Source organism: Phyllobates terribilis, unplaced genomic scaffold (assembly GCF_046119375.1).
Source record: "Phyllobates terribilis strain yellow unplaced genomic scaffold, ASM4611937v1 Scaffold_8__6_contigs__length_399053987, whole genome shotgun sequence".
Lineage (NCBI taxonomy): Eukaryota > Metazoa > Chordata > Amphibia > Anura > Dendrobatidae > Phyllobates > Phyllobates terribilis.
In genome coordinates this window covers 162,780,425-162,852,513 of record NW_027362768.1, presented here as the reverse complement: position 1 = coordinate 162,852,513, position 72,089 = coordinate 162,780,425, and the positions used below count along the sequence as shown (strand labels likewise).

At 46.7% G+C, this 72,089-nt stretch overlaps 1 long non-coding RNA gene across 2 annotated transcripts; it reads right to left on the bottom strand.

Moving 5' to 3' along the window:
• Positions 1-32,094: 32,094 nt before the first annotated feature.
• On the bottom strand, positions 32,095-58,364 carry LOC141156451 (uncharacterized). 2 transcript variants are annotated; one of them, XR_012247621.1, is made up of 3 exons: positions 58,166-58,364; positions 50,139-50,354; positions 32,095-33,955 (listed from the first exon to the last, which is right to left on the bottom strand). It is a non-coding gene; the product is annotated as an uncharacterized lncRNA (long non-coding RNA). The 2 variants fall into 2 exon arrangements; XR_012247622.1 differs by lacking the exon at positions 58,166-58,364 and adding an exon at positions 57,680-57,810.
• Positions 58,365-72,089: the final 13,725 nt, after the last annotated feature.

The window sequence follows — 72,089 nt, the reverse complement described above, 5'->3', positions numbered from 1 at the left end:
GCCTGTAACGTTCTTTGATGGGTTGATGGTCACCTGTGGGGATATGGTGTTGAACCCCCTTAATCCTCCCAAAGTCAAGTGGGTGCTTACTGAATACCTGCTCGTATTCCTGAACCACCCGGTGTGCACCCTGCTTCTGATGGGCAGGAGTGGTGTCTGTCCCAACATGGAGCTGTTGACACCAATCCTCCACCTGGGTTGCCGGGTCATTTTCCTCCACTTCATCTGGTGAGGTTAAGGACTCCGCCGTGTGTATGGAGTTGTTATTTACTGTGTACAGTTTGGCAACAGTGGCGTAGCATGGTAATCTAACCTCGTCCTCCCCATAGTTTAGGAGGCGTACGAGCACCCTCCCATTGCGTACATCCACTAACCCTCTGGCAGTCAAGAGTGTAGGTCTATGCTCCGAGCTAAGGGGCTCTACTACCGCCTGGTAGCTCCGTCCTTTGAGACCTATTGCTGCTCTACACCAAATCAGCATTTCACTCATCGGGGGAATCACAATGGTTACCGGGTCTGTTACCCGTACATTACCAATTTCACCGCCTGTTAGCTTTACCTGTTGCTGTTACATAAGGGCTCGGATCTCTTTCTGCAGCACCCTTCTCTGCCCTGGTCTGGCAGTGTCAGCTATCTGTTGGAGCAAGAACACCACTTCTCCCAAACAGTTACTAACAATATTAGTGCCAAGTACCATATACAAGTTTGTATCATCAGGATTAGTCTCTACTACAATTAGTCCCTGGTCCTTCAGTTCCACTCTTCCCACCTTTACTGCCACATCCTTAACCCCGACTAGGTTAAGGGGGAGGCCGTTTGAGGCATCAATGGAAAGGTTTGGAGCTGGTGGGTTTAGGTCATCCATGGACCAGAACCTTTTCTAGAGGACGTCAGACATGATGGTTACCTGAGATCCTGTGTCCAGCAGAGCGGATGTCGCGATGCCGTCCAGCACAACAGACAGGAAAGGTCTTCCTCCCACGAACCTGCTGTACCAGTCTGTTGGGCCTAGGGGGTCTACTCCTGGGTGTCGGCCCTCGGTCCCAGGGTTTTCTCGTTTAAAGGACAGCTCTGGATGGTGTGACCTGACTTGTGGCAGCGGTGGCAGACAGGGTCCCTCGGCGGGTGGCGTTGGTCGCTGGTCCTCCCAGGGGGTGGCGTTGTCCTCCTCCTCCTTCTCATCCAGGGGACATCCTCAGGGCTGTCGGCTAGCAGGATCCTTCTTTCCTCCTCGGGCTCCGTCAGCAGCTGCAGGGCACTCAGTACAGTGGTCAGGGTTTTGCTCAACTGTGGCACTTCAGAACGCAGGCTGTCCAGCTCTCTAGGGGACGTTGCTGGAACCTTGGCTTCAGCAGCCACCGGGGAAAAGGTGGACGCTGCAGGCACTGGGGTGGCCCCACCCTGGTAACATTGGATAGCAGTTGTCTCCAGGGGCTGCAGTCCTTTTATAGCCATGTCCTTAAGGGTGTCAAAGGTGGCATCTGGATGATCCAGGGACCACCAACGCACAGTCCTGCTCTCCTCTTGGGACCTTAGTCCCCGGATAAACTGTTCTTTCAGCATTTTATATTCATCATTGATGCTGGTTGGACTAACCTGTTTCAGAGCCCGCAGGGCCCCTTGTAAACGCCAGGCATAGTCCCGAACATTGTCCTCCGGTTGCTGACAGCAGTTGTAGAACCTCATCCGGAGGTCTGTCTCAGTACGATTCTCAAAGACAGTCGGTAACTTTTTAAAGATTGCGGACACTGACTCTTGGTCTGCGGCCGACCAGGTTTCTACTTCTCGCTCCGCAGCACCAGTCAATTGTCCCAATACAACTGCGGCTCTTTGCTTGCCCGTCATAGAGTACATGTCCAGTATACCGCATATTTTCCTTTTAAATCCAGACAGGGTATCTGGTTTGCCACTGTACTGGGGGAGCCACTTTGCTCCAGGGATGTAAGGTAGGGCCATGGGCATGACACGGGTTACTGGCCCTGCTGGTGGAGCCGCTGCTTCGGCCTGCTCGGCGCCGAGCGCGGGTTGATCATCAGGGCCGTTAACCGGTACTCCGGCGTTGTGCTGTTCTTCGGACATTCTGGCGCTCCCCTAGCGAACCGTGGCCTACCTTCTCTTCTTTTCTTCCGGTAGGCCGCAGCTCCGCAGGTGACGGTCTTCTTCAGGACCTTGCGTCGCTTGCGTCCTATGTCAGAGCGTTCAACGGCGCTCCTTCCAGGATCTGGTGCTTCCTGGTTTAACGTCAAGGCATGGGGCATGTCCGGGGCTTTGCTCGCTTTAGCAGGTACGCCTCTCAGTTTCCCGCGGTTACGCCCTTCTTCCCGCTCGGCGGCCAAACAATGGCGGCAATCTTTGCCACAGTTAAATACACAGTTCAGAATAAAGGCGCACAGTACCCGGTGTCAACGGGCACAACACTCCGTCATTGCAGCGGGCACGATATCCTGTTCGAGACGCCAGGAAGAGATGACGCGCCCAGGGGATGGGGACGACTTGGCGCCCGGGCCTTGCTGTTAGTTTTGGGGGGGATGCCACGGTGGCCGGCTCCCGAGGCCGTACCCTGGGGTCACTCTTAAAAAGCAAGGAATTGGGGAAAAGGTGTATGGGAAAGGGGAAAGTTTGTGACACCACCCGTGGTGTCTGGTGAGGATCACCAGCGCTGCTACAGTCCTCTGAGGCCGGTGATCAGGCAGCTTAGTTGGTGCGGCTCCCCACAGGTGGAGCGGGGCCTCGGGGCAGCGTAGGAGAAGGGATGCAGGACAGAGGGGACCCAGCCGGGTCGGAGGAAGAATAGGCACACTCACAACAGTTCACTTCAGTACCTTTACTGGTGGTGTTTCAGGCATGATCCAGGGCATTGTAGGGTGAAGGGTGCATTTCAGGACTCTCCCCAGTGAGCGGGTGTGGGGCCTCCTGCTTCTTGCCTTTTCCTGATAAGTTTATGACCTGCCTGGAGCTAGGCCTAACTTGGTCTCTGTCTTGCACCTGCTGACCTGGTGGTAGAGCCTACTGTTGGAGATCACACTCCCTGGTCTCTTGGGCCTCAGTGATTCCTGACCCTGGTATATCAGTCAGCTTTTGGTGTTCCTGGGAGATGTAGTTCGCCAGGGATTCCGGTTGTTTCTGCTGGTCCTAGAGATCCTTGCAGACACGGACCCGGTGTCCGGTAAATGCTTGAGAGGTGAGCTGGTTAAGATCCTCTGCCCCCTATGCAGCTCGCTTTCTCCACTTGCCTTCGGCTGTGCTCGGGGCCCTCACTAGGCTTCACACTGGCAGTAGACCTCGTTACTCTTCACCGCTCTTATGGCGTCAGCACGCCTTAGGCTCACTAACCTGAGCTCCCTGAGTCTGGACTGACCTTGCAACCTTTCTGGCTGCAGCAGGCTAACTGACTGCCTAGCTCCACCTTCCCTATTTATATCCCTATCCGGGCTCCCTCTTGTGGTCTCAGGTGGAAGGTGGAGGTGTGTGTATGCTGTGAGGGCCTCTTGTGGAGGAATCCATCCATGCACCCCTCTAGGATCTGTGGCACCAATGCGCAGCAGGGGCGCCACAAACCCCATAGAGAATCTATGGGGTATTGTCAAGAGGAAGATGAGAGACACCAGACCCAACAATGCAGGAGAGCTGAAGGATGCTATCAAAGCAACCTGGGCTTCCATAACACCTCAGCAGTGGAACAGGCTTATCGCCTCCATGCCACATTGCCACATTGATGCAGTAATTGATGCAAAAGGAGCCCCGACCAAGTATTGAGTGCATTTACTGAACATACATTTCAGTAGGACAACATTTCGGATTTTAAAAACATTTTTCAAGCTGTTGTTATAAAGTATTCTAATTTACTGAGATAATTATTTTTGTGTTTTCATTGGCTGTAAGCCATAATCATCATCATTAACAGAAATAGATCCCTCTGTTTGTAATGACTCTATATATTATGAGCTTCACTTTTTGTATTGAAGAACTGAAATAAATTAACTTTTTGATGATATTCTAATTTAGTGAGATGCACCTATATATTGGAATCTAAAATGGGCTGAAACCCACCCCATGTCTCATCAGGTGCTCAGATTGCTAATTTACTGCACCATGCTTTATAGTACAGCTTTGCTCTATTACAGCACAGCACAGTCATTGTAGTTTAGCTGCATTATCTTTTACAGTTTTAGTCACAGTATTCTGAAATTCGCTATGAACTTCGCCAGAGGTTCAGACTGCCTTTTTGTTTTCCCCCATGCTTTACACTGCATCTCTGCTTATTCCAATTGGCTATATAATCACAAGTTCAGCATTAGGTCTGTGCAAGGAGAATCTATATTGGATATAACTAAAACCACAAAAGTTAAAAAAAATATGATTATCAATAAACTATGGAGAGAAGTGGAGAGCTGCGGTAATAGAAAAATGAAAAATCGCCGTAAATTTGCTATGTTGTTTCCTCGGTGCCCATAGTAGATCTCTCACTATGTGATTATTCTGTATGTAAGAAACAATGCAGCCGTCCTGCCATTTACACCAGAGTTTACTCTGTAATGGGAGGAATCTATAAAGCTGTGCGCTGATCTGGACACATTTATTAATACACGACCATTTGTATCCATACGAGAAGTAGGTTTGTAAAATATTTATGTCCCCTCGTGTAGCCCTACTGCATCTGCAGACGTCTGAGGCTGGACGCCTGCCACGGATATCAGACTATCCTGAGTACAAAGCGAGCCTGACCGTAGACCGCTCCGCTGCTGTAAAGCTTGTAGGAAGCGGATGGGGCCGGTGAGCCAAAGCTGTTACATTTTATGTTATTATATTTCAACAAGCCAATAAATATGGGTGAGAGAAAAGTCGGCGCCGCCTGATATCGAATTTAATTCACTTTATTGGAGAGAACAGGATTTCATTTTATTTCCCAGTAACTGCAAGAGGAATCTATAACGGGAAAGTGCAAGACATCCGTATGACATGCCGTAAAACCAAGTGTCCGTGAGTCAGCCTGCGATGTGGCCACAATGTAGCTCTGGTTATAGCGGAGCTGTGTAATGGTGGAATCAATCACTGCAGAAGTTATCACATTGTATCATCAACCATTCATCGCGCAAATCACTTCTAAGACTCAGCTTTACGCTACGGGGGCCATAAAGGGGTATCACAGCGGGAAAGAGCAGGGTAAGCGCCGCATTACCTGTCTCTCTCCGTGTCTTTAAAAGGAACCTACAAATAAGCATGTCTGCAACACACATTAGGCATAAAGGAGCATCATAGTCAGAACGTATCCGAGGGATCCACGCAATATAAAAGCCACAGGATCAATTGAAGACATCTCTCTTTACAAAGTTTCATATGTAAGTTCTTTATTCTTCCACATAATGACAGCAACGACGTTTTGATCTGGGTATAGCCTTGTTCAAGCTAGAAAAAGACCATATAGATTGAAACGTCACTGCTGTCATTATATGAAGGAGTAAAGAACTTATATCTGAAACTTCCTAAGGAGAGCTGTCTTCAATTGGCTTTAAAGAGAACCTGTCATGTGAAAAAAATGCTATTAACCTGCAGATATGAGGTTAATCTGCAGGATAATCGCACACTGAACCTGCCTGGCGCCGGTGCTTAGACCCCCGCTGCAGGGAGGAAATTAACTTTATTCCTCCCGGCAGAGTTCAGGTTTCAGTCACAGGGTCGGCACCGGCGCGGGTTCAGTCACTGCTCTGTGTGTAGTGAGCGGCGGCTGTAACTGCGCCCCGGCACTGACTGACAGCCATCCCTAATGCTGAGCTTGCTGTCAGTCAGTGCCAGGGCGCGGTTACACCGAGCAGTGACTGAACCCGCGCCAGTGCCACCCCATGACTGGAGCCTGAAAGCTGCCAGGGGGAAATAAAGTTCATTTCTTCCCAGCAGGGGTCTAGGTGCCGGCACCGGGTCGGTTCAGAACACTTTTATCCTGCAGATTAACCCCATATCTGCAGGTTAATAGCGTTTTTTCACGTGACAGGTTCCCTTTAAAAGTTGGGAGGTATGTCATTCTGTGACTGCGCTGTGACCCGCCTCCACTACCATTTTTCTTTTTTTGGGGAGAGAGGGGTTGAGTGGATCCAATTAAGACTTTTGCTACGGGGTCCATGATTTTTAGATAGTATTCTTTCTTAGTCTAACATATTGGTATCTAAGTATTTTTCTTTTTGACCACATTACGGGGGTCCCGGCTGTGGAATAATCACCCTGATTTACTTCTTCCATGTCACTGTCACTTCAGGAACCAACATCCCGGTCACTTTTATCCTCACACAGAGCTAATGTGATGATATTTGGCTTCTAGCCATCACTGGATGTTTGTACTTATTCCAGATAAACTTAACACATTCAATTCATTGCTGGAATCAATACATAATGGATTCCGGCAGCTTCGATTCGTTGACTCTGCGCCTACTCAGAGATCCAATGATCCGGAGCCGCTGACATGTGCTCATTCTTCATGTGCGGGTTACAGTGCGCAGACCTGACTCTCACATATTATCGTATATCCTATTGAACGGCAATTTCGCCCAGTGGCTATTTGTAAATGACGGCAATTAGCTTCCTTGTATGGATGCAGCTTTAGAGGCAATTATAGGATTCTCCAACATGCTTTTTCCATGGTCCCAACAGAAATGCACCTTGATGCTTTGCAGCAAAGCTTAATATTAATACATCTCATTACCTGTGCAGAACAAGACCTGAGACTGACAATCTCTGCTTCTATAAACTAGGAACTGCATTCTTGGGTACTGCAAGTCTTAGGGACCCCAGAACACAGAACTGTAAGGACACTGTACACAACTGTATAGGAGCTGCACATGCATCTCTGCTGTGTGAATGACACCACATGGTAGGAAAGCAGGCTCGGATTGGCCCACGGAGGAACGGGGAATCCCCCGGTAGGCCCCGCACCATTCTCGTACATGAGTTGCAATTGGCCCAATACACTTGATTCACTATGGACAGACAAAGCCAGCAGTCTTTCTCCTCCTAAACCACCACCATGTCTGTACTGCACCCTTTTCCTGAATTCTCAGAAGACACTTTTTACAGCTTTACGATTGCTGAATAAATACACAATTAACTTTAAACCCAATGCTCGTGATATGTAAATCAGTGGGTGACTAGTCTGGTGGGGGGCATTGATTTCTCTGAACTAATCATTCCTCTCATCATGTAAGCACACCCCTGTGGGCGCGAGTCAACACTGGCGCTTTGCAAATCTCGCGCATGTGACGCGCCCCTGGGCCTTCTGTGTCGTGCGGCATCGCGTGCACGGGGGCTTACCCGGAGCCGGATCAGATGGGGGTAGTAGTCTCGTGGCGGTGACCCGGTCCGTGCCCAGGGAGTCAAACTAAGTGGCGAGTCTACTAGCAGTAGATGTTGGATGACTACGCCACCCGTTGAATGCAGCTTTGGAGCTGCCGCTGCAGGGCAGACCGCTGAGGCCGGTGGAAGGATGGTGCAGCGGGGATGGTATAACCCCCAACGGGAGGGGTATGGCCTCAGGGCAGCCGACGTGGATGATGGGGGTAGCAGGAACCACTCAGAGACGATGCGTGTAGTTCAGGGTCTTTACTGGTGACAAAGATAGACCCTCCCGGAGTACTTGCTAGCGATCGGGGCCTGGTCAGTCCTTGAGCAGATGGGATCTCTCCTGACCAGGCGGAGTTGTAGGCCTTCCCAGCTAACTGTACTCTTCTGGCTACCTTGCTAGAGGCGGGTAAAAGTAGCCCACGTCCCTGAGTGTACCGTGTGGTGCTCACCCGTATGGCCGGTGACTCGGGGCCTTCTATTGGCTTCCGCTCCACGATGGCGGTGCTGGTCCCACGCGTGTGACCGTGCCTTCGGGTTTCTGGGCCAGAGGACCTGCAATCCCCTGCCGGTCGGTTTCTGCTGCTGGGTAAGGATTAGTCCCCACAGCCTCGGACTCCGGGTCCGGTGATAACTTCTCAGTCAGGGCGAGCTCTGCAGCTGCCAGCCCCTGACTCCTTGTAGCACTGCTCCCACAGAGCTCCTGTTGTTTCTTCCTATGCTGCTTCTCTTCTCTACTCTTGTTCTCTCTCTCCTAACCCTGCCTCAGCCCCAGGTTTATATAGGGGAAGTTCTTCCCCTTCCAGGACTGGGCAGGAGGTGTGGCATGCATAAGATCCCTGACCAAGAGACCTCCCACCTGCTCTCAGACATAATATTGCTATTATTGTGGAGACCAGACCCCTGGGGTGCCACATTCCCCCCTAGTGAAATTTAGTACTCCGGGACTAAACATATTTTACAAAAACATAACAGGGTATAACAACAACAATAAAATACAATAAGGAAAAACATAAAGATGGTCACGGTGTGTCCGCAACCGGGTGCAGTCTTTGAAGAAAACAAAGGTGTCCATTTCACCAAAACAGGGAGACGTAACCAGGTAGGGGTCTGTCCTGCCCCGAGTCCTTAACAGTCTTTAATCCGTCCTGGGTTACGCTCCAACTATACACAAAGGATTCCCGGTAAATCCACCAAAGACTCCTGTAAATAACTAGAAACACAAAATTATACACAAGCAACAATAACAGATAAACATTAATAAAATAACTTAAACACTTAGATCCTCCACCGTATGGGCAGCTGGCCTCTAGTGACCCTAGTGGACCTACGAAGCTGGTTGACTGGTCCTGAGCTACAGGGTATAGGAGCTGTCAAGGGTAAACTGGGCAGCCGTCTACGGACCCTTTGGCTCACTAGGGGTATGGCAGGCTCACTATAAGCAGAGGGTTGATCCTCCTGGTCTGCTTGTGTGGAGTCTTCTGCCTCCTGGACCGGCTGTTCTTCCAGCTCTACCGGTTGCTCTGTAAGTACTTGGGATTCTGGTTGGAGGAACGTGAGGACGGGTACCACAACTGCACCATTGACTTGAGTCCAGGACCGAGGGAAGTCTCCGAGCACAGTACTAACCATATCTTTCCCTTCCTCTACGGGTCGAGGGTCTTCTTGTTCCTCTTCAGGGTTCCGTAGCTGTTTGGGACACTTCTTCAGGTGATCCCGGGATACAATGGTTGTGGTTTCCCCTCCGTCTTTGCTGATGGTACAGACCTTCGGGTTGTCGTGGCTTGAGGGCAGTACGGTGTACGGGTCCTTCTCCCACTGGTCGTCCAACTTATGGAGCCGTCTTTTCCTCTTCAAGACCTGCTCTCCGGGCACCAGGGGAACAGCGGGAGCATACTGGTTGTAAGTTTTCTCTTGTCTTTCCCTAGCTTGACAGAGACTACGCTCCACGCTCTCCTGTACTTTCCGGTACTGCTGCTGCCTCTCTGTGTCCCAGTCTGCTTCTGGTGAAGTGTCCTCGGGTGTCAGGACTCCCATCTCCAGGTCAACAGGTAGCTTACCAGGTCTTGCCCTCATCAGGTAAGCCGGGGTACAGTTAGTAGAACCTACCGGGATGTGGTTGTATAGGTCCACTAGGTCGGGCAACCTCTCGGGCCACAGACTGCGTTCTTCCAGGGGCAATGTTTTTAGAAGATCTATCACCACCTGGTTCATTTTCTCACAAAGTCCATTAGTTTGCGGATGATAGGGTGTCGTCCTTATCTTCCGGCAGCCATACAGAGTGCAGAATTCTTGGAAGACCTCCGCTTCAAAGGCAGGTCCCTGATCCGTCAACACTTGGTCCGGGTACCCGTGTGGACGGCAGAAATGCTGCTGGAAGGCTCTAGCTGCTGTTCGAGCTGTTAAGTCCTTGACGGGGACGACAACCAAGAACCGGGAGTAGTGATCCACGATGGTTAGTGCGTAGACGTAGCCACTTCTGCTTGGGGTCAGTTTTACATGATCCAAGGCTACCAGTTCCAACGGCTGCCGGGTGACGATGGACTGCAGGGGAGTCTTCTGGCTGGCACGGTCCTTCCTTCTTAGGTTGCAAGGGCCACAGTCTCTGCACCACCTCTCGATGGTTCCTCTCATGCCCACCCAATGGAACCGCCCGCGCAGCAGGAACTCCAGCTTCTTCCATCCGAAGTGCCCAGCTCCGTCGTGGTATGCCTCCATCACCATAGCTGAGTCTCTTCTTGGCACCACTACTTGCCAGATTAATTCATGCGTCCGGGAGTTAACCATTCTGCGGCACAACTTCCCCTTATAAAGGAACAGTCGACTCTTCTCAGCCCACAGTTGCTTGGCTTCCTCCGGAGCGTCTGGGTCAAGGCGTGCATCTGGCCGAGTCAGCATCTCCTTTACCAGTCGGACGGCAGGGTCACTGTCTTGCGTCTCCGCCCAGTTGTAATGAGGTAAAGGGTTGAACGTAGCGGATTTACTCCTTACACGGTGGGAATACTGGATAGTCCCATGACGGTGGAATGCGGGGAGTTCAACTTCTTCCAGTCCCTCTGAGTCTTCCCCTACGTCCGGTAGATTTGGCATCCTGGACAGGGCGTCCGCGTTGGTATTGGAGCGTCCTGCCCGGTATTTGATTGTAAACTCATAGTTGGACAAACGGGCCATCCATCTCTGCTCTAGGGCACCGAGTCTTGCTGTGTCCAGGTGTGTCAACGGGTTGTTATCCGTGTACACGGTGAACCGGGAAGAAGCGAGGTAGTGCTTAAAGCGTTCGGTGACTGCCCACACCACTGCCAGGAACTCTAGCTTAAATGAGCTGTAATTTTCAGGGTTTCTTTCGGTGGGTCGCAGTTTTCGGCTGGCGTAAGCAATTACCCGTTCTTTCCCCTGCTGAATCTGGGACAGTACGGCTCCTAGCCCGATGTTACTGGCGTCGGTGTAGAGGATAAAGGGCTGGCTATAATCAGGGTATGCCAGGATTTCATCCCCCGTGAGGGCCATCTTCAGCTGGCGGAAGGACTCTTCTTCCAGCTTCTCCCATCTGAAGGGTGGCTTCTGGTTCTTGGCCTTCCTGGACTGGCCTATCAGGAGGTCCTGCATAGGAGCTGCCTTTCTGGTGAAACCGGGAATAAACCTTCGGTAGTAGCCTACCAACCCGAGGAACTGCCTCACTTCCTTTACGCTGGAGGGGCTTGGCCATTCCTTAATTGCGGTGATCTTATCAGGGTCGGGAGCCACTCCGTCAGCACTCACCACGTGTCCCAGGTACTGCACCTTTGGCTTCAGGAGGTGACACTTAGAGGGTTTCACCTTCAGGCCATAACTTGCCAGGGCTTCGAACACTTCCGCCAGGTGTTTCAGGTGGTCCTCATAAGTCTTGGAATATACGATGACATCGTCCAGGTACAGCAGGACCGTCTCGAAGTTTCTGTGTCCCAGACAGCACTCCATTAATCGTTGGAAGGTTCCTAGTGCATTGCAGAGTCCGAACGGCATACAAGTAAACTCGCTAAGTCCCATCGGGGTGGTGAATGCGGTCTTCTCCCGGTCCGCCTCTGCTACAGGAACCTGCCAGTACCCGCTAGTGAGATCCAAGGTAGAGAAGAAGTTAGCAGATTTTAAAGCAGCCAAAGACTCCTCTATCCTTGGTAAGGGGTACGCATCCTTGTGTGTGATTCGGTTGATTTTCCGGTAATCTACACACATTCTCATGGTGTTGTCTTTCTTTTTGACTAAGACTAGTGGGGCTGCCCAGGGGCTACAGCTATCCTTGATTACCCCAGCCTCCTTCATGTCTCTAAGCATCCCCTTGGCGTGTTGGTAGTGCGCAGGGGGTACGGGTCGATACCTCTCTTTTATGGGAGGATGGTCTCCCGTGGGGATGTGGTGTTCTACCCCCTTGACTCGCCCGAAGTCTAACGGGTGTTTACTAAACACTCTCTCGTACTCTTGAACCACCCGATAGACTCCCTGTTTCTGATGGGAGGGAGTGGAGTCAGTACCCAAATGTAGTTGCTGACACCAATCCTCCATTATTTTCTTAGAGCCGTTACCTTCCTCCGGGTGAGATGGAGGCAAGGGTTCCACAGACTGTATAGAATTTTGGTTGATGGTGTATAATTTGGCTAGCGTGGCATAACGGGGTAGGTACACTTCCCTCTTCCTGATATTTATTATGCGAACGGGCACCCTCCCATGGCGTACATCAACCACCCCCCGGGCTGTCAAAATGGTGGGCCTACTGTCTGAATAGGCTGGTTCTACCATTGCTTGGTAATATCTACCTCTCAGACCAATAGCTGCCCGACACCAAATCATCATTTCACTTTTCGGGGGCATGGCAATAGGGAAAGGGTCACACATTCTTACGCTACCAATCTCACCGCCGGAGAGTTCCACCTGTTGCCGTCGCATCAGTGCCCGGATCTCTTTCTGGAGCACTCGCTGCTGGCCGGAGCTGGCGTTCTTGGCAACCTGCTGTAAAATGAAAATCACCTCTGCAAGACAATTTTCAATCACATTAGTTCCTAGAGTTATCTTTGGGTGACTCTCACGCTTGTCAATGTCTACAATGATCAGTCCCTGTGCTGCCAGTTCGACTCTACCGATTTTAATGGTCATCTCCTTAAATCCGATCTGCGGCACGGGTTGACCATTGCTGGCGATGATACTCAAGTCGTCGTCAGGGTAGCGGGTTATATCCGAGTCATTCCAGTACTGCTTGAAGAGCACGTACGGGATGGTGGTGACCTGTGACCCGGTGTCAAGTAGGGCATTCATAGGAATGCCATCCAGTACCACAGGCAAGACTGGACGTCCTCCCACATATCTGTCGCGCCAGTTCGATGGGCCTGGTGATCTTTTTCCTGGGGGTTGGCCCTCTACCCCAGGTTGCGCCAGTTTAAAGGACAGTACCTTGCCATATGTCCGGGTTGATTGCAGCGGCGGCAGGTGGGTTGTCCGTCCTCGTTGTATCGGTCGCTGGGTCTTCCTCTGGCCGGTGGGGTCCTCCTTGGTCGGCGCCACGGGATGTCCTCCGGTCCGGATGCCAGCTGGATCTTCCCTGGAGTGGAAACCTGTAAAGACTGCACAGTTCGGGTTAGCGCAGCAACGCTTTTAGCTAGCTCTTGGACCTGATGGTGCAGGTCTGGAGCCGGGTCATTGTTCAAAGCCTGCGCATCAGCCCCCACAGGCCCTGCCGACAAGGGCGCCGCCTCCTGGTGGTAAGTGATAGCTGGGCACCTGTGGGTCACAACGCCACCCGGTGCCGGTTCTCGGAGCACCCGGATGGCTCTGTCCTTGAACTGTGCAAAGTCCAGATGAGGATCCTGTAAGGCTATGGCCCGCAACTGGGTTCGGTGGACATTGCAATATAGTCCCTCTATAAATTGTTCGGTCAACAGCCTGTCCTCGTTTCCCACGCTGTCGGGGTCGGTCTGCTTAATGGCTCTCAGGGCCTCTTGTAGGTTTAGTGCATAGTCCCTTATACTCTCATGTGCTCGCTGCTTGCACCCATAGAATTTAAGCTTAATCTCGGCTGAGGTGCGGGTATCAAAGGTGTCCCTCAGCCGGGTTAGTATCCCCGCGACAGTCCTCCTCCCAGGTGGCCAGGACTTTACCTCCCTTTGGGCTGCCCCGGTTAGTTGGGCCACCAGGATGCTCACTTTTTGCTCTTCTGTGAGGGGGTACACCTGGAAGAGGCTATCCAGCTTTTCTCTAAAGTCATTCAGGGTATGTGACTCCCCTGAGTATTGGGGTAGCCAGGCTGCTCCCGGGATATAGGGCATGGTGAAAGGCATGACTGCAGCAGCGCTGGCGCTGGCGGGGGTTGAGGCAGTGAAGCTCTCCTCCGTATCCGACATCTTCCTCCCCCCTAGTGGACCGTGGCCTACCTTGCGATGATCCTCTTCCGTAGGCCGCGGCTCCGCAGTGGATCGTCAGGGTTGAGGACCTTCCGTCGCGCTCCTGTGACGTCGGCGTCTGCTGGGCTCCTTCCAGGACCTTACGCAACGTCCGGACGTGAGGCGGGGCTTCAGTTCTCGCGCGCCTTCGGAGTCCACGCCCCTCTTCTTCCCGCGCGGCGTCTTCAAGATGGCGTCCAACGGCGGGAAAACTTCGCGGATGGCGGGAAGAAGGCAAAAGATGGCGCCGGATGGCGGGAACTTCACCACTGGTAAGTTTGAACAGTCTTTTTCAGGCACGCAGTACCCGGTGGTTGCGGGCACGAAATCCTGCCGACTACGCCAAAAGTTGACGCGCCCCTGGGCCTTCTGTGTCGTGCGGCATCGCGTGCACGGGGGCTTACCCGGAGCCGGATCAGATGGGGGTAGTAGTCTCGTGGCGGTGACCCGGTCCGTGCCCAGGGAGTCAAACTAAGTGGCGAGTCTACTAGCAGTAGATGTTGGATGACTACGCCACACGTTGAATGCAGCTTTGGAGCTGCCGCTGCAGGGCAGACCGCTGAGGCCGGTGGAAGGATGGTGCAGCGGGGATGGTATAACCCCCAACGGGAGGGGTATGGCCTCAGGGCAGCCGACGTGGATGATGGGGGTAGCAGGAACCACTCAGAGACGATGCGTGTAGTTCAGGGTCTTTACTGGTGACAAAGATAGACCCTCCCAGAGTACTTGCTAGCGATCGGGGCCTGGTCAGTCCTTGAGCAGATGGGATCTCCCCTGGCCAGGCGGAGTTGTAGGCCTTCCCAGCTAACTGTACTCTTCTGGCTACCTTGCTAGAGGCGGGTAAAAGTAGCCCACGTCCCTGAGTGTACCGTGTGGTGCTCACCCGTATGGCCGGTGACTCGGGGCCTTCTATTGGCTTCCGCTCCACGATGGCGGTGCTGGTCCCACGCGTGTGACCGTGCCTTCGGGTTTCTGGGCCAGAGGACCTGCAATCCCCTGCCGGTCGGTTTCTGCTGCTGGGTAAGGATTAGTCCCCACAGCCTCGGACTCCGGGTCCGGTGATAACTTCTCAGTCAGGACGAGCTCTGCAGCTGCCAGCCCCTGACTCCTTGTAGCACTGCTCCCACAGAGCTCCTGTTGTTTCTTCCTATGCTGCTTCTCTTCTCTACTCTTGTTCTCTCTCTCCTAACCCTGCCTCAGCCCCAGGTTTATATAGGGGAAGTTCTTCCCCTCCCAGGACTGGGCAGGAGGTGTGGCATGCATAAGATCCCTGACCAAGAGACCTCCCACCTGCTCTCAGACATAATATTGCTATTATTGTGGAGACCAGACCCCTGGGGTGCCACACATGCGTGCCACATTCTGTCTCCCAACTTCATTGCACATTCTCATGGGGGCAGAATGTCATGCGCAGGTGAGAGGTTTGCAAAGCGTCGGTAGTAACGTCACTATTACTGATCACATTACTCATGTCCACAGGGGTGTGCTCACATGATGAGATTGAGGATTAGTCCAGAACAATTAACGCTACAAAACAAAAAGGGCTTGATAGAATGCAGGAAAAGCTTGAAATACAAACATAATGGTCATTTATTGGATATAGGGCAGCTGGCAGGTTCCCTTTAAAGTCTATGCAAAGTGCGTAAAATACAGATGCAACAGTATTTGCATTCATTTTTAATATTTTCTCAAAGATGCCATGAAAGAAACTCCAAAGTTATGAAACATTGTGAAACACTGTAAAAAAAAATAGCACAAATATCAGCAATGCAGCAAAAATGACTTACTAAGGTGTTTTACCTGTAAGTGTATGTGCACACGACATCTTTTAGGCTTGTGCATTATTCAGGAGGATACTACAAGAAGGATACTACAGAAAATACTACAGGACACGCCGGCATCTTTTGTCCTGAAGTCTCTATTTTTTGCTTCTTTTTGGTCGCTCTTTGTGACATCTTTGACCGCCATCTTTTTTTTACTTGTCTGAACTAGATAGGGAAAGCCTCCTGCAGAATGGACAGGTCATTTCTTTTAAACGCTTTGCGACTTTGGAAACTTGAACAGGGTAAAAGAAGCTGAAAAGACTGAACATATGAACAGTGAGTCGTTTTTACAAAGAAATGTATATGTTCATTCTTTTTAGAGGTTTTTTTTAGCACTTTTTCAGATGGGTTATGAATCGGAACCGCCTGAAAAATGCGTAGTTTGCAACTACACAGACAAAAACTGCGTCAAAAAATTGTTTCAATTTCCAGTAAATATCAAGCACAATAAGAAGAAGACGTGATAAAAAAGCATTAAGTAAATGCTGCATTGAAACCGAGCCGACTTCTACTAGTACCAAGCAGTCATCGTTTTATGCCCTAAGGCTGCGTGCACACGATGCATTTTTCATGCGTTTATGCTGCGCAAATGCATCAAAAACGCATGGTAATCCGCACCCCATGGTCCCCAATGGCATTCCGCAATGTCAATGCACATGCTGCGGATTTTTCCGCAGCGTTTCTGCAGCGCAAATAAATCCGCAGCATGTTCATTAATTTTGCGGAAGCGCCGCCATTGACTTGCATTGAGACGCATAATATCCGCGTCTGTACATTTGTACAAGCAGATTTTATGCGTCTCTATGTGCGGATGGTACCCAGTTCTGGAGGAGAGGAGACTCTCATCCAGACCTGGGTACCATTGTACCTGTAAAAGAAAGAATAAAATAATAAATAAAGTTTATATTCACCTGTCCGGCGGCTTCTCTCTGCTTGCCGGCAGTGCTTCTCCTTCCAGGACCTGAGATGACGTCGCGGTCATGTGACCGCAGGCTGTCTCGCGATGTGCCGGCAACCCGGAAGAAGCAAGGACGAGCGCTGCAGCACACGCCGGGGCCTCGGGGGTGAGTATAGCTTTATTTTTTTTATTTTTACGGTCACACTGTATAAATCCATGCCGTTTGCATGGATTTATACAGTGTGACCTAGTTGTCAAGCACTTTCCAAGTGATGCTATCGCCTGGAAAGTGCTTGTCAGTCCGCATGCGGAAATACATGCGTTAACGCATGTGGATACGCATGTGAATCCGCATGTATTCCGCATGTATTCTGCAGGAAAAACGCATGCACAATCTGCATGCGTTTTTTCTGCCAGGGAGATGCAGAAATGCTGCAGAAATTTTCTGCTTCATTTCTGCATCATGGGCACATAGCCTTATTGTATTTTCCATATGGGATATGGAGTTCTGTATCAGAAGAATGAAGCTCTGGCCATTATAAAGTTATAATATAAAATGAAACTTTTGCAAATTATTGTCAAACTAGATGGTGGCCCAATTCTAACGTATCGGGTATTCTAGAATATGTATGTGGCCGACCGGGCGCAATCAGCAGGGCGTTGTTTAAATTTGGTGCCAAAATCGCTGATTGGTCGCGGTCGGCGGTCGCGACCAATCAGCAGAGCGGTCTTTAAATTTGGCACCAATATTGCTGATTGGTCGCAGTCGGCGGTCGTGACCAATCAGTAAAGCGGTGTTTAAATTTGACGCCAAAATCGCTGATTGGTCGCGGCCGGCGACCGCGACCAATCAGCGAACTGTGTTAGTGAAGACCGGAGAGCGTATTTAAATTTGGCGACAAAATTGCTGATTGGTCGCGACCGCCGACCGCGACCAATCAGCAAAGCGGTGATTAAATTTGGCGCCAAAATCGCTGATTGGTCGCAGCCGGCGGCCGCGACCAATCAGTGAATCATATTAGTGAGGACTGGCTGCTCGCAGCAGAAGTATCCCGACCGGCGGCGCCACTCCCCGGTCCTCTTTTCACACTTGCCGTCGGGAGATGATCTCCCGACGGTAGCCGCATGGAGGTCAGCGGCGCCGGTCATCTCCCGGCTGCATCACCGCTGACCTCTGTGCAGAGCGAAGTTTAAATTTAGCGCCAATAATGCTGATTGGTCGCGGCCGGCGACCGCAACCAATCAGCAAAGTGGTGTTTAAATTTGGCGCCAAAATCGCTGATTGGTCACGGCCGGCGACCGCGACCAATCAGCCAAGTGGTGTTTAAATTTGGCGGCACTATCGCTGATTGGTCGCGGCCAATAAGCGACCAATCAGCGAATCGTATTAGTGAGGACAGGGGAGCGGCGCTGCCTGTGCGGGTACTTCCGCTGCGAGCAGCCAGGAGATGAGCGTCTGCTCGCAGCAGAATTATCCCGACTGGCGGCGCCGCTCCTAGGTCCTCCCTTCACACTTGCCGTTGGGAGATCAGCGGGCCGCTGATCTCCTGACGGTAGCCGCATGGAGGTCAGCGGCGCCGCCGGTCGGGGTCTTTCTGCTGCGAGCAGCCGGGAAATGACCGGCTAGTTTCGGCTATCTCCCGGCTGCATCGCCGCTGACCTCCGTGCGGCAGATGAGCCGCTAACGGCTGCCATCTTTTTCTGAAATCCCGCGTCGCTGATTGGCCGCGGCCGGACCAATCAGCGACGCGGGATTTCCTGGACAGAAGGACAGACAGACGGGATAAGACAATTATATATATTAGAAGGGGGCACTTTGTTGAGTTTGGGGTTGTGTCTGGGCATAATCAGGGTTTTCTGGGATTCAATTGTTAGGGTGTATTAGCATGTATAACCTCCAGCCAGTTCCACAGTGTGACTGCTCCCCTTCCCACAACGATGGTTTCTCCATGTTCTGGGTAATTATTTGGCTTTGTTTTGCTGACATGATTTCATGAACGTTTTGTAACAACATTTCCACCATTTCTGATCTGCCTTTTTTCCATGGCGCAGCATAATTGCAGGCGACGTGCTGACAGAACGCCGTTAGCAGATTAAAATGAGCCGTTCTGATCCTGTATAATGCAGTGAGGGAAAATAATTGTCGATGACATTACACAATGATGATTTGCTCTTTAATGCTTCTATACATGAACGGTTTATTAAAAGGGACAGTAGCATCTAATTGCAGCTTCTGTCCTGTGAATTATTTACTTGCTCTGTCTTCTGTTCCCTCTTCTTTCTGGTGTGCAACCTACATGTGATAACTGGGTCATGATTGGTTAGAAGCCATGTCAGAAATTGAAGAAAAATAGAGAACAGTGTTGTAGGATTCATAAAAGTCATACAGTGGTGGCCAAAAGTATTGGCACCTCTGCAATTCTGTCAGATAATACTCAGTTTCTTCCTGAAAATGATTGCAATCACAAATTCTTTGGTATTATTATCTTCATTTAATTTGTCTTCAATGAAAAAACACAAAAAGAATTGTCCTAAAGCCAAATTGGATATAATTCCACACCAAACCTAAAAAAGGGGGTGGACAAAAGTATTGGCACTGTTTGAAAAATCATGTGATGCTTCTCTAATTCGTGTAATTAACAGCACCTGTAACTTACCTGTGGCACCTAACAGGTGTTGGCAATAACTAAATCACACTTGCAGCCAGTTAACATGGATTAAAGTTGACTCAACCTCTGTCCTGTGTCCTTATGTATACAACATTGAGCATGGAGAAAAGAAAGAAGACCAAAGAACTGTCTGAGGACTTGGGAACCCAAATTGTGAGGAAGCATGAGCAATCTCAAGGCTACAAGTCCATCTCCAAAGACCTGACTGGACTGCTTGACCGTGTGCATGGCATTATGAAGTCTGAAGACTACCAACAAATTTTGCAGCATAATGTAGGGCCCAGTGTGAGAAAGCTGGGTCTCCCTCAGAGGTCATGGGTCTTCCAGCAGGACAATGACCCAAAACACACTTCCAAAAGCACTATAAAATGGTTTTAGAGAAAGCACTGGAGACTTGTAAGGTGGCCAGCAATGAGTCCAGACCTAAATCCCATAGAACACCTGTGGAGAGATCTCAAAATGGCAGTTTGGAGAAGGCACCATTCAAATATCAGGGACCTGGAGCAGTTTGCCAAAGAAGAATGGTCTACAATTCCAGCAGAGCATTGTAAGAAACTCATTGATGGTTACCGGAAGCGGTTGTTCGCAGTTATTTTGGCTAAAGGTTGTGCAACCAAGTATTAGGCTGAGAGTGCCAATACTTTTATCTGGCCCATTTTTGGAGTTTTGTGTGAAATGATCAATGATTTGATTTTTGCTTCATTCTCTTTTGTGTTTTTTCCTTGCAAGCAAATGAAATGAAGATAATAATACCAAAGAATTTGTGATTGCAATCATTTTCAGGAAGAAACTGAGTATTATCTGACAGAATTGCAGGGGTGCCAATACTTTTGGACACCACTGTAGATGACAATGTATCAGATCTTCTGTCATAATGTTACAAATTCAGGAAAACCTAAACCAGTATCCTAAAGGGGTATCCTAACACAGTCTTTTTAACATTTACATCACCCTCAAGGCTCCTGGTATGTTTTTTTTCCTTTTCTAGGCTTTTTACCATTCTCCTATTCTTACTGTCACGAGGCCATTTGTTATCAAGCGGCACTTATGGCTTCTTCACTTTCCAGCTCTCAGGACTACATTTCTCAAGAAATATTGAGATGGTTTCTAAACCAGAACTCGCTCCCCAGAAAATACTGAAATTTAACATGGTGAAAATAACTAAGAATGATAAATCTACCATCAGTTTATTATTATGCCATCATAAATATAGCATTATGACATCATCTCATTTTAAACATATATATGAATAAATATATATATAAATATATAATATATATATAAACATACACAAGGGAAGGTCAAAAATGGCCGTACTCCAGTTATAGTAAAACTTCTGTCGTCCACATCGCATTATCAGCACTCTCCGTATGAGGTCGCTGTCTCCGCAGTCACTGCAGTGCAGCTTTCAATGTGCTACGTCAGTTAATTTGTGTCTGCGGAGCGAGAATGGTTGCCCCCCTTGAGGTTGGACTTTCTAACAAAAAATTCCTTAAGGGTAATAGGATTGGCTAACAGAAATCCCCTTTAAAACACATATTTTTATTAGATACAAGTTAAAAATATAAATCACCACTAAAACAAAAAAGACAAAAAACAGCACGATTAAAACAAACCCCAAAGACAAAAAAGAGGTAGAGAAGAGGGCGCCTATCGATACACAAAAGCCCTACTTTATCGAAGCAGAGCTTTTCTATATCGATAGGCGCCCTCTTCTCGACCACTTTTTTTGTCTTTGGGGTTGTTATTTTTTGTCTCTTTGATTTCAATGGCGATTTATATTTTTAACTTATACCTAACAAAAGAATATATTTCAAAGGCGATTTCTATGGTATCCCGGCTTGAGATTTGAAAAAAAGGAGGTCTGAGGATGTGTTTGGTGCCTATATTTATCGATGACTTTGTGCGCAGTATGGTAAAAAAAAGTTTTGTCGAGAAGAAGTGTGTATCAATGGATAGAGAAGTTCAAAGAAGGTCACACTCGTATACTCTGACGATATTCTCGACACTCTACAAAAACTTTTGTCAAGCTGTTATAGCTTTCTCCAAGCCTGATCTTGTCCCATCGTACTATCACCTGTTTACTTCTCTGCAAGCAACCTCAAGAGGACAAAGATTCACATCTGATGAAGAGGTGAGGACAGCAATGCATTCATGGCTCAAAGCTTAGCCTAAAATATTTTTTACTGAGGGAATAGGAAAGCTTGTTGACAGATGGACAAATCGAAAAGCAGGGAGATTATGTCGAAAAATGATTTATTTGTTTTTTCTGATAAAAATTTGATTAAAATGAAATCTACAGCAAGAATGTGGATAATTTTTGGCTCACCCTGGTAAATAGCATTTTGACATTATCATGACATCATAAATATAGCATTATGACATCCTATCATCATGATGACAAAATAAATGTAGCATCATGACATTACCATGCACATCTTAAATATAACATTAGAGCATAATTATCACATTATAAATATAGCAGTATGACATTTATAAATGTACAGCACTGTGCAAAAGTTTTAAGCCGGTGTGGAAAAAATGCTGCAAAGTAAGAAGCTTTCAAATATAAAAGTGTAAATAGTTTATTTTTATCAATTAACAAAATGCAAAGTGAATGAACAAAAGAGAAATCAAAATCCCATCAGTATTTGGTGACCGCCCTTTGTCTTCATCAATTCTTCTAGATATTCGCACACAGTTTTTGAAAAAAACTCAACAGGAAGTTGTTCCAAACATTTTTGAGAACTAACCACAGATCTTCTGTGCAAATTCTTCTATATTTTCATGTAATCCCAAAAACCCATACAAGTCTATGGATCTATAAAAATGACATGTAGCATCAGTGTACAATACAAATGGAATTTAACTACACAGATGTCACTGACATTATGGCATCTAGTGGGTTAAATAGCTGGGATCAGAGTTATCACTGATCCTGGACTTGACAGCAGACCCCCTACAGTAAGTTACATTGCAATTTTATTTATTTCAACAGCTTATATAGCTCTGTTAATGTCTAGAGTCATCATCACTGTCCCCCAAACAGGGGGAGAACATAGAAATATTGACCTTGGTGGGATTTGATTCCAGGACTCCAGTGCTGCAAAGCAGCAGTTCTGACCACTGAGCCACCATGCTGCCCAACTCCTTTCTTCTCTTCTGCACCATGATCTACTATTACATTTATCTATGCCAGTGTTTCCCAAACTCTGGTCCCCAAGGTGCCCAACATGTCATGTTTTAAGGATTTCCTTAGTATTGCACAAGTGATAGAAGTATCATCAAGGCATCAGGAATTCTCTCACCTCTGCAACACTATGGAACCATGACCTGTTGGGGGCCGCGAGAACCAGAGTTTGGGAGATACTGATCCATGGGACCTGTCCTCCTTCTAAAATAGCACCACAGCTTTCCCAAGATATTGTCCTGTATTTCACTGAAGTAAATGAGGCTGAACTTCAATACCACACACAAGCTGTAGTGAGGAGTGGCGCTATTTCAGAAAGAAAGTTGACATTTTTTCCAATTCTTAACAACTCCTTAAAGGGAAGCTGTTGGGTGATTCACGTTGAACAAACTGTGGGAAGCAAAAATGAGATCCTGGCTCCTCGATTGCAGTCAGATCTATTATTCTCTGAAATACTTTTCAGAGGAATCTTGAAGATCCAGGCATGGACTATAGCTGGAGGCCAGAACAGTCAGGTGCCGCTCACAGCCAGCTTTTCATAGGTGATTGATAAGTCTCTTCTTATGTACACATGAAGGAGAGACCTGTCAATCACCTGCAGCGGCGCTGGGAAGAAACGGCAGGGACCATAGAAGGAGATTAAATTAGTCCGGTGCTGCCCCTGGTCGGCTCTTCCCAACAACGTTGTAGAATTTTCAAAGCATATTTCAAATAATAAACCAGGTTGCATTCATGCATCCAGGCTGTAATTCATGCTGCTCAGGGTCTGGTCCCACGGTCTGGCCAGCATGAATCGCCTGTCAGCACATTATAATATTATCCTACTTTATAAACACCTTCCATCGTCATTTACTATTTCTGTTTTGACACCTTGCTGATACTAAAAATCTATTGACCCCCTTTATTAGCTTTGCTGTTTGCAATTGTTTAGATTCCTAAGGAGAAATGCCGGAGCAGCTTTATTAGTCTGCAGGCGCGTGGCACTTAACGGATTACATTGTTGCATTGCACACGCTCCCCAGACAATTTGTGCGCCGGAAACACAGCAGACAATGCAATCAAGATCATTATTGTGCTAAACCGACTCCATTCAGATGATGAACTGCTCAAACTCATCTGGCAAAGTGCAAGGGGCTTTCTGCGCTCGATACCATATTGCTGCACATCTGTTAATGACTAGTTAACAACGCATTTAACATCATTACCAACTGTAACCAATTGATAGTCAATAATAGCAGGTTGTGCGTGACAGTGTTTGCCTACTTCTGCACTGGGCACCTTAATTGTGTCAGCAATTCACAGCAATGTCTTACAAGGTGTAAACTCTGCAGTAAAAAGCAAGGTTCGCATAAGTAGCCAAAAAAGAGTTTAATGCTCACAAAAATATTATAAGGGCCATTCAGGGTGGGGCAATTTTACAGAAAATGGAGTCAGGTCACCCTCACCATCCCACCAAGTTGGCTTTTTATATATTTAGTAAAACGGATTAAATGACCTTTGAGGTCACATGGTAGTAGGTAATCAAAATTACGACCATAAACTCTGTTCAACGCCTCAAACGACAATTCATATAGACAAAGATGACGTACACAAACATATTCTATTCCAAAAGCTGTTAAATTTATTAGTACATATCAGTAAAAAAGACAAGATATTCATTAGAAAAGTAGCACAAATACATAAATAATGAGCCAAAACAAGGATGCCAGCGCTGACACACAACAAATAGATATATATAGCAGATGGAGAAGATATGTACAGTACAGACCAAAAGTTTGGACACACCTTCTCATTTAAAGATTTTTCTGTATTTTCTTGACTATGAAAATTGTACATTCACACTGAAGGCATCAAAACTATGAATTAACACATGTGGAATTATATACTTAACAAAAAAGTGTGAAACAACTGAAAATATGTCTTATATTCTAGGTTCTTCAAAGTAGCCACCTTTTGCTTTGATGACTGCTTTGCACACTCTTGGCATTCTCTTGATGAGCTTCAAGAGGTAGTCACCGGAAATGGTTTTCACTTCACAGGTGTGCCCTGTCAGGTTTAATAAGTGGGATTTCTTGCCTTATAAATGGGGTTGGGACCATCAGTTGTGTTGTGCAGAAGTCAGGTGGATACACAGCTGATAGTCCTACTGAATAGACTGTTAGAATTTGTATTATGGCAAGAAAAAAGCAGCTAAGTAAAGAAAAACGAGTGGCCATCATTACTTTAAGAAATGAAGGTCAGTCAGTCCGAAAAATTGGGAAAACTTTGAAAGTGTCCCCAAGTGCAGTTGCAAAAACCATCAAGCGCTACAAAGAAACTGGCTTACATGAGGACCACCCCAGGAAAGGAAGACCAAGAGTCACCTCTGCTTCTGAGGATAAGTTTATCCGAGTCACCAGCCTCAGAAATCGCAGGTTAACAGCAGCTCAGATTAGAGACCAGGTCAATGCCACACAGAGTTCTAGCAGCAGACACATCTCTTCAACAACTGTTAAGAGGAGACTTTGAGCAGTAGGCCTTCATGGTAAAATAGCTGCTAGGAAACCACTGCTAAGGACAGGCAACAAGCAGAAGAGACTTGTTTGGGCTAAAGAACACAAGTAATGGACATTAGACCAGTGGAAATCTGTGCTTTGGTCTGATGAGTCCAAATTTGAGATCTTTGGTTCCAACCACCGTGTCTTTGTGCGACGCAGAAAAGGTGAACGGATGGAGGAGGAGGTGTGATGGTGTGGGGGTGCTTTGCTGGTGACACTGTAGGGGATTTATTCAAGATTGAAGGCATACTGAACCAGCATGGCTACCACAGCATCTTGCAGCGGCATGCTATTCCATCCGGTTTGCGTTTAGTTGGACCATCATTTATTTTTCAACAGGACGATGACCCCAATCGAGATGGTTTGGGGTGAGCTGGCCGCAGAGTGAAGGCAAAAGGACCAACAAGTGCTAAGCATCTCTGGGAACTCCTTCAAGATTGTTGGAAGAACAATCTCCTTCAAGATTGTTGGAAGACCATTTCCGGTGACTACCTCTTGAAGCTCATCAAGAGAATGCCAAGAGCGTGCAAAGCAGTCATCAAAGCAAAAGGTGGCTACTTTGAAGAACCTAGAATATAAGACATATTCTCAGTTGTTTCACACTTTGTTGTTAAGTATATAATTCCACATGTGTTAATTCATAGTTTTGATGCCTTCAGTGTGAATGTGCAATTTTCATAGTCATGAAAATACAGAAAAATCTTTAAATGAGAAGGTGTGTCCAAACTTTTGGTCTGTGCTGTGTATATATATATATATATATATAACCCCAACCCACCCATACAGTATAATCACAAACCTGGAGCTATAAATGTAAAGGTGCACAGTGCATATCCAAACAGAGAATATAATGGAAATAGGTATAGGTATAAATATATAACTCACATATCCCCATCCCAACTACAAGCATGTATACCAAGGCGTTAAACTATCCAACTACCAATAGAAAAACACAAGGCTTCAAACTAAGCCCTAAGATGCATAAAGACCGCTCACAGAGGTCAGGTTAGTTAGACACCTAAGGTCCTACGCAATAACTAAGTGGGGATAGAGCATTACTCACTTATTGAAGTGGCTTTTTATATATTTGTAGAACAGATTTATTTAACAAGTCAATTGATACTTGATACAACTCCAAAGTAATACCGCCATACAATCTAGCAGCGGAAGAACTCGCACAGGCAGCGCCGCTCCCCAGTCCTCACTAACACGGTTCGCTGATTGGTCGCGGCCGCCGGCCGCGACCAATCAGCGATATTGGCGCCAAATTTAAAACACCACTGTCCTGATTGGTTGCGGCCGGCGGCTGCCACCAATCAGCAACGAGGGCAGTCCGGCCGCGAATTGACGCCGGATTTGAAACACGCTTCGCTCATTGGTCGCACCCGCCCGGCCGCCACCAATCAGCGATATTGGCGCGAAATTTAAAACATCGCTTCTCTGATTGGCGCAGCCCGGCCGCGAATTGGCGACAGATTTGAAACACGCAGGCCACCGTCGGGAGATCAGCGGCGACGCAGCCGGGAGATGACCGGTGCTAGCCGGTCATCTCCTGGCTTCTCGCAGCAGAAGTACCCTGACCGGCGGCCTCGCTCCCCGGTCCTCCCTTCACACACACCTTCTCATTTAAAGATTTTTCTGTATTTTCATGACTATGAAAATTGTACATTCACATTGAAGGCTTCAAAACTATGAATTGACACATGTGGAATTATATACTTAACAAAAAAGTGTGAAACAACTGAAAGTATGTCTTATATTCTAGGTTCTTCAAAGTAGCCACCTTTTGCTTTGATGACTGCTTTGCACACTCTTGGCATTCTCTTGATGCGCTTCAAGAGGTAGTCACCGGAAATGGTCTTTCAACAATCTTGAAGGAGTTCCCAGAGATGCTTAGCACTTGTTGGCCCTTTTGCCTTCACTCTGCGGCCAGCTCACCCCACACCATCTCGATTGGGTTCAGGTCTGGTGACTGTAGAGGCCAGGTCATCTGGCGTAGCACCCCATCACTCTCGTTCTTGGTAAAATAGCCCTTACACAGCCTGGAGGTGTGTTTGGGGTCATTGTCCTGTGGAAAAATAAATGATGGTTCAACTAAACGCAAACCGGATGGAATAGCATGCCACTGCAAGATGCTGTGGTAGCCATGCTGGTTCAGTATGCCTTCAATTTTGAATAAATCCCTAACAGTGTCACCAGCAAAGCACCCCCACACCATCACACCTCCTCCTCCATGCTTCACGGTGGGAACCAGGCATGTAGAGTCCATCCGTTCACCTTTTCTGCGTCTGCTTGTTGCCTGTCCTTAGCAGTGGTTTCCTAGCAGCTATTTTACCATGAAGGCCTACTGCTCAAAGTCTCCTCTTAACAGTTGTTGAAGAGATGTGTCTGCTGCTAGAACTCTGTGTGGCATTGACCTGGTCTCTAATCTGAGCTGCTGTTAACCTGCAATTTCTGAGGCTGGTGACTCGGATAAACTTATCCTCAGAAGCAGAGGTGACTCTTGGTCTTCCTTTCCTGGGGCGGTCCTCATGTGAGCCAGTTTCTTTGTAGCGCTTGATGGTTTTTGCAAATGCACTTGTGGACACTTTCAAAGTTTGCCCAATTTTTCGGGCTGACTGACCTTCATTTCTTAAAGTAATGATGGCCGCTCGTTTTTCTTTACTTAGCTGCTTTTTCTTGCCATAATACAAATTCTAACAGTCTATTCAGTAGGACTATCAGCTGCATATCCACCTGACTTCTGCACAACACAACTGATGGTCCGAACCCCATTTATAAGGCAAGAAATCCCACTTATTAAACCTGACAGGGCACACCTGTGAAGTGAAAACCATTTCCGGTGACTACCTCTTGAAGCTCATCAAGAAAATGTCAAGAGTGTGCAAAGCAGTCATCAAAGCAAAAGGTGGCTACTTTGAAGAACCTATAAGACATATTTTCAGTTGTTTCACACTTTTTTGTTAAGTATATAATTCCACATGTGTTAATTCATAGTTTTGATGCCTTCAGTGTGAATGTACAATTTTCAAAGTCATAAAAATACAGAAAAATCTTTAAATGAGAAGGTGTATCTGACGCGCCCCCTGGGCCATATTCTTTAGGGGAATACCCGGAGCCGGATCAGATGGGGGTTGTAGTCTCCGAGTGGCTGTGACCCGGTCCGTGCCCAGGGTGTCAAGCTCAGAGTATGTGGCAGTCCTACAGATGTTACAAAGTTCGTTATGTCGACTACGCCACCCGTTGGATTGCGGTCACTACGGCCGCCGCTGCAGCAGGGTCCGCTGAGGCTGATGGTGTTGGTGCAGCTTTAGATAGTATAACCCCCAACGGGAGGGGTATGGCCTCAGGGGGTCAGGTGCAGAGGATGGGGGTTGTGGTGGTGCAGCGTAGATGATAATTAAAGACAGAGTCGGGTTGTGCAGTTCAGGGTGTTTACTTACTGCAGATATTCCGGTCACTCCGGCCTTGAGTGACCACCCGAGCCGTGCTGCGTCCACCAGGTCCTGGATTCAGCCAACCCCCAAGCAAGTCCGGAGCGTGTCCCTGAGCCCTCCTTCTTGTCCTTTCTTCTGGCCGTCCCCACCAGGGATCCACCTAGGTCCAGCTCCCTCGGGCCTTCTGTTGGGAGACCCTTGGCCTTGGGTTCCCTGACCCTACACGTGGTTTGCCTTCAGGGTGGATGTAGTGGGTGGCCATGGCAGATCCTGCCCACGGCCTCCGGTCTCTGGCTGAGGTATGCTTTAGCCCCCACCAGTTTGGGATCCGGTACCCTGTTGCCAACTCTTCACCCTTGGGTTGTACTTGGGTTCTCAGAGTTCCTTCTGTCTCCCCCTCTGGGTCTTTCTTTCTCTCCTCTCTCTCTCTGGGCCTTGGAGCTGCTCTTCTCCTCTGCTCTCTTCAGGTTACACTCTGACAGACTGACTGACTGACCCTGTTCTTAGATGGTGCCCACCTTAAATACTCCCTCTATGTGTGAGCTCAGGTGACCAGCACCCAATGAGCTCCTAACTTTACCCAGGCTGCTCCCCCTATCTGCCCCTACACTACTGGGATGTACCACCCCCCTCCCACTCCAGCCAGGAACAGACTCGGTCGTACCTGCACATTTCTAAGTGGGAGTACCGTTGGTCTGTTCCTCGGAAATGGGATGTGTGTAGTGCATGCAGCTGACTGAGCTCAGTTCCACACTCCATCCTTACCCGGGAGTGGAATATCACACCTCTGGGTTGAGGTGCAATACCCCTGTAGCAGCCGAATCCTCAGGGTGCTACATTCCCCCCTGGTAAATCACAGCACGTCCTCGGGCTGTAAGATATAAACATCCATAACATACAATTTTTGCATAAACAACATAATAAAAACATATAAAACATATATATCAGCAATAAAACTTTTTTTTTCATAAATAACATTCTCGTAGACTTCTCTTGCTTCTAGCTCCTCCTCCGGACACTGTGCAACGTGTGCCCGGGAAAAGTGCAACAGTTTCTCTAGAAAAATGGTCTTCCTATAAAACCGGTAGGGGGCGCTTTAGGAAGCGCAACTATATACAAGGGATATGGCCGCTCTCAGTCCTCGGCCAGGTATTAGGAAAGGGATGACCGCTCTCAGTCCTCGGTCAGTGGGAATAGGGACACACGGGGTTAACAGTTCAATTCTCTGGTCCCAACGGGGACTATATTAGCAGCAACGGTTCACTGTGCCCCGACGGGCAACTATATACAGCTTCTACTCTGCTGTACTCAACGACGACGTCCTCCTGCTCTTTCTTTGTGGTTACCTTTAGCTTCAGACCCGTCCGGGTCCTCTTGCTCCTCCTCACACCGCAGCTCCTCCTCCGTCAGGCGATGCACATGGAGGGCGTAGGGTCCTTTGGCACACTTGTGCCGGGTGAAGGTGACCTCGTCCCCTATATACAGGTCACGACCTCTGTGTCCCTCCGGTAGGTGGGACTCAACGTCTCTCCTGGTCACGAAGACGTCGCCTGGGGTGCGGTGATCTCGGATGAAGCCCCACCCGTGCTGCATATTAAACTTGATCACAGTCCCGGTGGAAGGGGGACCATGAGCTGCACGGGGACTCCTCCTGGCCCGGCTCTTCTGCTCCGCGCTCTTTATTTGGGCTTGTTGTTCCCGGACCCGCCTCTCTCTCCGCTCCCTCTCAAAGACCTCGAGCTGCTGGCGGCAGCACTCTGCACGCTCCGCTGCGGCTGCCCGGGTCTCCTGAGTGAACCCCATGAGGTCTTCTCCGGTGGGATCCCACTCAAACTGGGTCTCTTCTAGCGGGGGCGAGATCCTCTTCATGGGCTTTGGAGCCGGGATCAGGGGTTCGCACATGGCCCTTGCTTTTTGCAGCTCCAGCTGGATGTATTCCTGGGGCCATACGAAGGGCTGCCCATCCGGGCACGTATGTTGGGTGAACAGATCTTCTCCCAGATGCGGCACTCTTGGTTTTATGGGCGCGGTGGTGGCGCCCGGGTTGCCCAGGCCTTGCGGCCAGGCCTGGGGCACCTGGAAAGTGAAGGGCACCGTAAGGACGGCGGCGCCCTGGGCTACTTGGCCCTGCGACCAGGCCGGTGGCTCCGCGGAGGTAGGGGGCGCTGTTGGTATTGCGGCGCCCGGGGGTACTAGGCCCTGCGACCAGGCTGGTGGTACTTCCTGCTTGGTCATGCTCGGGGTCGAGGCGTGTGACGTCACAGGGGTCGCGGCTCCCGTTTGAGGCCTAGTCTGCGGCGGTGACGTTGCGGTTACGGGCACGGCAGGGGGTACTTCGGGCTCTGCGACGGGGAGCTGGGGCAGGTACGCGGTTTCCCGGTTTGGGGTAGAGACGTCCCCTTTACCTGCCTCCTTTCGTTCGGCTCCCTTCTCGGCGCCGTCTCCGGCCTTCAGTCCTCCTGCGCCATCCTCAGAGGCGGTCTGTCTCCCCGTCTCGGGTGGCGTGCTCCGCTGACGAGTTCTTGTCTGCTGGGCCATCTCACGGCTCCACTCCGCCAATGTCTCTCGCTGCACCCGGGCCATCCTCCGTGCGAGGCCCTCCAGCGCAGTCTGTGCACACTCCCGATCTCGGGGGAGCTGTGCCAGGACCTCCACTAAGCCTAGTGGGGTCGTTGCTTCTAGCAGGCTCCTGACCAACGGGTCGGTGCTGCTCTGCTCTCCTTCCGTTGTCTCCAGCAGGCTCCTGGCCAGCGGGCCGGTGCTGCTCTGCTCTTCTTCCATCTCCGGGTAAGCTTCTTCTGGACTCAGCTCTAGGCTTCTTGTCTCCGGGTGCGCTCTCTCCAGACTGCTCCAGGCGACACCCATCTTTGCTCTCTTCTTCTCAGTCCTCCCACTTCGAGGGCGGTCCCAGGGCCACTTGGTGATTGTCAGCTCCAGGGGCAGTTCTTTCACGCTGACAAACACCTCTAGCATCACCGTCTCTGTTGGTGGGGGCGGTTTCCACTTTTGGCGCCATTTTCGGTCCTGGCCCACGATGGGAGGCGGCCTCTTGCCATCCTCTGGCACGCCCATAATGGCGTCCGCTCTGACAAGGCGGGAAACCTTTGGAAATGGCGGGAATCGTCTCCCAGTGGCGGGAAACTCTGCAGATGGCGGGAAAAAGCTGTTAATGGTGGACAACCGGCGGGAATCGACCTGTGATGGAGTCCGATGGCGGGGACCCTCCGGAACCGGCAGGAGACTTCTTTTTGAGGTAAACTTGTTCTTTTCTTCAGGCACGCAGTACCCGGGTGTTGCGGGCACGTTATCCTGCCGACTACGCCAAAGTTGACGCGCCCCCTGGGCCATATTCTTTAGGGGAATACCCGGAGCCGGATCAGATGGGGGTTGTAGTCTCCGAGTGGCTGTGACCCGGTCCGTGCCCAGGGTGTCAAGCTCAGAGTATGTGGCAGTCCTACAGATGTTACAAAGTTCGTTATGTCGACTACGCCACCCGTTGGATTGCGGTCACTACGGCCGCCGCTGCAGCAGGGTCCGCTGAGGCTGATGGTGTTGGTGCAGCTTTAGATAGTATAACCCCCAACGGGAGGGGTATGGCCTCAGGGGGTCAGGTGCAGAGGATGGGGGTTGTGGTGGTGCAGCGTAGATGATAATTAAAGACAGAGTCGGGTTGTGCAGTTCAGGGTGTTTACTTACTGCAGATATTCCGGTCACTCCGGCCTTGAGTGACCACCCGAGCCGTGCTGCGTCCACCAGGTCCTGGATTCAGCCAACCCCCAAGCAAGTCCGGAGCGTGTCCCTGAGCCCTCCTTCTTGTCCTTTCTTCTGGCCGTCCCCACCAGGGATCCACCTAGGTCCAGCTCCCTCGGGCCTTCTGTTGGGAGACCCTTGGCCTTGGGTTCCCTGACCCTACACGTGGTTTGCCTTCAGGGTGGATGTAGTGGGTGGCCGTGGCAGATCCTGCCCACGGCCTCCGGTCTCTGGCTGAGGTATGCTTTAGCCCCCACCAGTTTGGGATCCGGTACCCTGTTGCCAACTCTTCACCCTTGGGTTGTACTTGGGTTCTCAGAGTTCCTTCTGTCTCCCCCTCTGGGTCTTTCTTTCTCTCCTCTCTCTCTCTGGGCCTTGGAGCTGCTCTTCTCCTCTGCTCTCTTCAGGTTACACTCTGACAGACTGACTGACTGACCCTGTTCTTAGATGGTGCCCACCTTAAATACTCCCTCTATGTGTGAGCTCAGGTGACCAGCACCCAATGAGCTCCTAACTTTACCCAGGCTGCTCCCCCTATCTGCCCCTACACTACTGGGATGTACCACCCCCCTCCCACTCCAGCCAGGAACAGACTCGGTCGTACCTGCACATTTCTAAGTGGGAGTACCGTTGGTCTGTTCCTCGGAAATGGGATGTGTGTAGTGCATGCAGCTGACTGAGCTCAGTTCCACACTCCATCCTTACCCGGGAGTGGAATATCACACCTCTGGGTTGAGGTGCAATACCCCTGTAGCAGCCGAATCCTCAGGGTGCTACATATCCAAACTTTTGGTCGGTACTGTACAGTTACATATTCATACATATTCTAGAATACCCGATGCGTTATAATCAGGCCACCATCTAGTGTTTAAATAATACTGTATTAAAATAATTCTACCATATAGTGCATATTTGGCACCCCTGCGGGTTCAGTCACCACAGAGGTACTGCATCTCACCCAGAGGTGTGGTATCTCACGCTCAGGTAAGGAAGGAGTACTGCCTGGGACCCTAACACCTGCATCCAACACTACACTACTCCAGACCAGCAGGAGGGGCAAGATGTGTCGCTTCCCTGCTGAGCCCTTGTCCCTGGCTGGAGTGGGGTGAACCAAAGTGAGGGGGAACCATGTAGTGGGTGTGGGTGGAGGAAATAAATCAGGGGAGCACTTGTTAGGAATAGTATAAAGAGGGAAGCCATCTTGGGAGTTGAGTTCAGTCAGAGGAGGACAGTGAGAGGAGCAGGAGCTCTGTAGGAGCTCTGCTCAGGAGGAGGGCCTAGCCAGAGAAGCCCAAGACTGAAGAGAGAGAGAGAGAGGAGCAGGAGAAAGGCTCCAGGAACGTGTAAGGGACCCCAGGGGTACGGGTAGTGCTGGAGGCCACCCGCATGCCCGAATCTGCTCGGAGGTGGAGGGGTCAGGTCGCACAGAGGGGATCGGTCCCTAAACTAGCAGAGTTCTTTAAGCCTCAACTAGGAAACCGGAGGCTGCAGTATTTCAGGTACTGCAGCCAAAAGCCACATCTAATCACCAGAAAGGTGGCCACAGAGGACCCAGGGGACAGAGAAGACGTTGCCCGACAAGGTCCGCGGCCCCTGGCCTGAGACACTGGGTGTCAGGTGCAGGGAGACGGCCAGAAGGAACACACAGAAGGGGGTCCCGTTACATACTCCGGAGAGACCTGGGAATTTGCTGAACCCCTCCCTGAGTAAGCACAGGACGCCGTGGGGACAAGGAGGGGAGTGAGTAATAAAAAATATATACCCAGGGCTACAAAAGACATCAGTGATCACTCAATTTTAGTTACATGGAAAACTGTGAATCTGATGGGAGTTTCTTATTAATATGTGTTGGTTACATTGAGACGAACAATCAAAGGATCCTCATCAGGAACGTTCAGAACCGACGTGTGACTGTCACCTGTGGATATATATAGAATAGAGATCATTAATGTGCAATTACAATATTACATAATAAGACACCAAGAAACTGGAACATGATATCCTGTATTTATAAACTGTAGTAATTACACTCCCAGCTGGTATTCTTATGATATCATGCTGCGTCCTATATGTCTGGTGCCCATCACCTGACAGCGCTTCAGAAATAGTCTCTGACAATCAATATGTCACAAATATCTCAGTTCTCTATATCAAATTGTAGGGTTCAATAAGAACATCTTTTTGCTTCCCCATGACAACACTTCCTGTCCCTGTAAATCAGTGTTATTCTAGGCTCACAACAACCAACCAGAATCCAGTTTATTGATTGTTTAAAATAACACAATATTAGGACATGCTGTTGTCCCAGGAAACAAAGAAATAGATGCAGATATAAATCAAAATGTACTTTTTATTGAACAAATATAAAAAAAAAAAATAAAACACTATTTGTACAAAGGGCACCTCAACAAAAAAGGGGGTTCACGTGTCAGGATGTAATTTAAAGCTAGTAAATAAATATATAACAGAGAAAAGACACGTCCTCGGAAGAAGCGAGGTGAAACGGCATCGGGGTGGAGCGGCACATACAGTAGGAACCCTGCTGATTTCCAGAGATAGACTTTAATATGTAAATGTTTTTGATTTATTGCTGCACTGACACTTTTTCTCTTTTGGTATGTTCATTCACTTGAATGTTATATAATTGACTTAGACTAATCAATTAACTATTACCACTTATACTTACACTATACCTACAAAGCACAAATGTAGAGTCATAAAAAGATCCAAACATTTACCGTTTTAGAAGTAATCATGATTTTATTAAACACTAATCATACAAACATGATAGTAAAAGAACTGTGCTCATTTTAGCAACAGTACAAGAGAAAAATTCCTCATAAATATTTAGAACAAGATCCAGATGTAGGCTCACAAACAGTGCAGTGCAAACAACATGTGAAAAAAAGGGGGGCAAAAACGGGTCACGGATCCGTGTGTACCTGACACTTGTCCCGAGTCACAGGTGTGCATGAAAATGTATATCATGCACATATGGGGTTATAGTAAATCTTATGTATAAGGCAAGAAATATCCTGCCACAATAATCAACCCCATGACTCAGGGATCATGCAGTTGACGCGCCCCCTGGGCCGTGGGGTACCCCGTGCCAGGCCGGTAAATGCTAGGGGATGTCACAGTGGCGGTGACCCGGTCCGTGATTCAGGGCGGTCAATAACTGGCGGTTTATTTATAGGAGATTTATAGTGATTGTATAAAGTTCGTGACGCCACCTGTGGTATGCGGCTAGGGGAGCCACCGCTGCGGAGCAGGTCCTCTGGAGCTTATGTTAGTGCAGCAGGGATGGTGTGGCTCTCCACAGGAAGAGCTTAGCTCCAGGGCAGTGTAGATGGTATGGGTTATGCTGGGCGTTGTAGTGCAGGGTTTGATGGCGCAGCAATAATCACAGAGACAATGAAGTGCAGTCCTCAGGGTCTTTACTCACGGTTATTGCAGTCCAAGTTACAGGCGCCAAAGTAACTTCCCTCGTCGTGCTGCGCTTACTCAGGGAGGGGTTCAGTCCACCCTCAGATATCTCCGGAGTACTTAGCAGGACTCCCTTCTGTGTCCTCTCTCTGGCCGTCTCCCTGCACCTCATACCAAGTGTCCCAATCCGGTACCTGCGGGCCTTGTCGGGCGACGTTTGTTCCATCCCCTGGGTCCTCTATAGCTACCTTGTTGGTGAGACTGATATGAACTGTTGGCTACAGGACTTGAAATACTGCAGCCTCCGGTTTCTAGTGGAGTCATAAAGTTCTCTGCTAGTTGAGGGACCGGTCCCCTTTGTGTGGCCTGACCCCTCCACCTCCCAGTAGATTTGGGTGTACGGGTGGCTTCCAGCACTGCCGATACCCCTGGCGTCCCTTCTTCTGTTCCTGGAGCCCTTCCTGCTCCCTCTCCTCTTTCTTCAGTCATGGGCCTCTCCTCGGGCCCTCTGCCTGAGCAGAGCTCCTGCAGAGCCCTGCCCCACTCCTCTAACTGTAGACTGTTCTCTCTCACTGCTCTGACTGGACTGACCTTTCTTTCTAAGATGGCTTCCCTTTTTATACCTTCCTCTCATGTGCTCCCCTAAGCTACTTCCTCCACCCACACCCACTACATAGTTCTTCCCCCCCAGCTAGAGACCCGGGACTGTGCTCTCCCTTAGGAGCAATCTCGCCCTACCCCCATTTCAGGTATGTGTTGGATGAAGGTGTTAGGGTTCTGAGCTGTACTCCTTCCTTACCGGAGAGTGAGACACCACACCTCTGGGTGAGATGCAGTACCTCTGTGGCGACCGAACCCTCAGGGGCGCCACATATCCAAGTCACAGATCCGACCTCAGTAAATATGCATAAGAGTGTATAGTTGTAATAATTAATAATCAAAAATGCAAACATAACAGCATAGCAATTACCTGCCCTGTGTGATTGCACCGCTTGGTTCAGTGCCCCTACGCACGTTTCGGTGCTCACGGCACCTTCTTCACTGCACTTACACTGTATAATTATTTACAGTGCCTTGTGAAAGTATTTGGCCCCCATGAACTTTTCTATCTTTTGCCACATTTCTGGCTTCAAACATAAAGATATAAAATTCTAATTTTTGAAGGGAAGAATCAACAACAAGTGGGACACAATCGGGAAGTGGAACGAAATTTATTGGATATTTTAAACTTTTTTAAAAAATTAAAAACTGAAAAGTGGGCTGTGCAATATTATTCGGCCCCTTTACTTTCAGTGCCGCAAACTCAAGTCTCCGTATAAATGCACCTCCTCTGTGATAGCCTCAGGGTTCTGTTTCAAGTGCAGAGAGCATCATGAAGACCAAGGAACACACCAGGCAGGTTCGAGATACTGTTGTGACGAAGTTTAAAGCCTGATTTGAATACAAAAAGATTTCCCAAGTTTTAAACATCTCAAGGAGCACTGTGCAAGCGATTATATTGAAATGGAAGTAGTATCAGACCATTGCAAATCTACCAAGAACCGGCCGTCCCTCTAAACTTTCATCTCGAACAAGGAGAAGACTGATCAGAGATGCAGCCAAAAGGCCCATGATCACTCTGGATGAACTGCAGAGATCTACAGCTGAGGTGGGTGAGTCTGTCCATAGGACAACAATCAGTCGTACATTGCACAAATCTGGCCTTTATGGAAGAGTGGCAAGAAGAAAGCCTATTCTCAAAGATATCCATAAAAAGTCTCATTTGAAGTTTGCCACAAGCCACCTGGGAGACACACCAAACTTGTGGAATAAGGTGCTCTGGTCAGATGAAACCAAAATTGAACTTTTTGGCCACAATGCAAAACGATATGTTTGGCGTAAAAGCAACACAGCTCATCACCCTCAAAACACCATCCCCACTGTCAAACATGATGGTGCCAGCATCATGGTTTGGGCCTGCTTTTCTTCAGCAGGGACAGGGAAGATGGTTAAAATTGATGGGAAGATGGATGGAGCTAAATACAGGACCATTCTGGAAGAAAACCTGTTGGAGTCTGGAAAAGACCTGAGACTGGGACGGAGATTTATCTTCCAACAAGACAATGATCCCAAACATAAAGCAAAATCTACAATGGAATGGTTCAAAAATAAACGTATCCAGGTGTTAGAATGGCCAAGTCAAAGTCCAGACCTGAATCCAATCAAGAATCTGTGGAAAAAGCTGAAAACTGTTGTTCACAAACGCTCTCCATCCAACCTCACTGAGCTCGAGCTGTTTTGCAAGGAAGAATGGGCAAGAATTTAAGCCTCTCGATAGAGACATACCCCAAGCGACTTGCAGCTGTAATCGCAGGAAAAGGTGGCGCTACAAAGTATTAACTCAAGGGAGCCGAATAATATTGCATGCCCCACTTTTCAGTTTTTAATTTTTTTTAAAAGTTTAAAATATCCAATAAATTTCGTTCCACTTCACGATTGTGTCCCACTAGTTGTTGATTCTTCCCAAAAAAATTTGAATTTTATATCTTTATGTTTGAAGCCAGAAATGTGGCAAAAGGTAGAAAAGTTCAAAGGGGCCAAATACTTTCACAAGGCATTGTATATGTGGATATATGTTATTCTTAGCAGTCTATTCTCTGTTATATCAGCTTTTTATGAGTAAGGATAATGAAGTCAACAACATTCTATTCACCGTAAATAGCACTTGCACTTTATTATTGTAACATCCCTGGCGGCGTGCTGGCATGGCTTACCACCTCCCACCATGCAAGACCGCCATCTTACCTATCAGTCCAGGCTGCACACTTTGCTCCAGTACCTGCTGTGTCTCTTGTCTGATTGCTTAGGGCGGTGGCGCGGTTACTGCCTGATTCTTAGGCTATGTGCCCACGATGCAGAAATGCTCTCCCTGGCAGAAAAAAATGCATGCAGATTGTACATGCGTTTTCCTGCCAGGGACATGCGGAAGTGAAGCATTCTTCACTTGCATTTCCGCATGCGGGTTGACAAGCGCTTTCCAAGCGATTTTAGCATCACTTGGAAAGTGCTTGACAACTTGGTCACACTATATAAATCCATGCAAACAGCATGGATTTATATAGCGTGACCCGAGAGAATGTCAAAAAATAAAAAAATAAATATATACTTACCCTCCGATGGCCCCCGCAGTCTTGCTTCGCTTGGTCCCGGCTGCCGGCAGCGGTACACTGAAGGACCTGCCGACGTCAGCGTCGTGTGACCCGTCACATGACTCTGACGTCAGCGCAGGTCCTTCATTCCATCGCAAAGTGCCGGGAAGCAAGGAGGAGCGCAGCGCGGGCCGCCAGAAGGTAAGTATATATTTATTTTTTATTTTATTCTTTTTTTACAGCTTTTTTAATGGTACCTGGGTGTCGATGAGACTCTCCTCTCCTCTACACCCAGGTATCATCAGCACATTAGAACGCGCCAATTACGCAAGTACAGATGCAGTCTTGCGGAATTGGCGCGTTCTAACGCAAGTTAATGGCGGCGAAAATTCAGCACTTCCGCAAAATAATTGGTAGTGCTGCGTTTTTTTCCGCAATGATAATCCGCAGCGGAAATTTCCGCAGCATGTCCACAGCACATGCGGATTATCATTGGGGGACATGGCAGGCCTTCTACCATGCGTTTTTAAGCATTTCTGCAGTGTTTTTGCCACTGCGGAAACGCTTAAAAAGGCATCGTGGGCACACAGCTTTATAGATACTGTGTGCGCACTCCTAATGCCTCCCCAGCCTATTGCTGTGAGTCACTGGATACTTAAACCCCCTCCACCCAGTAGGGGGTGCCTGAGCAACACTTTCTTTCAGTGTGTTCCTTGCAACTGAGTTGCCAGGTCCTGTCCTGTATCTTGTCTGTTTCCGCCACCCTGGGGGCTGTATACCCAGGCTTGTTGCCTGTATCTTTGACTTCTAGTCTGTTTCCGCCACCCTGGGGGCTGAGTTCCCAGGCTCGTTCCTGTATCTTGTTCCTGTTTCAGTTCCTGTCTGAACTGTGTCCTAGCCCGTTACCTGTTTGTCTCTATGTCAGAACCTTTCCTTTTCCTGCAGTGTCTGAACCTGCACCTAACTCCAACTTGTTGTCTCTGTACTTCTGTTTGTGAGTTTTGTGTCCACTCGGTATTTCATTGTAAGAACCTTGTGTGTATCTGGTTCTGCTTGTCCCATTTCCCTGCCTCCGTATCTACCTCCTGTGTTCTAACTATCTTCCTGTATTTTCCAGTCTGTTCCATGTGAAGAGAGCCCTGTCCTGTCTGCCTGCACCTTTCGCTCTGCTCTGCTTGTTCACCGCACCTGCGGTTTCACTCTGCTCTGCTTGTTCACCGCACCTGCGGTTTCGCTCTGCTCTGCTTGTTCACCGCACCTGCGGTTTCGCTCTGCTCTGCTTGTTCACCGCACCTGCGGTTTCGCTCTGCTCTGCTTGTTCACCGCACCTGCGGTTTCGCTCTGCTCTGCTTGTTCACCGCACATGCAGTTTCGCTCTGCTCTGCTTGTTCACCGCACCTGCGGTTTCGCTCTGCTCTGCTTGTTCACCGCACCTGCGGTTTCGCTCTGTTCTGCTTGTTCACTGCTCTGCTTGTCCACCACACCTGCGGTTTCTCTCTGCTCTGCTTGTTCACTGCACCTGCGGTTTCGCTCCTCTCTCTTGTCCACCACTCCTGCGGTTTCGCTCTACTTGTTCACCACATCTGCGGTTCTGTTCTGCTAGTCCACCGCACCCATCGCTCTGTTCCTGTATCCCAGTCTGTACTGGTCCCTATCCAGCCTGCGTTCATACCTGCCAGTATCTGCCAGTCTGCATACCAGCCGTGCCTGCCAGTACCCGCCTGTCTGCATACCAGCCGTGCCTGCCAGCACCCGCCTGTCTGCATACCAGCCGTGCCTGCCAGTACCCACCTGTCTGCATACCAACTGTGCCTGCCCATTCCTGCATTCACCGGTGTGGGTCAACAGCTGTGACCGGGGCTGACCTGGAGTAGCACCGGGTCCCTCTGCTTGGTTCATCCTTGGTTGACGCAGTCGACTGAGCCGCCGTGCGACCTTGTTCGGACCGAGTTGATACTTAGTCACGCCCCTCCAGGCACTCCTCGGTTCATGGTCCAGTGGGATCACTAACCACACTCACGCCAGTTAGTCCGGGCATGAGCGTAACAATTATATGTATATGAGCTGTATCAACCTAGATAATCTATTTATTTGCTAGCTTTAAATTACATCCTGACAGGTGAACCACCATTTTTTGTTGTGTTTTCCTTTGTATTAATAACGTTTTATAAAAAAAAATTATTGTTTCAATAAAAAGTAATCTTTTATCTATATCTGCATATATGTCTTTGTTTCCTGGGACAACAGCATGTTCTAAGGTTGTGTTATGATATATATATAGAGAAGTAGTATGCACTTACAATTATTAAGGACTAATAGATAATATTATATTTTTCTAACATGGGTATTAAATCGTTGTCAAAAGATAGTCACCCATTCAATCTGACGGGGCGTGAAGAGGCAGATAGGTGCAAGCAGAGGCAGACAGAGGTAAGGGGGGCCACTATCACCTCTAAAGGAGCAAGCAGCTTATGTCACAGACATATAAAGGGGCTCACAGACTGTCCTGGCATAGGGGCCCTCATCCGTCTGTGTCTGCTATGGGGTGCAAGCAAATATCATGAACGATACTGCACACAGTGAATGCACAGGAAAAGGAGACTGCACATAGTGGCTTCAAAAGGAGGCAGAAACTGCACACAGTGACTGCACAGGAGGAGGAAACTGCACAAAGTGACTGCACCGGAGGAAGAAACTGCACACAGTGACTGCACCGGAGGAAGAAACTGCACACAGTGACTGCACAGGAGGAAGAAACTGCACAAAGTGACTGCACCGGAGGAAGAAACTGCACACAGTGACTGCACCGGAGGAAGAAACTGCACACAGTGACTGCACAGGAGGAAGAAACTGCACAAAGTGATTGCACCGGAGGAAAAAACTGTGCACAGTGACTGCACCGGAGGAAGGAACTGCACACAGTGACTGCACTGGAGGAAGAACTTGCGCACAGCGACTGCACAGGAGGAAGAAACTGCGCACAGTGACTGCACAGGAGGAAGAAACTGCACAAAGTGACTGCACCGGAGGAAGAAACTGCACACAGTGACTTCACCGGAGGAAGAAACTGCACAAAGTGACTGCACCGGAGGAAAAAACTGCGCACAGTGACTGCACCGGAGGAAGGAACTGCACACAGTGACTGCACAGGAGGAAGAAACTGCACAAAGTGACTGCACCGGAGGAAGAAACTGCACACAGTGACTGCACCAGAGGAAGAAACTGCACACAGTGACTGCACTGGAGGAAGAAACTGCACACAGTGACTGCACCGGAGGAAGAAACTGCACACAGTGACTGCACCGGAGGAAGAAACTGCACAAAGTGACTGCACCCGAGGAAAAAACTGCGCACAGTGACTGCACCGGAGGAAGGAACTGCACACAGTGACTGCACTGGAGGAAGAACCTGTGCACAGTGACTGCACAGGAGGAAGAAACTACGCACAGTGACTGCACAGGAGGAAGAAACTGCACAAAGTGACTGCACCGGAGGAAGAAACTGCACACAGTGACTTCACCGGAGGAAGAAACTGCACAAAGTGACTGCACCCGAGGAAAAAACTGCGCACAGTGACTGCACCGGAGGAAGGAACTGCACACAGTGACTGCACTGGAGGAAGAACCTGTGCACAGTGACTGCACAGGAGGAAGAAACTACGCACAGTGACTGCACAGGAGGAAGAAACTGCACAAAGTGACTGCACCGGAGGAAGAAACTGCACACAGTGACTTCACCGGAGGAAGAAACTGCACAAAGTGACTGCACCGGAGGAAAAAACTGCGCACAGTGACTGCACCGGAGGAAGGAACTGCACACAGTGACTGCACAGGAGGAAGAAACTGCACAAAGTGACTGCACCGGAGGAAGAAACTGCACACAGTGACTGCACCAGAGGAAGAAACTGCACACAGTGACTGCACTGGAGGAAGAAACTGCACACAGTGACTGCACCGGAGGAAGAAACTGCACACAGTGACTGCACCGGAGGAAGAAACTGCACAAAGTGACTGCACCCGAGGAAAAAACTGCGCACAGTGACTGCACCGGAGGAAGGAACTGCACACAGTGACTGCACTGGAGGAAGAACCTGTGCACAGTGACTGCACAGGAGGAAGAAACTGCGCACAGTGACTGCACAGGAGGAAGAAACTGCACAAAGTGACTGCACCGGAGGAAGAAACTGCACACAGTGACTGCACTGGAGGAAGAAACTGCACAAAGTGACTGTACCGGAGGTAAAAACTGCGCACAGTGACTGCACCGGAGGAAAGAACTGCACAAAGTGACTGCACAGGAGAAAGAAACTACACAAAGTGACTGCACCGGAGGAAGAAACTGCACACAGTGACTGTACCGGAGGAAGAAACTGCGCACAGTGACTGCACCGGAGGAAGAAACTGCACAAAGTGACTGTACCGGAGGAAGAAACTGCGCACAGTGACTGCACCGGATGAAGAAACTGCACAGAGTGTCTGCACCGAAGGAAGATACTACACACAGTGACTGCACCGGAGGAAGAAACTAGACATTATCTATATAGGAGCAAAGGACTGTGCATAGTGACTGCACAGAATAAAGAGACTGCGCACAGCCTGCACAGGAAAAAGATACTACACACAGTGGCTACACAGAAGGAAGGGACAGCACACAGTGACCTCAAAGGAGGAAAAGACTGTACACTGTGACAGCTCAGGAGAGAGAGACTGAGCACACAGCCTGCACAGATGAAAGATACTAGACACAGTGACTACTTAGAAGGAAGGGCTACACACAGTGACCGCAGAGGAGGAAAAACCCCACATTTATACAAGAGTGCGAGACTGCACACAGTGACTGCACAGGAGTGCGAGACTGCACACAGTGACTGCACAGGAGGGCGAGACTGCACACAATGACTGCACAGAGGAGAATAGACTGCACAGAGCAAATGTAGAGGCGGAAGAGACAAGTTGTCATTTTTGGTTTGCGTGACACATTGTTGATCCTGCTGACGACAGCGATCAGATGACCTTGTTTATTCTCTACACGCACAATTAGTTATCACTGACAGAATATCTTTATTACAATACTCCGGCCTGAGCTGCGCAATCTTTCTCTAATGAGGCTGAACTGAAGGTCAATAAGGAATTTCTTGAAGAAACAAAGGTACAATATCACAGTCTTTGCTCATAGGGTGCAACATCTTGCTCTTAAAGGTGCAGCTACATTAACTAGTATAAAATTATTGTATTATGTGCAGAGTGTACAAAGAAATTTGCTTCTTGCTGGAAACTGTCAACAAGTGTTGGGATGAGTGCTATGTATGGGCAGGTTTGGTATAAAATAAGAAAATAAACATTAGTCACCATGCAATTTCTTCCATGGTTACAGCACCAATCATAACTGCAGGACTGTTGGTCCAGTAGATAGTCTACTTGTTGATTGTTTCCACATAGTTTACAATACACTGAAGCCAATGAAATATATTACAGGTGTGTGTGACCTCTCCAAAAAAATACTGTCTTTGAATAAACTACTTTTCAATATAATTTTTAGTGGTCACAGGTGTATCCATTTGTGCATGTATCTCGGTGTGTTTGCTGATGTTCCGGTGTGTGTTCGTGGCAGTGTATGTACAGTATATTACATTCATTTTGTCTGCATCGCTGCGTGTCTTGTGTCTATATCTACTTTTAGTTCATCAGTTTTCTTTATAAAGCATCATCAGTAAAACAACACAGTGTCTACAAAACAACACAATTGCTATAATTACAGCATAACATCCGTGCAGGATCTGGCAGCACAACTCTTCACTAGCGCAGCCGGTGCCCATCACCCTCCCAATGGTCTATTTTGGTTTGATTTGCGGCACGGCGCTCTCCTGCAGGGGGATATTGTTGCTAGTTCTAGCTGAACTCGTTCAGGGTAGATTTAATTAAAGACAGTGGGTACAGTAATTAACAAAGTCAAGAGAATAAAGGAAGGTGCAGCGGGAGCACAATGATGGAGTCCTACCGAGACAAAAAAAAGGAGGCTGGAAATATCAATTCACCATATTTCTTACTTTACATTGAAAATTGTTGTGATTGATCCTGCGGTATGATGAAAATGTGACCACTGGGCTGCAATGGAATATTGACTTGACCCAGGAAAATAGTAGTTTATCTTAAACACTCCGGTGATCATACAGAGCGCCTCCTGGAGCATAACATGGGGAACTGTTGTCACATGATATCATTCACTTCTGCAAATTATCTACTCATAAAGCTCCATCTATCACACATATACATGTGACACATGCTGGGAATCAGGTCTTTGAGACAGTTTTACAATAAAATTACACTAAATAACATAATCAAATCAACAAACAAAAATGTAACAATACATCACAGTGTAAACTGCCTAATTATTTTATATCTTTGATCCCTTTAAAGTAAATGTCAACTTTTAGGCTTTTTTTGTTTGTTTTGCCAATTAATTTATTCAACTATATTTATAGAGCTTAGAGATTTGTTTTCCTTATACAGAGCTCCAAATTTCTCCAGGCAGCGAGCTCCATGATGGTATCCCACTTGCCTACAGCCACCACTGGAGGAGCTATCCTTACCGATTTTTTGTTGATTATTTTAGTTCATTGTAAGGTGTATAAATATTTATGTAGTGACCTCACCCTAGTGGTGGCTGAATAAATCTATATATAGTGAGCTCCATATAGAGATTGCTGAATAAATCTGTATGCAGTGAGCTCCCCTAGTGGTGTCTGTATAAATCTGTATGCAATGAGCTCCCCTAGTGGTGTCTGTATAAATCTGTATGCAGGGAGCTCCCCTAGTGGTGTCTGTATAAATCTGTGTGCAGTGAGCTCCCCTAGTGGTGTCTGTATAAATCTGTATGCAATGAGCTCCCCTAGTGGTGTCTGTATAAATCTGCATGCAGTGAGCTCCCCTAGTGGTGTCTGTATAAATCTGTATGTAATGAGCTCCCCTAGTGGTGGCTGTATAAATCTGTATGCATTGAGCTCCCCTATTGGTGACTGTATAAATCTGTATGCAGTGAGCTCCCCTGGTGGTGTCTGTATAAATCTGTATGCAATGAGCTCCCCTAGTGGTGTCTGTATAAATCTGTATGCAGTGAGCTCCCCTAGTGGTGTCTGTATAAATCTGTATGCATTGAGCTCCCCTATTGGTGACTGTATAAATCTGTATGCAGTGAGCTCCCCTAGTGGTGTCTGTATAAATCTGTATGCAGTGAGCTCCCCTAGTGGTGTCTGTATAAATCTGTATGCAATGAGCTCCCCTAGTGGTGTCTGTATAAATCTGTATGCAGTGAGCTCCCCTAGTGGCGTCTGTATAAATCTGTATGCAGTGAGCTCCCCTAGTGGTGTCTGTATAAATCTGTATGCAGTGAGCTCCCCTAGTGGCGTCTGTATAAATCTGTATGCAGTGAGCTCCCCTAGTGGTGTCTGTATAAATCTGTATGTAGTGAGCTCCCCTAGTGGTGTCTGTATAAATCTGAATGTAATGAGCTCCCCTAGTGGTGTCTGTATAAATCTGTATGTAGTGAGCTCCCCCTAGTGGCGTCTGTATAAATCTGAATGTAATGAGCTCCACTAGTGGTGTCTGTATAAATCTGTATGTAGTGAGCTCCCCCTTGTGGTGGCTGTATAAATCTGTATGCAGGGAGCTCCCCCTAGTGGTGGCTGTATAAATCTGTATGCAGTGAGCTCCCCTAGTGGTGTCTGAATGAATCTGTATGCAATGAGCTCCCCTAGTGGTGTCTGTATAAATCTGTATGCAGTGAGCTCCCCCTAGTGGTAGCTATATAACTCTGTATGTAGTGAGCTCCCCTAGAGATGGCTGTATAAATCTATATGTAGTGAGCTCCCCATAGTGGTGGCTGTATAAATCTGTCTTTACTGAATTCTCTATTGGTGGCTGTATGCAACTGTATGTGGTTGAGTTCCCATATTGGTGACCATATAAATATGTATGCTGTGAGCTACCCCTAGTAGTGGCTATATAAATATGTACGCAGTGAGCATGTGTACTTGGCACAGAAAACATCAGCAAATACTAAGAGACAAAAAAAAGAATTGACTTTGACTAGGCTATGCATAGATATAGTGAGCTCCCCCTAGTGTTGGCTGTATAAATCTGTATGTAGTAAGGTCTCCCTAGTGGTGACTGTATAAATCTGTATGTAGTAAGGTCTCCCTAGTGGTGACTGTATAATTCTGTATGTAGTGAGGTCTCCCTACTGATGGCTGTATAATTGTGTATGTAGTGAGCTGCTTATATGGAAACTTGGGGGAGTAATGGACAATAAATTGTTCCAAGATTCTAAGTGATATATATAAGCTTTGGTGAAACTCACGTTGGGTGTTTGATGGGTGAGCCTAAATACAGTATTGGCACCCCTGCAATTCTGTCAGATAATACTCAGTTTCTTCCTGAAAATGATTGCAATCACAAATTATTTGGTATTATTATCTTCATTTAATTTGTCTTCAATGAAAAAACACAAAAAGAATTGTCCTAAAGCCAAATTGGATATAATTCCACACCAAACCTAAAAAAGGGGGTGGACAAAAGTATTGGCACTGTTTGGGCATGTGCACACGATGCAGAAATGCTCAGGATTTTTTCCTGAGCGTTTCTGCATCTCTCTGGCAGGAAAAAACGCATGCGGATTGTACATGCGGTTTCCTGCCAGGGACATGCGGAAATGAAGCGGTCTTCACTTTCATTTCCGCATGCGGGTTGACAAGCGCTTCCCAAGCGATTTTAGCATCACTTGGAAAGTGCTTGTCAACTTCACACTATATAAATCCATGCAACCGGCATGGATTTATATAGTGTGTGAATGTCAAAAAATAAAAAATAAATCTATACTTTACCCTCTGATGGCCCCCGGTGTCCTGCTTCATCGGTCCCGGCTGCCGGCAGTGAAGACTTTAGGACCTTCCGACGTCAGCGTCACGTGACCCGTCACATGACTCTGACGTCAGCGAAGGTCCTTCATTCAACCGCGAAGTGCGCGGGAAGCCGGCAGGACGCAGCGCGGGCCGTCAGAAGGTGAGAATATATATATTTTTTATTGTATTCTTTTTTTTTTAATGGTACCTGGGTCTGGATGAGAGTCCTCTCATCCACACCCGGGTACCATCCGCACATTAGACCGCATGAAAAGCGCATCAACATATACAGTGATGCGGATTCCATGCGGTCTAATGCAAGTCAATGGCGGCAAAAGAGCAGCGTTTCCGCAAAATTAATTGACATGCTGCGGATTTTTGACCGCAGCGTTTACGCTGGGGAAAAATCCGCATCATGGGCACAGCACATGCGGATTTCCATTGGGGAACATTGCTGCCCTTCTACCATGCGTTTTTCATGCGTTTCCGCGGCGTTTACGCAACTGCAAAACCGCCGCGGAAACGCATGAAAAACGCATCGTGTGAACTCAGCCTTTGAAAAATCATGTGATGCTTCTCTAATTCGTGTAATTAACAGCACCTGTGACTTACCTGTGGCACCTAACAGGTGTTGGCAATAACTAAATCACACTTGCAGCCAGTTAACATGGATTAAACCAACCAAGCAATGTGAACTGAGATCTAAGATGGTACACATGCAAGAAATAGGAGCATGTTCACACTAGCAAAAAGATTGGATTAAAGTTGACTCAACCTCTGTCCTGTGTCCTTGTGTGTACCACACTGAGCATGGAGAAAAGAAAGAAGACCAAAGAACTGTCTGAGGACTTGAGAAACCAAATTGTGAGGAAGCATCAGCAATCTCAAGGCTACAAGTCCATCTCCAAAGACCTGAATGTTCCTGTGTCTTCCGTGCGCAGTGTCAACAAGAAGTTTAAAGCCCATGGCACTGTGGCTAACCTCCCAAGATGTGGACGGAAAAGAAAAATTGACGAGAGATTTCAACGCAAGATTGTGCGGATGGTGGATAAAGAACCTTGACTAACATCCAAACAAGTTCAAGCTGCCCTGCAGTCCGAGGGTACAACAGTGTCAACCCGTACTATCCGTCGGCGTCTGAATGAAAAGGGACTGTATGGTAGGATACCCAGGAAGACCCCACTTCTTACCCCGAGACATAAAAAAGCCAGGCTGGAGTTTGCCAAAACTTACCTGAGAAAGCCTAAAACGTTTTGGAAGAATGTTCTCTGGTCAGATGAGACAAAAGAAGAGCTTTTTGGGAAAAAGCATCAACATAGAGTGTACAGGAAAAAAAAGAGGTATTCAAAGAAAAGAACACGGTCCCTACAGTCAAACATGGCGGAGGTTCCCTGATGTTATGGGGTTGCTTTGCTGCCTCTGGCACTGGACTGCTTGACCGTGTGCATGGCATTATGAAGTCTGAAGACTACCAACAAATTTTGCAGCATAATGTAGGGCCCAGTGTGAGAAAGCTGGGTCTCCCTCAGAGGTCATGAGTCTTCCAGAAGGACAATGACCCAAAACACACTTCCAAAAGCACTATAAAATGGTTTGAGAGAAAGCACTGGAGACTTCTAAGGTGTCCAGCAATGAGTCCAGACCTGAATCCCATAGAACACCTGTGGAGAGATCTCAAAATGGCAGTTTGGAGAAGGCACCATTCAAATATCAGGGACCTGGAGCAGTTTGCCAAAGAAGAATGGTCTACAATTCCAGCAGAGCATTGTAAGAAACTCATTGATGGTTACCGGAAGCGGTTGTTCGCAGTTATTTTGGCTAAAGGTTGTGCAACCAAGTATTAGGCTGAGGGTGCCAATACTTTTGTCTGGCCCATTTTTGGAGTTTTGTGTGAAATGATCAATGATTTGATTTTTGCTTCATTCTCATTTGTGTTTTTTCCTTGCAAGCAAATTAAATGAAGATAATAATACCAAAGAATTTGTGATTGCAATCATTTTCAGGAAGAAACTGAGTATTATCTGACAGAATTGCAGGGTGCCAATACTTTTGGCCACTACTGTATGTTCTTTTTATCATGTGTATTATCTGCACTTTATACTATTTATTGCGTGGGACATTAGTACTGTTGGCACCTTAATTCCTATTTCTATACCTCCTTTATATTTGGATTCATTTTACGTTTGATTGCAACTTAGTATATATATGTCACTTACAATGTTGGAATAATTTATTGTCCATTACTTTTTTATTCTGTGACAAGTTTCCTAGGTGTATACCGTACATCTTTGTTATTCAGATATCACATTTTATTGCTTCCACTTTGGGGGTAATTCCTTTTTATTGGCTCACCCACCATACATGTCTATGTTTGTTATGTTGGATATTTATTATTTTTTAAAAATCTTACATTGTAATATCACAGTCTCACTGATGTCGCCCTCAATTGTATTTCCAGGGCTGCATTCACACATCTTCACTAATACAAAGACAATATTCACCTGGCGAAGCCTATTGACTGATCACTGCGACTCCCATCAGTCGCATGAACTATAAAATCTCTCTCTATACATTCTTTATATAGATATGTTTCTGTACACGTTAATTCGATAATTCGCTTGGGACAACATAAAACATTGGGGTTAGCTCACCTTTAAATTATTTATCGCAGTAACACAATGTTTGTCGGATCCTCCAGTTTTTCTCTGTAAGAAGAGATTCTGTTTGATATTGTGCATTGGAATTCTCTTTCCAGAAGATGCGCTTTTCTAAGATTGAACTCAGAACACAAGTGTCCTACAGGTGCATCAACAGGTCTCCCCGGCAGGTGGATAATGCTTCTCCGAAAGTCAGAAATTAAAGAGGCACTTTGGAAAATAAAATAAAAATGTATCGTAATTACAAATGGATTACAAAACAGAACATGTTACTCAGGTTCTTAAAGGAACAGACACAAAGAGCTGGAATAATCACAAGTAGGGATTTATGGTGGTCTGGGGACCTGCTTGTTACAATGACTGGGTTTGTTTCTTTTTTAGTTGAAGGTATTGTAACTCCCTACAGATCAATGAGATGGTAAATAAAGGCAGGAAATAACTACTTGCTTTTTATGACTCGTATGGCATCCCAAGTCAATCCAAGTATTTACAGAGTAAGAGGGTCCGATCCTGGGTTCAGACAGTGTATGTTCAGACAGTGGGTTCAGTGGGTTCAGACAGTGTATTAAGTTACGGAATTCTTATTCTATCTGTTCAATCGTGTCCGACCCTTGGATACTCTATAGGCCATTATTCGCCATGCTTCCCTTTTCTCCACATCTTCTTTCAATTGCTTAATGTTCATTCTGACATTATTCTTGATGGTGTTTAGCCAACAGGTCTTCGGTCTCCCCATCAATATCATATCCATGGGGTCCAACAGCCGGCACCAGCCCCAGTCAGCTGATAACAGGGTACTGAGCCAAAAAACCACCATGTTTTTGTTCACTCCAATTAAATGGTCACTGTCTTTTCAACAAACTTTGCATAAATTATTAGTACAAGCAAATTTAAAAAACACCGTGATATATCTTATCAGAGAAATATGCTTCTTTCTCCACTTATGAGCCACTTTTTGTTTGATCCCCTATCTCCTAAACCCATAGGCGGATTATAATGAGGGCAATCTGGGCTACCGCCCGGGGCTCCAGGGAGCCTGGGGCTCTGGGGGGTCCATGGCCAGATTTCCCTCATTATAATATGTGCTGGGCCGTGGCACATACCCGCAGTCAGAGGGGGGGGGCCTCCGGACCGCTCCCCCAGCAGCGGCGTACGGCCGCTACTTCTTCTTCGGCCGGGCCAGCACTGCAACTGTTAACTTCCCTGTGTGCTGGCCCAACCGCATCACTGCTAGGAGACACGGCCCTGTGTGCGGCCGTGTCTGCTAGTGTGACGTCACGCAGTGCGCGCTTCACTGCTGCACCGGAGAGGAGCTGGAGGACTGGAGCCGAGCCGGGGGATGGTGAGTGTGTGTGTGTGTGTGTGTGTGTGTAAGAGTGTGTCTGTGAGAGTGTGTGCGTGTGTGTGTGTGTGAGAGTGTGTGTGTGTGTGTATGAGAGTGTGTGTGTGTGAGTGTGTGTGTGAGAGTGTGTGTGTGTGAGTGTGTGTGTGTGTGTGTGTGTGTGTGTGAGAGAGAGTGTGTGTGTGTATGAGAGTGTGTGTGAGAGTGTGTGTGTGTGTGTGTGAGTGTGTGTGTGTGTGTGAGAGAGAGAGTGTGTGAGAGTGTGTGTGTGATTGAGTGAGTGTGTGTGCAGGCAGATATCATTGTGTGATGTCTGTTTATATGTATTTTTGTGTTTCAAAATATATTTGTGTGTGCGTGACTGCGTGCGGCCTCCTGCTGTGTATAGATGGCTACATGCGTGTCTGCTAGTGTGACGTCACGCAGTGCGCGCTTCACTGCTGCACCGGAGAGGAGCTGGAGGACTGGAGCCGAGCCGGGGGATGGTGAGTGTGTGTGTGTGTGAGTGTGTGTGTGTGTAAGAGTGTGTCTGTGAGAGTGTGTGCGTGTGTGTGTGTGTGAGAGTGTGTGTGTGTGTGTGTGTATGAGAGTGTGTGTGTGTGAGTGTGTGTGTGAGAGTGTGTGTGTGTGAGTGTGTGTGTGTGAGAGAGAGTGTGTGTGTGTGAGAGAGAGTGTGTGTGTGTATGAGAGTGTCTGTGTGAGAGTGTGTGTGTGTGTGTGAGTGTGTGTGTGTGTGTGTGTGAGAGAGAGAGTGTGTGAGAGTGTGTGTGTGATTGAGTGAGTGTGTGTGCAGGCAGATATCATTGTGTGATGTCTGTTTATATGTATTTTTGTGTTTCAAAATATATTTGTGTGTGCGTGACTGCGTGCGGCCTCCTGCTGTGTATAGATGGCTACATGCGGCCTCCCGCTGTGTATAGATGGCTACGTGCGGCCTCCCGCTGTGTATAGATGGCGCCGTGCGGCCTCCTGCTGTGTATAGATGGCTACTTGTCGCCTCCTGCTGTGTATAAATGGCTGCGTGCGGCATCCCGCTGTGTATAGATGGTGCCGTGCGGCCTCCCGCTGTGTATAGATGGCGCCGTGCGGCCTCCTGCTGTGTATAGATGGCTACGTGCGGCCTCCTGCTGTGTATAGATGGCTACGTGCGGCCTCCCGCTGTGTATAGATGGCTACGTGCGGCCTCCTGCTGTGTATAGATGGCTACGTGCAGCCTCCCGCTGTGTATAGATGGCTGCGTGCGGCCTCCTGCTGTGTATAGATGGCTACGTGCGGCCTCCCGTTGTGTATAGATGGCGCCGTGCGGCCTCCCGCTGTGTATAGATGGCTACGTGCAGCCTCCCACTGTGCATAGATGGCACCGTGTGGCCTCCTGCTGTGTATAGATGGCTACGTGCAGCCTCCCACTGTGCATAGATGGCACCGTGTGGCCTCCTGCTGTGTATAGATGGCTACGTGCAGCCTGCTGCTGTGTATAGATGGCTACGTGCGGCCTCCCGCTGTGTATAGATGGCTATGTGTGGCCTCCTGCTGTGTATAGATGACTACGTGCGGCCTCCTGCTGTGTATAGATGGCTGCGTGCGGCCTCCTGCTGTGTATAGATGGCTACGTGCAGCCTCCTGCTGTGTATAGATGGCTACGTGCGGCCTCCAGCTGTGTATAGATGGCTACGTGTGGCCTCCCGCTGTGTATAGATGGCACCGTGCGGCCTCCCGCTGTGTATAGATGGCTACGTGCGGCCTCCTGCTGTGTATAGATGTCTATGTGCGGCCTCCCGCTGTGTATAGATGGCTACGTGCGGCCTCCCGCTGTGTATAGATGGCGCTGTGCGGCCTCCTGCTGTGTATAGATGGCTACGTGCGGCCTCCCGCTGTGTATAGATGGCTACGTGAGGCCTCCTGCTGTGTATAGATGGCTACGTGCGGCCTCCTGCTGTGTATAGATGACTACGTGCGGCCTCCCGCTGTGTATAGATGGCTACGTGCGGCCTCCCGCTGTATATAGATGGCACCGTGCGGCCTCCTACTGTGTATAGATGGCTACGTGCAGCCTCCTGCTGTGTATAGATGGCTACGTGCGGCCTCCTGCTGTGTATAGATGGCTACGTGCGGCCTCCCGCTGTTTATAGATGGCTACGTGTGCTCAATATTGAGTCATACAATTAATGTAAGGCTATGTGCCCACGATTTGAAATGCTCCGGATTTTTTTGAGCGTTTCTGCATCTCCCTGGCAGAAAAAACGCATGCGGATTGTACATGCGGATTGTACATGCGGATTGTACATGTGTTTTTTCTGCCAGGGACATGCGGATGTGAAGCGTTCTTCACATGCATTTCTGCATGCTAGTTGACAAGCGCTTCCCAAGCGATTTTAGCATCACTTGGAAAGTGCTTGACAACTTGGTCACACTATATAAATCCATGCAACCAGCATGGATTTATATAGCGTGACCGTAAAAGAATGGTAAAAATTAAATATATACTTACCTTCTGATGGCCTGCAGACGTCAGCGGTCGTGTGACCCGTCACATGACTAAATGATGTCACCACAGGTCCTTTAGTCTACCGCGAGCTGCTGGCAAGCCAGGACGCATCGGATAAAGACACCGGGGGCCATCAGAAGGTAAGTATAATATTTATTTTTTATTTTATTCTTTTTTTTACAGGTTCTATGGTACCTGGGTCCAGATGAGAGTCTCCTCTTCTCCAAACCCGGGTACCATCCGCACATTGAAACGCTTGGATTCCGCATGTGCACATACAGTGATGCGGATATCGTGCGATCTAATGCAAGTCAATGGCGGCAAAAACGCAGAACTTCCGCAAAATAATTGGTAGTGCTACGGATTTTTCCGCAATGATAATCCGCAGCGGAAATTTCTGCAGCATGTGCACACCACATGCGGATTATCATTGGGGAACATGGCAGACCTTCTACCAAGCCTTTTTTTAAGCGTTTCTGCAGCGGAATTGCCGCTGCGGAAACGCTTAAAAAACGCATACTGGGCACACATCCTTAAAAAAATTATTATAATTAATATATTAATATTGTGCCAAATTAATTTCACGTGAACTATCACATGATCTATCACAGGGGATCATGTGACATGTGATACATCAGGTGTGTGTGTGTTGGGGGGGGGGGGCCTTCTAAACTGCCCGGGGCCCTTGCTACTCTTAATGCACCCCTGCCTGAACCCCTCATCCACTCTGAAAACAGCTCAAATCCGTATAGAAAGACTGACATTTCTTTGATCAGAAAAAAACTGCTATTAAAGTGAATGGAGAAGTGAGGGGGAGTAGAAAGGCTTCTTTCAAGATATTTAATTCATTTTAGTGCTGGATTCACAGCTATAAAGCTCAGTACTTGTCATGCGTCTGGGCTCGAACCCTTGAGCCTGTGCTGTGTGGTCGGATACTCTGTCTGCCGAGCCACAGCAGATACACCTTTTCTATGGGTGTTTGGTTTCTGTTTTCCTTGCTTCAATCTTTTTATGGTAACAGGTGTTTTCATTCACTCATTTGTCTGCCCTATCACCTTTCAGATGTGGCTTTATATACTTCCCCCATGTTGGTATTTCCCGCTGGTGATAGTCTCATTTGGATGTCCAGCCATACTGTTGTAGTTTAAGCCTGTCAGTGAAAGACCAGCTAGGGTTTATCTCTTTGCTGTTTTTATTCTTTACCCTGCACCTATCTTCTGTTTCTTTTTAGGAAGTAGGCGGCATATTATTTAACAGTACGTACTGTAGGGCGGCGGTGTTCACACCGTGCAGTAACTGAGGCAGTGACCCAAGCAAGTCCATCATAAGCAGCTTTTATTCAGCAACTCACGGGTAAACAGAAAAGTCCTCCAGTTCACAGCCGGGTTAACATGAGTCCTTATACAACGGTTGCCGTGGGCAACGGCCGCGCCAGGCCCCTCAGAGCCTGATGGGTGCAGAGCCTTCCCAGGCGTGGGTTCAGCTACACACAGGCCCACCAAACTTTCCTGCTATGTTTCTAGCAGGTCCCAACACTGAACAACACTAATCCTTAGTGCAGGGTTTTTAAAGGACCTGTGGCAAGAGCCACTGGAAAACCCGGGTTGGAAGGAGGAGGCCGCCCTACTGCCTTCCTGTAGCCTCCTCCAAGAAATGAAGGCCCTGCCGGGTTTTACTTAATCTGCCTTAGCCAGATAGTCTGACCAGGTCAATGCTCACCTTCATTCATGCATTGCAGCCGCAGTTGAGTTTGTGACTGCAATGCACTCCAATGGATTTAATAGGTCTCTGTACACATTCTGGGGGATATTTAACGTCCCTCGTATACGATCCTGGTCACTGCCTCACAGTACTTAATCTTTTATTTTGTATTTTGTGGTTTGTGTCACTCACTCTGGGATCTCTTTCTATTTCAGCACACTTTACCTTCTGTAGGTAATTTGCACTCTGCTCTGCCCTCCGGGTCCTTAGGAGGAACATGAAGTGCACCATCGCCTTTCAGGCAGCATAGGTCCGAGTTGCCATTGTCTAGTCTTTGGTTAGGGCTATCTCAGTTTATGCAGGAACCACTAGAGACTGCGAGGTCAAGATCTCTAGTCTGTTCAGGAACTGGCAGGGTCAGTTGCAATTTTTAGTTTGCTACCTATTTTACAGAGTGAGTTGTTACGTTATCATAATAGTACTGCTGTATAATGTCTTCCATGACTCTCAACATGTGCTACATAGAGACAGGAATCCCTCATGTTTGTTGTGTATGTCAGACATCTGCAACTAGTGTCCAACCACTATCTCAGAAACTAAAAATGAAATAGAGAGAAAGGCTGAAGAGGCTAAAACGTTGGGGAAAAGCAGGAGACAAGTCATATAATGGCCAGAAATAGTGTTATTCCTCACATACACACAGGACAGCTTATTCTGTAAACTCACCTGAGATGACAGGTGTACTTGTAAGTGAATAAGAGCTGATCTGCGGCAGAACGGCCACTACACAATTAACAGCTGATCAGTGTCAGACCTCCACCAATCTAATATTAATGACCACTCATTTAAAAAAAAACATCCAGAAAACTCGAACAATATTTTTCTAACTTGTTATCCGTATATAATCTATGTTTTTTTTACAGCAGTTATTAATTATTTACAAGACCATTTGAAGTTTGCTATGTTAGAGAATTGTAATGTATCCATAAAAATCGGATCCTATACTGTGGCCTTGTATGGCATCCAAATTTTTTTTGCGCACCCATAGACTTGAATGAACGACATTCATCCGCTTTACAGAAGGAATGCATGCTTCAATTTTTTTCCACAGAAAAAGTGGAAAAAAATACTAGTTTGCAGTACCCCATTGAATAAATTGGTCCATTTTTTACGGACAGCACTCAGACCAAAATACAGTCGTGTGAACGAGTCCTTAAGGATAAGCCATCAGTATCAATTTTCTGGATAATCCCATTCAGTAGCAAATGTGCCAAGCTAAGCAGTCATTTGAGGCATATACCAATGAAGAAATCGGCAGGTCTGTACAGAGCAGAATTGGACAAAAAGCAAATATCAAAATGGGCTCCACGCTATTACTGCTTTATGACATTACCACTCACCTCTCTCAGGACAGAAGAGCCCATAGCCCACAAGTTTACTAACATTGTTGGGATTGTGAATAAGATAAATGGGGAAAGCGTCTAATGGGGTCACCTGGTCATAGGTTGTATTGAGCCTGGTGGCTCAGTGGTTAGCAACATAGCCTTGCAGCACTGGGATCCTGAGTTTAAATCCCACCAAGGACAACATCTCCAAGGAATATGTCCTCCCCGTGTTTGTGTGGGTTTCCTTCAAAACATACAGATAGGGAATTTAGATATCGAGACCCAATGGGGACAGTGATGATGATGATGATGTCTGTAAAGCACTGTTGAATCAATGATGTTATATAAGTGAGTAAAAGAAATCTGTTTCTATGTTGTGTACCTCAATCCTGGGCACTTATGTAGTGCGGTAATATTTTCTGTGCATGCCGGACAAGCACAACAATGGCCATTATGTGCAAGGAATGCAAGTGTTAAATCTCCATTATACGCAGTCTATAGAGTGATGTATGGACCACAGTCAGAGCGAGCGTCATCCCGCTGCCTTATTACACAGACATAATATTGAAAAGGGAGACGGATACTGGCATTGCATTATATTCTGCTTCCACGTCCGTGTTACCTGCTGTGAGTCTTCGATCCCATCCACTGGACTGAATTGCTCATAAATCAGATGTAGAATCAATGTAAGAAGGAAATCACAGCCTCCTCCTCTCCAATCCTCCTCCCCACTGGCTCCTTCAAATCTGTCCTGGTTTCTAAACCTTTAAAAAGATCCTACTTCCATTTTTCCCTGGATCTCCCCCCATTAATAGGTGAAAAATCTATGTGAAATATCCCTTTTTACACTATATCCCATAGAGAACACTTTCACCCCCATTGCAGTCCCTTGGTTAATTTTCTTATTTTTTTGCTATACCTGTTTCTTAGAAAGCTGGGTAACAACTGATATCACAACAATTACATCTGTCACAAAAGTTGTCACTCAGTTAACTAGATTTCTGTAGGGAAAACATTGTAGGTAAGAAGTTGTAGCCATATTAATTAAATCTGTAGTTTTAGCTGCTTTTTCGTTTTGCTTGAAAAGGACACATCTTATAGCCATTACCTGTTGGAGTCTGAAATGCATCTCGTGACTCTTCAGCGGTTAAAAGCTGCGGCTTTGTCCCTCCTCTATACTTTACACTGCTATTCTGCTTCTTTAAATTGATAGCAGTGTATAAGATCAAGCCCAGCAGGAAATCAGTGCATGGAGAGACGGTTTCCATTACAGAAAGGACAGAATGATGAAATACAGATTCCTTCTACTTGGAAGTTCTCCACGTGAACAAATGCAGCAAGTTCTGAAAAACACAGAATATTATAAAGATCGAAAACCTCCCGAAAATAAAGATTTGCTTTTTTACTTTTGTAGATTAATGTGTCCTCGAGAGGAGCTGTTCTTAAAGTAACAGCAAACATAGAATGATAAAGTATATAAATGAAAAATTTATTTCCATTGTTGCTCAGTCAAATGGAATTTGTGCCCCTGAAACAAACATTTTTCAATGCTATGACTGTAAAAAGTAGAAAACAATTTTTCTATAGTAATGTGTATTATGGGATGGTTCACCAAGGCTGCATCTTATGATTTTGCTAAATATTTCCTGCAGTTGTCCAAACCAGATTTTTTTTTAATCAAATTAGTTTCCAACAGTGGGATCCCCCTTTAGGAAGAGTCCAGCTCATCACTCGTGGACTTGGACATGCAGACCGCGGTATTGACCAAATGTCTTAACCTTTTGCGTGTTATTATTAAATCCGAGTGTCCCTGTAGAACAGAAGACAATAATTGTTCTGAGAGCCTCATATTTTACCAATGTAGGCAGAAATCTGGAGACAGTGAAAACGAGCAGAGCTGCAATCAATCCACCAGGAAACCACCTTAATCATAATGTCAATTTTATCGACCCAATAAAATGATATGGACCAATAAAGCTCTTGTTTTAATTTTTAAACTTGTCTCTCCCTAAAATCTATTGCAGTTCGTCTACTCTGGACTCTATTGGAAGGAGGGAGAATGCCGGCACTTAGCAATAGATTAGAAGAGCAGAGTTTGCATTGGAGGTAATGAAGGAACAAACTACTCACATCGCTAGATACATTGTAGCACAGAGAAAGAAAATCAGAATTCTGGTAGCATTAGACTTTTTTGTAAAAGAAGCTGAAGGTACTGACTGGGAAACCTAAAATGAAAAGGATGGTCCAAAATACAAATTAATTTTCATTCTGAATGCCTATCTATTTAATGCCATAATCTAATCTATTTTCTAATATACGTTACTTAAAAATTCCTTATCTGTCACGGGTGTGTCAGAAGTGACAGGCAGTTGCCCTGCAGTTGGTTGCAGAAGATCTCTTTGGCATTACAGACACCTTCTTAGCTGTTTTACTCTAGGACACAGCGGCTACCTCCCTCTGGCTAATTGACACCCAGGCTGGGTGTTTAAATACTGACTGTTGTTAGAGGGAGGGGCCGGTTATATTCAAATGACCCCTTGTGAAGGCTTGGAACTGGTGCAGTCTGCTTGCTTCCTCCTGGAGCTGAGAGGACGTGTTGCGATGTCTCTGAAGTCGACTCAAGCAAGCTATTTTACCCGTGTCTGTCTCCCCTTGCTGTCTTTAGTGTTTAATGGGAACTGACTAGCGCTCATTCCCCCCTTCACTATACAGGGCCAAGCGCCAGGGAAATACAAAGTTTAGGTTCGCGTGCGGCGATTGTTGAAGAACCAATATAGGGACGTTAGTGGAGACAGGGTGACATCAGATCAGCCTAGGAGGTCTCCACTCACCCCTTTCCCTAGAGTCTGGGCTCCCTTTCCTCCTTCCCTTTGTGTTGCACTAAGTGTTTCCCACACTTTGTGTGACATTATCCTTCCCTACCTACACTATCTAAAGTGCGCATTGTAAGATGAATACCTGGATTTCAGAGACCAGCGCCGGCTCCTGCAAGTGACATCACTTACGGGGATGGTGCTGGTCTCTGCACGCTGGGAATTCTTACACTGCGCACTGACAATGCACTCTGTTGTCGGCTCGTTACTACTGATCTGAGCCGGTGAGCGAGTGCACTGTCATTGTGCACATTGCACAGTGACATAGCAGGGACTAGCCCAGACCCTGGAATGAAGGTCACTGATCACACTTTGTTTCTGGGAGAGGGCAGGGGCTGCGGCAGTGACCCTAGCCTCTGCCTCCTGATGACGCTTTGTTTGAGTATCACAGCATGCACTGGGATTCTCAAAGTATCATCAAAGGAAGTTGTAAAAAATGCAAAGCAGTTAAATAGTAGAATGAGGGAAGGATAGAGAATTTTTAATTAAAGTATAATTTAAAATAGATTAGAATAAGCCATTAAATAGATAGGCATTTAGGATAAAAATTTATTTGTATTTCAGACTACCCCTTTAAGTATTTAGATGGAAATTCTGCACTTTGTAGGCTCCAAAGCTTACGTTACCAAACTATGCAGTCAATGACACCCAAAAACAGACTTAAAGTTTCCTTACCTTACTGGCTTCCTTGTAAGATGTTATGTGGAAGACTTACTTAGACTTAGAGTAAGATGTGCTACTTGCTAATCAATAAAGATACACTTTCTTATTAATACATATTTTGAGTTTCAGATGTGACCAGCTCACTGCAACAATCAAAATTATAGATTTTGTGCATCTATAAGTACCGTATGTGGAGTAGCATAACTAGAGTCTGATAGGCCCTAGTGCAAAATTTAGGCTCTTGTAGTGTTTTAAATCCTATAATGACATACGTGTTGCCCACTCCCCCATTATGTAGTAATGTCCCCCATCCAGTACTAATGTCCCGATCCCCTTCCAGGTATATATGCCCCCATCCTGGGCCCCTTCCTGATATATATGTCCCCCATCCTGGGCCCCGTCCTGGAATACATGTCCCTCATCCTAGGCCCATCCTGATATATATGTCCCCATCCTGGTATATATGTCTTCCTTCCTGGGCCCCTTCTGGGTATATATGTCCCCCATCCTCGGCCCATCCTGGTATATATGTCACCCATCCTGGTATATACAGTACAGACCAAAAGTTTGGACACACCTTCTCATTTAAAGATTTTTCTGTATTTTCATGGCTATGAAAATTGTACATTCACACTGAAGGCATCAAAACTATGAATTAACACAAGTGGAATTATATACTTAACAAAAAAGTGTGAAACAACTGAAAATATGTCTTATATTCTAGGTTCTTCAAAGTAGCCACCTTTTGCTTCGCACAACATCTGTAGTTATACGGAGGAGAAACTACACCCAGGTGAACGCAATGTACAAATTATGTGACTTCTGGAGGCATTTGGTCACTCAGGATTTTCTTAGGGATAGAATCATAGAATCATAGAATGGTAGAGTTGGAGGGGACCTCCAGGGTCATCTGGTCTAACCTCCTGCTCAATGCAGGATTCACTAAACCATCTCAGACAGATGTCTGTCAAGCCTCTGTTTGAAGACTTCCATTGAAGGAGAACTCACCACCTCTCGTGTTCCACTCATTGATCACCCTAACTGTTAAAAAGGTTTTTCTAATATCTAATCTGTATCTTTTCCCATTCAGTTTCATCTCATTGCTTCTAGTCTTTCTTTGTGCAAGTGAGAATAAAGATGATCCTTCTACAATGTGACAGCCCTTGAGATATTTGTAGACAGCTATTAAGTCTCCTCTCAGTCTTCTTTTTTGCAAGTTAAACATTCCCAAATCCTGTAACCGTTCCTCATAGGACATGGTTTGCAGACCGGTCACCATTCTGGTCGCTCTTCTCTGAACTTGCTCCAGTTTGTCAATGTCTTTTTTAAAATGTGGTGCCCAAAACTGGACACAGTATTCCAGATGAGGTCTGACCAAAGAGGAGTAAAGTCCGATAATGACTTCACGTGATCTAGACTGTATGCTTCTGTTAATACATCCCAGAATTGTATTTGCCATTTTTGCTGCTGCATCACACTGTTGACTCATGTTAAGCCTGTGATCTATTAGTATACCTAAGTCTTTTTCACATGTGCTGTTGCTTAGCTCTATTCCCCCCATTCTGTATATGCTTTTTTCATTTTTATTGCCCAGATGTAGTACTTTGCATTTTTCCCTGTTAAAAACCATTCTGTTGGTTGCTGCCCACTGCTCCAGTTTATTTAGGTATTTTTGAATCTTTTCTCTCTCTTCTCTAGTATTAGCTATCCCTCCTAGCTTTGTGTCATCAGCAAATTTAATCAGTTTACCCTCAATTCCTTCATCTAAATCATTGATAAAGATGTTAAACAATACAGGACCCAGGACAGAGCCCTGTGGTACCCCACTTGAGACATTCATCCAACTGGATGTGAAGCCATTTACGACCACTCTTTGAGTCCGATCACTAAGCCAGTAATGAATCCACCTAACAGTTGCCTTGTCCATTCCATACTTGGTCATTTTTTGAATAAGGATGGTGTGAGATACTTTGTCAAATGCTTTGCTGAAGTCAAGATATACTATATCTACAGCATGTCCCCCATTCTTGTATATACAGTTAGGTCCATATATATTTGGACAGAGACAACATTTTTCTAATTTTGGTTCTAGACATTACCACAATGAATTTTAAACAAAACAATTCAGATGCAGTTGAAGTTCAGACTTTCAGCTTTCATTTGAGGGTATCCACATTAAAATTGGATGAAGGGTTTAGGAGTTTCAGCTCCTTAACATGTGCCACCCTGTTTTTAAAGGGACCAAAAGTAATTGGACAGATTAATTAATTGTAAATAAAATGTTCATTTCTAGTACTTGGTTGAAAACCCTTTGTTGGCAATGACTGCCTGAAGTCTTGAACTCATGGACATCACCAGACGCTGTGTTTCCTCCTTTTTGATGCTCTGCCAGGCCTTTACTGCGGTGGTCTTCAGTTGCTGTTTGTTTGTTGGCCTTTCTGTCTGAAGTTTAGTCTTTAACAAGTGAAATGTATGCTCAATTGGGTTGAGATCAGGTGACTGACTTGGCCATTCAAGAATATTTCACTTCCTTGATTTAATAAACTCCTGGGTTGCTTTGGCTTTATGTTTTGAGTCATTGTCCATCTGTAGTATGAAACGACGACCAATCAGTTTGGCTGCATTTGGCTGGATCTGAGCACACAGTATGGCTCTGAATAAGTCAGAATTTATTCGGCTGCTTCTGTCCTGTGTCACATCATCAATAAACACTAGTGACCCAGTGCCACTGGCAGCCATGCATGCCCGCGCCATCACACTGTCTCCGCCGTGTTTTACAGATGATGTGGTATGCTTTGGATCATGGTACCACGCCTTCACCATACTTTTCTCTTTCCATCATTCTGGTAGAGGTTGATCTTGGTTTCATCTGTCCAAAGAATGTTCCTCCAGAACTGTGCTGGCTTTTTTAGATGTTTTTTAGCAAAGTCCAGTCTAGCCTTTTAATTCTTGATGCTTATGAGTGGCTTGCACCGTGCAGTGAACCCTTTGTATTTACTTTCATGCAGTCTTCTCTCTATGATAGATTTGGATATTGATACGCCTACCTCCTGGAGAGTGTTGTTCACTTGGTTGGCTGTTGTGAAGAGGTTTCTCTTCACCATGGAGATTATTCTGCGATCATCCACCACTGTTGTCTTCCGTGGGCGCCCAGGTCTTTTTGCATTGATGAGTTCACCAGTGCTTTCTTTCTTTCTCAGGATGTACCAAACTGTAGATTTTGCCACTGCTAATATTGTAGCAATTTCTCGGATGGGTTTTTTCTGTTTTTGCAGCTTAAGGATGGCTTGTTTCACCTGCATGGAGAGCTCCTTTGACCGCATGTTTACTTCACAGCAAAACCTTCCAAATGCAAGCACCACACCTCAAATCAACTCCAGGCCTTTTATCTGCTTAATTGAGAATGACATAATGAAGGGATTGCCCACACCTGTCCATCAAATAGCCTTGGAGTCAATTGTCCAATTACTTTTGGTCCCTTTAAAAACAGGGTGGCACATGTTAAGGAGCTGAAACTCCTAAACCCTTCATCCAATTTTAATGTGGATACCCTCAAATGAAAGCTGAAAGTCTGAACTTCAACTGCATCTGAATTGTTTTGTTTAAAATTCATTGTGGTAATGTCTAGAACCAAAATTAGAAAAATGTTGTCTCTGTCCAAATATATATGGACCTAACTGTATGTCCCCCATCTTTGAATACAAGTTCCCCATCCTGTTATATATGTCTACCATCCTGGGCCCATCCTGGTAAACATGTCCCCCATCCTGGTATAAATGTCTCCCATCCTGGGCCCATCCTGGTATACATGTCCTCCATCTTGTTTTATATGTCTCCTATCCTGGTATACATGTTCCCTGTCCAAGGTCCATCGCAGTATATATGTCTCCCATCCTTGGCCTGGGATAACTCATAAAGTCCCATGGCTTCCAGTACCACCTATATGCTGATGACACTCAGATCTACCTCTCTGGCCCAGATGTCACCTCTCTGCTGTCCAGAATACCAGCATGTCTATCAGCCATATCCTCCTTCTTCTCCTCTCGCTTCCTCAAACTCAATGTGGACAAATCTGAACTCATCATCTTTCCTCCATCTCACATATTTTCCCTACCTGATCTATCTATCACAATAAACAACATCATGCTTTCTTCTGTACTGGAAATCCGCTGCCTCGGACTAGCTCTTGACTCTGCCCTGTCCTTCAAACCTCACATCAAAGCTCTCGCAACCTCCTGTGCCTCCAGCTCAAAAATATTTCCAGAATCCATCCTTTCCTCAACCCTCAATCTATTAAAATGCTTGTCCATGCCCTAATCATCTCCCACCTCGACTACTGCAACATCCTCTTCTGTGGCCTACCTGCTAACACTCTTGTACCTCTCTAGTCCATCTTTAACTCTGCTACCCGCCTAATTAATCTCTCTACTCACTATTTCTCCGATTCTCCCCTCTACAAATCTCTTCACTTTCTATCAATTCACCAGCATATCCAGTTCAAACTACTAACACTGACCTACAAAATAATTCATAACCTGTCTCCTCTGTAAATCTCCAAACTAATCTCCTAATATCTTCTCTCGCACAATCTCCGGTCCTCCAAAGACCTCCTTCTCTCCTCTACACTTATTTATTCCTCAACCAATCACATCCAAAACTTCTCCAGAATGTCCCCCATCCTATGGAATTCTGTGCCCCAACACGTCCGATTGTCCACCACATTTGGATCCTTCAGACGGAACTTGAAAACCCATCTCCTCAAGAAAGCTTACAGGCTGCAATGACCACACTGCCACCACATCACCACCGGAGCTACTACAACTCCCCAACCTACTGTCTCCTTCCCCATACCCATGTATTGGGGTGCAGGGACCCGGCGGGTCTAAGTGCCGTAATGCATTTCAGCTGTATGTGAGTCCTTGGACAGACATACAGCTGAAACATGCACTGGTGTTGGCGGGGCCCCCTCCGGCATGGACCTGGTCGCACCCTCTGCGACTGTGTTCGTTACGGGTGTGTTTAAAAACATGAAATCTAAGCTTACTATGAGCACAGATTTTTTTTCCCTTTATATCAGAGGTTTGGCAAATAGTTCCTAGGAGTTTTATCTCTCTCTGGATCAACACTGCAGGATAATAGGTTCATTTTGATCATTCTTTATTTATTCTACCTTACAAATTAGTGTTAATATCACAGTAATTTATGTTCAGCTGGTTAAGGTTGTATTCACATGTATTGGTTTTGTACGACTGAAAAGTGTCTGAATACCGCAGCACCCCTGAGCGACTCTGGTCTTTTAACTGCTCTTTACACAATCACTAAATTTTGCAGAAAAACAGCTGCTTTACCAGCAATATTAAGTGGAAGTGTAAAGGAGCATTTAAAATCCCAGCGGTTAAGACCCTACAGTTTTCAGCTGCTATGTATGAGCGCAGCTTCAGCATCACACAAAATAAGTGTAATTGCCACACCGAACACAAGAACGTTACTACTCAACCATGGAAAAGGTAAGAAAAAGATTGACTCCTTTTAATCCACAATTCAAAGGTAAAGGAATCCAGTAGAATAATGAGTGCAGCTCTGAAATATAGTATAAGCTGTACCCCAAGATAAACTACAGTATATAATACAGTACAGACCAAAAGTTTGGACACACCTTCTCATTTAAAGATTTTTCTGTATTTTCATGACTATGAAAATTGTACATTCACACTGAAGGCATCAAAACTATGAATTAACACATGTGGAATTATATACTTTACAAAAAAGTGTGAAGCAACTGAAAATATGTCTTATATTCTAGGTTTTTCAAAGTAGCCACCTTTTGCTTTGATGACCGCTTTGCACACTCTTGGCATTCTCTTGATGAGCTTCAAGAGGTAGTCACCGGAAATGGTCTTCCAACAATCTTGAAGGAGTTCCCAGAGATGCTTAGCACTTGTTGGCCCTTTTGCCTTCACTCTGCGGTCCAGCTCACCCCAAACAATCTCGATTGGGTTCAGGTCAGGTGACTGTGGAGGCCAGGTCATCTGGCGTAGCACCCCATCACTCTCCTTCTTGGTCAAATAGTCCTTACACAGCCTGGAGGTGTGTTTGGGGTCATTGTCCTGTTGAAAAATAAATGATGGTCCAACTAAACGCAAACCGAATGGAATAGCATGCCGCTGCAAGATGCTGTGGTAGCCATGCCGGTTCAGTATGCCTTCAATTTTGAATAAATCCCCAACAGTGTCACCAGCAAAGCACCCCCACACCATCACACCTCCTCCTCCATGCTTCACGGTGGGAACCAGGCATGTAGAGTCCATCCGTTCACCTTTTCTGTGTCGCACAAAGACACGGTGGCTGGAACCAAAGATCTCAAATTTGGACTCATCAGACCAAAGCACAGATTTCCACTGGTCTAATGTCCATTCCTTGTGTTCTTTAGCCCAAACAAGTCTCTTCTGCTTGTTGCCTGTCCTTAGCAGTATTTTCCTAGCAGCTATTTTACCATGAAGGCCTCTGCATAAAGTCTCCTCTTAACAGTTGTTGTAGAGATGTGTCTGCTGCTAGAACTCTGTGTGGCATTGACCTGGTCTCTAATCTGAGCTGCTGTTAACCTGCGATTTCTCAGGCTGGTGACTCGGATAAACTTATCCTCAGAAGCAGAGGTGACTCTTGGTCTTCCTTTCCTGGGGCGGTCCTCATGTGAGCCAGTTTCTTTGTAGCACTTGATGGTTTTTGCAACTGCACTTGGGGACACTTTCAAAGTTTGCCCAATTTTTCGGACTGACTGACCTTCATTTCTTAAAGTAATGATGGCCACTCGTTTTTCTTTACTTAGCTGCTTTTTTCTTGCCATAATACAAATTCTAACAGTCTATTCAGTAGGACTATCAGCTGTGTATCCACCAGACTTCTGCACAACACAACTGATGGTCCCAACCCCATTTATAAGGCAAGAAATTCCACTTATTAAACCTGACAGGGCAGACCTGTGAAGTGAAAACTATTTCCGGTGACTACTTCTTGAAGCTCATCAAGAGAATGCCAAGAGTGTGCAAAGCAGTCATCAAAGCAAAAGGTGGCTACTTTGAAGAACCTAGAATATAAGACATATTTTCAGTTGTTTCACACTTTTTTGTTAAGTATATAATTCCACATGTGTTAATTCATAGTTTTGATGCCTTGAGTGTGAATGTACAATTTTCATAGTCATGAAAATACAGAAAATCTTTAAATGAGAAAGTGTGTCCAAACTTTTGGTCTGTACTGTACATGTGCATGATCAATGCATCAGCACAATAGTGAGTACAGCTCTGGAGTATAATTCAATATGTAATTCAGGATCAGTACAGGATCAGTAATGTAATGTTTGTACACAGTGACTGCACCAGCAGAATAGTGAATGCAGCTCTGGAGTATAATACAGGACATAACTCAGGATCAGTACAGGATAAGTAATGTAATGTATGCACACAGTGAGTGCACCAGAAGAATAGTGAGTGCAGCTCTGGAGTATAATACATGATGTAACTCAGGATCACTACAGGATCAGTAATGTAATGTATGTACACAGTGACTGCACCAGCAGAACAGTGAGTGCAGCTCTGGGGTATAATACAGGATGTAACTCAGGATCAGTACAGGATCAGTAATTTAATGTATGTACACAGTAACTCATCCAGCAGAATAGTGAGTGCAGCTCTGAAGTATAATACAAGGGTTAGTAGTGCCATCCATCACAACAATATTCCTTTTCACCTTAATAAGGCGCTCAATCCTATATAAGAAATCTTATGGTAGGTAAATACATGTTGAATCAATGATCTGTAGTCAATTAACAAGGAATGATAACTTCAATGAAGAAGAAGACGCAGTTAAGGCTGCAGAGATTATTACTTATTACTGCTCTGTACCCAACCAAGGCTCAGGGTGATGCCAGGAATGTTATATTTCTACCCCCACCCCCAAATCTTCAGCTACAGACTTCACAGACCATGGGTCACTGCTGAGTGTGTTAATATTTCACAGCGTGGAGTCCTGGACAGACTTTAATGATCCATAAGTCTCATCTGTCTTTCCTTGAATATATTAGGATTTTGTTAATAAATCAGTGAGAGTCCCAGCTATAGAACAAGTGATCTGTCTGTAAGGAAAGAATCTCTGCAGCTTATTGCTCCTTCACTCCAGGCTCTAATAGCTGGGTCATTACTCAGAAAAGATTAACCCTTTTATCACTGCTGGAGAGGTGATCCTACATGCAGGGATTTGATTTAGCAGCAGCCATAATAATAGGATGCGGAACATATTTATCTAAAATGACATTCGTTGATATGTATGAAGCTGAAAAGTTTTCCGACTGGGAAATATTTTAATGAATTTTGAATATTAAAAAAAAAAGTATTTATCTTGTTATCCTACTTGATGGCTGGTATCGTATACCTGTCATATTCACAGTGTAAAGAGCCTTGCTGTGGACTGAAGTGAAAAATTACACATTGTATTTATGAGAGGACAGCCAAATCATTCACTAGAAGGGGATGGCATCACTGAGCATCCAGCCTATCCATTCATTAGAGAGTTGTGACTTAAAGGGGTATTCCCATCTCCAAGATCCTATCCCAATATGTAGTAGGTGTAATAATAATAATATTAGCAAATACATCCAATTAGAAATGTAGTATAGGTTTTCTGATTCTCCATGTCTCTTTCCTCGTGCAGGCATTGCAGGACCCTCGGTATCAATGGTTACGACCACTAGCAACTAGCTAACTTTCACTATACCAGTGGTCGTAACCATGGATACCCAAGGCTTGCAATGCCTGCACATGAGGAAAGAGACATAGCAAATAAAAAAAAAACTATACTACATTTCTAATTGGATGTATTTGCTAATATTATTATTATTACACCTATTACATATTGGGATAGGATATTGAAGATGGGAATACCCCTTTAACCAATAATTAACACTAGCCATTCACTAGAGCATGGTGACATTACTGTACTATGAATACAGCCTATCCATTCACTAGAGAGCAGTGACATGACTAGGAATCCCCCTGTCCATTCACTAAACCATGGTGACATCACTGAGAATGCAGCCTATCCATTCCCAAGAGTCACATGACATCACTGAGAATGCAGCCTTTATATTCACTAGAGAGCAGTGACATCACTGAGGATACAGCCTATCCATTCACTAGAGAGCGGTGAAATCACTGAGAATGCAGCCTTTATATTCACTAGAGAGCAGTGACATCACTGAGAATGCAGCCTATCCATTCACTAGAGAGCGGTAACATCACTGAGAATGCAGCCTATCCATTCACTAGAGAGCGGTGACATCACTGAGAAAGCAGCCTTTATGTTCACTAGAGAGCAGTGACATCACTGAGAATGCAGCCTTTATATTCACTAGAGAGCAGTGACATCACTGAGAATGCAGCCTATCCATTCACTAGAGAGCGGTGACATCACTGAGAATGCAGCCTATTCATTCACTAGAGAGTGGTGACATCACTGAGAATGCAACCTATCCATTCACTAGAGAGCGGTGACATCACTGAGAATGCAGCCTATACATTCACTAGAGAGCAGTGACATCACTGAGAATGCAGCCTTTATGTTCACTAGAGAGCAGTGACATCACTGAGAATGCAGCCTATTCATTCACTAGAGAGCAGTGACATCACTGAGAATGCAGCCTATCCATTCACTAGAGAGCGGTGACATCACTGAGAATGCAGCCTATCCACTCACTAGAGAGCGGTAACATCACTGAGAATGCAGCCTATCCATTCACTAGAGAGCGGTGACATCACTGAGAATGCAACCTATCCATTCACTAGAGAGCGGTGACATCACTGAGAATGCAACCTATCCATTCACTAGAGAGCAGTGACATCACTGAGAATGCAGCCTATCCATTCACTAGAGAGCGGTGACATCACTGAGAATGCAGCCTATCCACTCACTAGAGAGCGGTGACATCACTGAGAATGCAACCTATCCATTCACTAGAGAGCGGTGGCATCACTGAGAATGCAGCCTATACATTCACTAGAGAGCAGTGACATCACTGAGAATGCAGCCTTTATGTTCACTAGAGAGCAGTGACATCACTGAGAATGCAGCCTTTATATTCACAAGAGCAGTGACATCACTGAGAATGCAGGCTATCCATTCACTAGAGAGCAGTGACATCACTGAGAATGCAGCCTATCCATTCACTAGAGAGCAGTGACATCACTGAGAATGCAGCCGTTATATTCACTAGAAAGGGGTGACATCACTGAGAATGCAGCCTTTTTATTCACTAGAGATAGCACAAAACATGGAAAGATGGGGTGAATACTGAATTTAACCAAAAATGGCAACACCCCAAAATCGGACTTATAAATCCACATGCTGGGAATTACCGAAGCAAGATAGAGTTGGAGAACAAAAAGAGCAAAAAACTTCAAAACAACATCCCAAATCATGAAAATACAAAATCTTTATTAGCCAAAATTCAAATATAAACAATGAGGATCACTCAGAAGCACACAATATAAAAACAATGGAGGAGCACAAAAACAAGGAGCAATATCCGTTGATTACTCATAGAGAGTGCGCACTGCCCCGTATGAGTGGGATAAATGCAATGAAGTTCCACAATGCTAGTCATGGATGAGGTAACTTGTGGGGAAGTTAATAGAGAGGTCACGGAGCAGAGACACTCACTGGAAATAATGAGGTCTCCAAACAGCAGCACACAAAATATATAATCAATCCAAATCATATACTTACACCCACAGTGGTTGGATAATAGCTGCTCGCTCGTGCTCGACCCGACGCGCATTTCGGCACGACTGCCTTCGTCAGGGGGTGGTGTGCAACAAGATGGGAGGGATTAAAAGGCCCCAACGGCCAATCAAATGAAGAGGTGTGTGGGTCGCAAGCAAATGAACGCGGGGAGGGCGTGGCGCGACGCATGCCCATCGCCGCCCCACCGCCACATCCACGGCAACCGCGTCATGTGATCGATGACACCGCGGTCACATGGGTATCACGTGACCGCAAGCCACAGACCACATACAGATACGGCCAGCGAGGACACAGCAGCAGGCGACGAGGGCATGCGTACCGCCCACCCTGCACCCACAGACTCCACAGATGACCATCAAGAATTAGAAAGCACTTCTTGATAGCACTTTCTAGTATCCCTAGCATCTGCAATCCCAAGGCACATCATAAAGAATAGAGCAGGGGCTATCATAAAGGGTGATCGATAAAGAAATATGTATTGGAATAACAATGACCAATGAAACCTGGTGATATAATTGGACTCACCATTGGACTCATCATTAGACAACTAAAAACTAGGATACGTGAACACGTATTAGGCATTGAAGCAGCGGCAGTTGAGACTGACATTTCTATACTAAAAACATTACCCAAACATTTCAAATTACACTGTGTTCCAAATTATTATGCAAATAATATTTTCTCAGATTTTCCCAAATTACC